Raw genomic sequence first — 71,514 nt, 5'->3', positions numbered from 1 at the left:
CCAGTTAGCGACAAGTTTCGGATCGATATCGCACTTGTTGACGTAAAAATATTTCATATCATACGTCAATAAACCCGATACCGATTCGAAAATTGGCGCAAATTGGTTACATAATGTGTCGCTAACTGGTTACAGAATCTGCCTACAAAAATGATATCGTCCGATTCAGCTGGAACAAAAATGCTTCAAACAAGTAAGAGTTTCCCTGTATTATGGCCTCGAACCGACAAATACATCTTCTATTTGAATCAGTATTAAAAGCTCTATTGGCTCCTACATTCGGGTTTTGATAGGCAAGTCTCCCCTGAACCGTTTTTCAACATTTTTGGCCTATGTGGGCTTTTATTCGAAACCTAAATGTTTCGGTACCGAGTATCGACAGTATTGGATACTTAAAAGTATTGACTCCGCACATCATTACTGCTGTCATCTCAACTGTGACGTCAGCAAAACAGCTGATTCTGTCAAATTCCCTGAGAGCCGATTAGCGGTATTGCCATCGGCGCCACCTTCTATATTCTCTCCACCGTGAGTGTTTAGGGCGTCGGGTAGCATTTATGTTGAAAATAGAAATGGGTTCCTGACCGATAATGCGGAAATGCTTCTTTTCATAATGGAAAATATCAAAATTTTTAACTCTAATTACTAATTAGATACTAATAAATTTGATTTAATAATTAAAAAAAATGCTGAACTAGATTTTTAAATATAATCTTCTATAATCGAAATCCGGAAATGCGGAAGGATTTGAGCAAGGCCGAAGCTGTGGTCCGTAGCTCGTCGTTTTCAATGTGTTCAGAACTTAAGCCGGATTCCGGATATCTACCTGATACCCAGCACATCCCAAATAAATAAATACTCTTGGGGAATGTGCCTCGGCATGGACAACGTGGTGGAATATAAGTGAACAATCAGCATAGGGCTCAGACCAGGTATTCCTCGGTCTACAACAACTTTTAGCACTCCCACCTTCAAAGCCACCATCAGGAACTAGGGGAGAGATGAGTGGTAGGCTTCAAAAGGACGAAATTAGGCGAAACTCATGTTGTCCTCAACTTCGGAGGGTCGTGCAAGGTATTCGCTTTCATTGAATAGGTTGGACTGCAGGCTATTTGTGGGACTGTGAACTGACAACTTTACGTGGCACAAACACCTGATGGTTTGCGCTTACATCTCAAGTTTAGCAAATACGCGAACCATTCTTTTCTGACTTGCACTTGCACTTCCGTCAGTTTTCGTTATGTTTATTTAGCTTCCGCACTTTTAATAACAGTTGTTTAAAGAATAATAGCTGAAAAGCTGCGAAGCAGATTTGTCTTTGCACAATGTCCATACTAAGTTAATTTAGTATTGTAGTTCACAAATTGGAAAGTATTTTTTATTATTATTAAATTAAATTCTTACAGCCTTAAGCAATCGTTTTTGTTTAATTAGCCACCAACCACCACGCAACCATCACTGCCGACGTACTTCATGTCCGTCATATTGTATTTCGTGACCCAGCGCCGTAGTTTCAACATCGTACGACGTATCATCTGCTTCCGCACTAGGCGGATTGTGAATGGTGCTTTCATGTAGGCCGATGGTGGCATGAGCAGCTGCTTTCGATGCATTCACCTGTGCCTCGGCGGCAGAAGAAGCCGCTTTATATGTGGCCTCCTTCGTAGCTTCGTAATCCACACGCGCCTGCTTCAGTTGTTCCTCCACCTGTTCGACACGACTTCTGGCCTGCCCAACCATGGTCGATTGTGAAGCCAACTGATTGGCCACCTCACTTGAAGCTTGCTCAGCTTGTTCGGCCACCGACTTTGCATTATTCACGGCCGCTGTTAGCACAGAAACATGATGATTGGCAGCCTGTGCGGTCTGTTGAGCCAACTGCGAGGCAATCTTAGCTGACTTCAATTGCTCCAGCTCACGCGAAAGTGAACGTTGCGCTTCCGCTGCCTGTTGTTCCAACTCCTGTAAAAGGACCTGCTTGCCCGCCAATGCTGCCTGCGCTGTGGCGGCCGCTTGTGAGGCTGCCTGTGCCAAAGTGTTTTTCGCTATGAAGGCTGCCTGTTTGGCGGCGGCGTGTTGATTGGCAACCGCAGTGTAAGCCTGATTGGCAGAACCTTGCGCTATGGAACGCAAGCCGCTGCCGATGCTGTAACCTGACTTGGTGCCGCCAACACCACTGCCGCCGCTGCTACCGCCACCGCCACCGCCGCCGCCTCCTACATGCGAGTGTACACTGGGGGACGATGGCTTATATTCATAATAAGAGCTACTCGGCACCTCATGGGATGATGGACCAGAAGGCAACTCATGCGCGTGAACGGAATTGCTAACCTCATAGTAGCTATGATGCGAAGGTCCATGTGGAGGTCCCACTGGCGTTTTGTAATGATAACCGCTGCGTTTATTCAGGCGACCAAATGTTGTGGAACAACAAAGTGCTGTAAGGAAGAAAAGAGATTTTTAGCTATAAAAATTTAACAAATTTATTTCTGCAAATTTTATTTCTATACATACCCAATAGCAGTAGCGTTGCCGCTGGTATATTGGTCAAGTTGCACTTGATCATGCTTGTTGCAAATTCGATAATGAACATTTGAATATCCTGCACATTGGTTTTATATGTACACAGAAAGTTGCAAGCAAATCGCTTAAGCCCAAAAATGCAAACACACCTATGTACGTATGTAGGCACGTGTATACGTACGTAGATATGCACACTTGAAACTTCCCATAACTAATTTCTTATGGCGGGCCACATAAAACGGTGGTTGCGCGCTCAACCGCACGTTACGGCCACAAACTGCCGCGCGGCGGTATGATCGCAATTTTGTCTAACTACTTTGGCTACTTAATTTGTTACTAAGTTAATTTAGTATTGTAGTTGGCCACTTGGCAGTTGTAGTATGCGGCACTGGCCGTGCATGCTCATTACTTTTAAGTCTTCGTTCTTTTTATATATTTTTCTATTTTTTTTTATTACAACACTGGCTTTGGCTATTTAAGACCACACATTATGATATCATAAAGTAGTTTATATGAGGAAGTGAAATTTCCAAGTGGTGGTTATCACGCTTGCTGCAGTTTAGGTATTATAATAAGTACATACATACGTATGTATGTGTGTACATAGGCAGTTAAAGAGAGTAAAAGAAATTTAATGAGCTATGGGCAGTTCACAAAATCGTAATACAAACACTTTCGAGAAAGGCAATAAAACCGATTGGTAAGGCTATAACTTATTTTTATCAACAGCAATAAAAATCATGCAAAGTTGCAGTCATCTGTCTTGGAGTAGGGTGCATTTATCGAAGAGACTGTTACGTACAAATAAATATGTATTAGCTTAGTCTAAGATATTTTCAAAAATTAAAGAAACCATGCAGCAAACGTTCGTTCACTCCACACTGCTTGAAGAAAATATGTTTGTACTAGATTGCACTCACCCGCTTCGCTGAGTGAATTAAATTTCTGCGTGTTACATTAGGTGTAATTTATTAAAGAAAAAATCTCAACATACTTAAATTCAGCCAAACACATAGGAGATTTTCAAATTTAAATTCAAGCCCAATTTGAGCTTTTAAACATGTGGCAACCCTACTACATGTAGTTTAGTACTGACGCCTTTTCAAAACTATTTCGATTGATACCCCTATTGTAATAACTCATTACAATTACTTAATTTAATTTAGCTTTTTAAACAGGTAGTAACCATCTGAAGCCTCTTTCATCTGACATCCATATTGTGATACATAGTATGTGAATACATACTCACCTAGTTTCCTGAATTCAAGTTAAGTTTAATTTTTCAAATAGGTGTTAACCATGCTTAAATTGGACTATTTAAACAGGTGGCAGCCATCTTCAAAATATTTTCAAACTATGACCATATTGTTATACATATGTCCATATCCCAATTATTTAATTCCCTTAATTCAAGTAGAAATAGATATTTCTAACAGATGGCAACCCTCCCACGAAAAGTGTAGAAAAACAGACTTTTCAAAATCGTTATTGTAATAATTTATTTAAATTAATTGAACTTAATTTTTAAATTGGTGGCAATCCTTGTAAATATCTCAATAACAATAAAAGTTCAAACCAAAAGTTTCTTAACAATCTTTCGCTTGATACCCATATTTTAATTTTTCATATACATAAGTATGTAGCTTGGGAGTAATTGGTTTAAATTCGACTTTTCAAACAGGTGGCAATCTTTTTCAAAACCTTTTCAAACTACAACCTTCCTAAGCTTCTTTCGCCTGTAACCCAAATTGTTACACAAATTTCAAATAAATAATTCCACAGGTGGTAGCCCTCCTCATTAAGCATGGAATTGATTTTAAATATCTCCCAACCTAGTTCTAGTACTCTACCACAAATACTTCCAGAGATATGCAGAGTGCAAAATTCCGTTTGTATGGGAGGTGCGACTTCGCCTTGTCTAATCGAGAAAAAGACTATATTATTTTTAAGTTGGGCTAAATTCCACCAGTGCGCAAAATGATGATCGCTTGCGCAATTAAAGCGTGAAAGCGCAATAAACAAATGAGCAAGGATTGGAAAGAAGATAAAATTCTCACAAATTGCTATACATATAACACGTAGATATCTGCATTCGAGCGCTGATGTGTGCTGTGTTTCAGAAAGAGCCGTCCAATAATTGTAATCTTGAAGAAGAACCTTGCCCTAATAGACAAGCCATTGAGTGATCGAATAGTGGCCAGGTGACTTCAATAATGCTCCAACAGGAGCAAACCAGACCAAAAAATAGCTACCCAAAGTAACCTCGGTCAAAAACCCACCGACTTTGTTGCCGCAGACATCCGTACTATGTCAACTTTTAAAAAGCTTACTGGGACGACTTCGCGGATATTACCGAGAGTAACTTCGCCGGCCTTTCCACAGCCAAAAATGTATCTCTTGGCGAACGTCAGCTCAGCAAGTTCGTCAGTACTGCAGAAGCTTGCTCCATCCCATCCGGACGCATCGCGGAAGTTCGTCCCAAGTTTCGGGCTTACTTGGATGTTCTTTCAAACGAGCGTTACCACGTACGCCAGATCCATCCCGGGGATCCCAGCGTTAGGGACCTTAAATTGAAGACTCGGCTACTTGTAAATCAATATATATAAGCGGGAAAAGTGGGAGGAGCAAATTCGGCTGTGGTGTGAGTAAGCTGTGGTCAGCCGTGAATCCCCTGTCCAACGCAACGACACATGATGATAGACTGGAAATTCCATACGATGGTCACACCTCCTCGGAAAATACGCGAGATACTTTAGCCGGCAAATTGCACTGCATCCTTCGATGGATAGGGTCAAACGTTGGGGGATCAGAAGACAACACAACCTGGCAAAAACAGCGGTGAAGAAGAAAAAAACCCCAAAGGCCATGGGCCCAATGGTCCCGTTATGCATGCTGATGCTGAAAGTAGTGGAAACCAGCCAACAAAGGGGAGTCTTATTGACCAATAACTATTCTTTCCACCCTGCTGCTCCGGTACTTCACGTGTCACCAGACCCCAGCAAAATATAAGCTGGGCTTCCGAAAGGTGCAGAGTAAACACCCAGACAACTAGTGGCCTCGAAACGAAACCGCCCCTGTAAGAGAACGGTCCCAGTAGTCTTTGAAACCGTCTGCCAAACCACGCTGCAAGGGGACATTGAGTGTTCATCTCTGCCACAGGGATACAAACTGTGGTCAGAGTACTTCCTGAGTGGTCGAGATCAAATTTCTAAATCAAGAAGGTCGGTTTCCTATCCGCACTATTGCTTAACTTCTAAATCTCTGAGCTTCCCCAGCCACCGGAGGGAGTTTCCCCTGATCTCATACGCTGACGATTGTTTGATATTGGCTTCCAAACGATGACCCCTGCTCGAAAGTAAAAGGCTTTCTCTTCGAACTTTCTCTTTACTGCACCGCTCGGAACTTAACCCTTCCCCGACGAAATAAATGGCGACTCTATGCACCTCTTGGACGAACGAAGTTAAGCTTCAATTAGGTATCCGCATCGATAGCACACCAATTCTGATGGTAAACAACCTAAACATTTTAGGGGTTTTCATTGAAAACTTGCTCCCCTTCTTTGCGCACACAACCGAAATTTTGAACAATGTAAAGAACTTACTTTTTAAAACTCCACTAATATTGTAATGTTTCACGTAAATTGTGCACAATTTATTTAAATTAAACTTTTCAAACAGGTGGCAATCCTCTTCAAAAATATGTACAAACCAAAACTTTCCTTTCTTTCCTTTCTTCAAATACCTAAAACATTTTATAAATACTAGCCAAAGTTTTCATTTTATCAAATGTTAATTCAAGCTATACCGCGAAAAAAACCTTGGATATGACTTTTCGAATAGATGGCAACCCTAATCAACAATATTTTCAAACTAAAAACTTTTTAAATAACTTTCGTCTGACACTATGATGTATATTTTAGCTAACTGATGAATTAAGTTGAATTTGACCTTCTAAACAGGTGGCAACCTTCCTCCATATAGTTTAGAAATTAAGTATTTTTATACCCATTTTGATTAATACAAATAAATTATTAATAGATGGAATAATGTGTTAAACTTAATTTGAATTTAACTCTTTAAACGGGTGGAAACCCTCTTCAAACACCTCAAAAAGATTCAAAGCTTTCAAACAAAAGATTTCTTAAGACTATTTTGTTCTAAATCCATATATTAATATTTCATATACATACACACATAGCACGTACACCTTAATTAAATTCGACTTTTTAAACAGGTGGCAACCCTCTTAAAAACATATCCATACAAACATTTTCTTAAAATTTGTTGTCGGACACCCATATTCTGACAAATACTTCAATTACCTAATACGCTTAATTCAAGTTAAATTTAACTTTTTGAACAGGTGGCAACCCTCCTACTGGTAGCTTAGATATAAGGCCTTTTATACCATTTCGATTACCATCCATATTGTGACAGTTCATTTAACGAATAAATAATTTGAATGAAAGTTATTGCAGGTGGCAACTCTTTTCGAAAAAATAAAACCTAATTGAACTTCGACACCTCGAAAGTTTTATTTATTTTTTAAGATTCCATAACTCTTTACCTACCTATATAACTTGATACTTTCTATTCCTTTAACTCAAAATATTGAACATATTTACGCCAGCACGTCTCACGGAGTGGAGCGCTCAGACGTAAAGGAATAAAAAAAGGAAGAAAAACAACTCGGTTTTAGTGTTGTGTATATAATTAATCTTACAAATTTATTGGAAACAGGTTGTGAAAATACAACGCAATATTGTCTGGTTGGTTTTACCTTGATGTGGCGTGATAGCTGGTGATCCTTTGGAAGTCCTCAGGGAAGTGACTTTGGCAAATTGAAAATAGTTCCGTTTGACCCGCCGAACAATGACTTTTCGTTCAGTTTCTCCTCAAATCAGTAATTGAACGGCGGGTAAATTGGACGAGTATGCGTATTAGTGAATATGACTTTAATTGGTATAGATACACGCGCATATGTATATGCGTATACATATGCGCGTGTATGTGCATACGGTCTATGTTACCGCCCATTAGGGTGGAGCGCAATATTTAGGCCGGTGGCCTAAACAGAACAAATAACCACATTTTAATTATAAATAGTTTTTATTTAAATTTAAAAAAGCAGGATATTAAGTTTCGTAAATATAAATTAGTTAATTCTCGTAGCAGCCTCCTTTCGCAAACGGCGCTAAGGCGATCAATGAAATAATTTATAAAAAAAAATGGAAGAAGGCAATAAATATTTACACATAAAAAACAAAAACAAAAAAAAAATAACGAAAACAAGCAGTTGCACTCAACAGTATGCACTTACACTTACAACACTAACAAAAATAAATAATATCATTAACATATCTACTCATACACGTACGAATGCATCATAACGACGCAACAAAAAATGGCTCATCGAAAGTGAAAGTGGAACACATCTCGGTCTTGCAACTGACAGCTGTTGTGATAGGCTGTTGTGGTCGTCAACGCCGGTGCCACCGCCGCCGCCGCCGCTACTCATTTATAGTATTGCGTAATCTGACGAATCCAGTCCAAATAGTGTGAGACGCGTACATACACACCGGGCACATTGGCCTGACCGCAACCGATGCCCCAGGATACAACACCGACCACATTCCAAATGCCGTTGCGCTCGCATACCAATGGGCCGCCACCGTCACCTTTGCATGCATCCTTGCCCTCCTCACCGCCGGCACAAACAAAGCCGGGATTCAATTTGTAACTGTAGCCCAGGCGAGTTTGCCGCAATTGAGATTCGCATTGATGATGAGACAGGATGGGCACGTCCACTTCCTTTAGGATATTCTGGTATTTGCCATGCTCGCCGAAAGCATCTTTGCCCCAGCCGGTAGTCCAGCAGCGCGCGCCGGTAAAGTCGGAGAATTTTTCTGGCAGGCAGGCGGGACTGATGTGTGGATTCTTGGTGAAGTCGACGGGGTGATCAAGTTTCAGTACAGCTAAATCATTGTCCAAAGTACCAGCATAGTATTCGGGATGAATGTGTACGGAGACAACATCGCGTTCAATGTACGGGAAGAATTCCACGTCGTGATTGACATCCCACTCGCCGAGACGGGCGCGGAGGTCGAAGCCGTTTTGTCTATTTTTTTTTTGTGGGAAGTGAATAATTAATTGGACGTAAATATTTATACGAGTTAGATGTACTTACGACTTAATGCAATGAGCAGCAGTGATGACGTGTTGCGCATCGATCAGTGTGCCTCCACAAGCGTAGACCGATTCTTTGGGGTCCTTCTTCAAGATGGCCACATGCCATGGATACTCGCCGAACTCACTGTCGCCGTCAATGTAGGATGGGTTCTTGATACGACCCGTGATGCCAGCAGCGTTGCGCGTGCCACAACGACCAAGCTGTTGTTGGGCTGGTGGTTGCGGACGCAGTGGACGACGACAGCAGACCTCATTGACGCGGCATGTCTTCTCAACGGGACGGTTACCGTAGTAAGCGCGCTGTGAAAAAGTGAAAGCAATTTTAGCATCGATTTTAGGTTTTGATGTATTTCTGCCGCCCTTTGCTTAGCCCTCACTACTACCCGCTTTACCTGTTCAGCCTTTACCGTTCGTGCCAATACACTCTGCTTACGTTCCGCCGCCTCCTCATGCTCAACCACATCGCGTCGACGCCGATCACGTGGAAATGTCACGTAGTCGCTACCCTCCGCGGCACCAGGCGCTTGTGCTGGTATGGGACGCAGGCGAGACTCATAAACCAAACCTTTACCTCTGCGATTGGGCAGCGTATTCAATTCTTGATGTTTCGGACCGTGCGCAGTTGGTCCCTTGAATGCCACGCTCAAATTGGAGCTGCGTTCCTCATAAGCATTATAATTTCCGCCGGCGAAAATCTCACCACCATGACCGCTTGAACCGAAGCCGGTTGAGTAGCCGGCGTGCGATAAGCCGCCGCCATAACCGTCCGCACCATGACCGCTGGCGCCATACCCACTTGAAATGGGACCACCGAAATGTCCAGGCCCCGTGCTGCCCAAGTTATAGCTCGGATATGATACATGTTCGCCCACACCAGAAGTGCCTGGATAATAACTACCAGCGGATGTTGTACCAAATGAAGCGTGTTGGAATTGTTGGCTCGCAAAATGTTGCTGGTGGTGAAGAAGTCCGGTATCAATGATTGTGTTTGCTGGCGCCGTTACAGTGCTATGATGTTCATATATCGGTTTGCTCGGCACCACATCGATGATCGTAGCACTTGGTGCTGTGCCGCCGTAAATGGGCCCAGGTGCGGTAATGTCATGCGGATGCGAATGATGATCGTGCTCGAAACTACTGTAATGATCGTGATGATGGTAATGTGTATTGTGAATTTGTTCGGGCTTCGATTTGAATAGATCACCGACTTTTTGAAAGATTTTGGCATTCGGCGTGACATGCAAATTGACTAGTGGTTTCACCACTTTGTCGCCGAATTCGGTTTTGCTAACCTGCACGGAGACCAATGGATTTACATTCAAAAGGCCAAGATTCAAGCCATTCGGTCCAATCGAGCCGAAATGTGGATTTGGTGCGGGATGAAAGTCGCCTAGTGCATTTGCGGGATAACCACCACCGCCGGTGGGGTATGGTAAGCCAAATGATACGCCATAAGTGGGCAGAATCTTACGCCTTATCAGCTCGAGGGCTGCTAGGTCGGGTATGCCGGTGCGCTATATATATGGTAAATGGTTGGAGTGGGACAAGTGAGAGAGAGAGAGGAGATGAGATGAGTAAGTTCGTAAGAAGTTTATAGGGGAAGGAGCGTGTATGAGGTTGGATTTGGCATGCTAGTAGGCGTGCGATTTGGACCCGAATGGTATGAATACTTTGGCTGTGCAGTTAGAAATGAAAAGTTTTAGTCGGATTAGTTACGGGGTAAGAGCGTCACGAAATGCCGAGACACATTGAAGAAGGGTTGCTAAATAATTTTTATAGAGTCCACATTCTCGGTTCTCTTTCTATGCTTGGCTGGTGCTGCTGGAGGGAGTACGACGTGTGACGCGAACAGTGGTTTCATGAGTGTGCTGTGGAACGTAGTAGAGTGAAATACCTATACCTGACTGTACAGATTAGTTTGTATTAATATTAATTTTTTTGTTTTTTTCAGGTACTTAGGCACGAAATTAATAGGGTTACGGTTAACATAAATAGTTGACAATAAAAATATTTAACTGAAAATATCACTTACCCCTTCGGCATCTAGCGGCAGATCAGCTGCACCTTCGTCGGACTGTTTGTCCTCGGCTTTCACCTGGCGCTTGCTGCGCTTAGTTTCCTCAACCTTTTCCTCATCCTTCTTTTCATCCTCATTCTTATCTTCTGCCGCGCTGACGGTTGCATTAGTCGCCGTTTCATCGCCCAAGGCTTCGATATCTTTGCCCAAGTTACGTGGATCAATAGCCAAGATGAGATCCTCTTTGCGTCCAATGCGATCAGCAGCAGGACATTGGTTGAATGGCACACATTGACAGTCGACGATTTGTTGACGTGCGGGATCATAACCGCCTTGATATTGACCGCCCAAATTGTTTCCCAAGCCATTGTAGCCGCCGCCGCCGCCGCCGAAGTTTTGCAGTTCTTTCTTGTAGTAGTCAGGGTTTTGGCTGTGATAACTGCCGCTGACGCCGCCCAAGTTGTTGGACTGTCCAAAGCCACTTTGTCCGAAACCGCTAGCGCCAGCTGGTTGTTCATAAATGCCCGCAGGCACTGCGCTATTAAAGCCGGGTTGCTCATAAACGCCTGGAGCGCCAGCATTACCACCAAAGCTACCGAAACCGCCAGCAATATTGGGTTTCTCATACGCGCTGAATCCGTTGGCTGCCGCCTGCGAAAGTAGTCCGCCCTGTGAGGCGCCATTGTAACCAGCGCTGAAGGCATTCGATTCGGTGAAGCCACCCTGTGTTTGCGGTGTGAAGGCAGTCGAGGATTGCGCAAGCGCTGAGAAGTCGGTGTTTATCGCTTGTCCAGCGCCAATTGGTATGGGCACAGTGGGAACTTTAGCGCCAGCAACACCGTCGGTGCCCTCGACATGGTGGAAGTGGTGATGCACGTGCTGTTGTAAGCCAACACCGGGCCCACCGGCTGGTACAGCATTCAAGTTGCCAACGACAACTTTCGAAGAAGAGGAAGCTGAGGCGGAAGATGATTGCTGTGCGTAGAAATTGGATTGCGAGGAACCAGATGCGTGAATTTTCTCAGCACCAGGGTTTTCAAAGGCGTATGGTGGTGGCACCTCCGCATTGCCGCCGCTATAGACGGGACCGGGTGGCTTGCTGCCGTAAATAATAGTGCCAGGTGGAGGTCTGTTGAATGTGGTGGGACCGTTGCCGCCAATCGCTGAGGGTGGTGGACTTTCCAAGTATGGGCCATTGTAAACCGGTCCGGGGCCAGATGGTCGATAGGGCGGCTTGTAAGCGCCTTCATAGCCAACTTTACGCGGTGGACCGAAAGAGTTCAACGATGATGGTGGTGGAGGACGACTATTGTAGTGTCCGGGTGGTGGCATTGGCTTCGGTGGTCCGTATGGGCCACCACCGAAAGAGGGTGGTGGTGGAGCTTGCGCATAAATTGTCGAATAGTAAGGACGTTTCTCTTCAACATCACAGCTCATTAGGCCGAGACCACAAAGTTTGTCACGTATCAGATTGCGTGCTTGCAGATCATCACCTTGCTGTAGCGCCTGATCGATGTTACCATCAGCATACACCTGATCGTATTCGCCCAGGTTGCGGCCTTCGCGACGAGAATTAATGATTTGATCGATAACGGCATTTATGTCGGAGCTAGTGTCGTTGCTGTAGATATTCTCATGCACGTCATAGTTGCGACCCTGCACCTCAGCAGGTTGCATAGCGGTTGGACTTGCATTGTCCGACTCTGTGGAGCGTCGGCTGAGCATTGATTCCTTTGAGGGTTCCCAGCCGCCACCCCAAGACGACTGCTGTGCGTGTATGAGTGAACAGCCAGCCAGGAGTATGGCGGCCATGACAGCCAGACGACGATGTGTTAATCTCATTATGCAGGCGTACGAGCTGTAAAAAGATGCAAATAATGGATGGGAGATTAGTGATTTGCGGTAAGTGATGCGCGATGATGAAGTAACAATTTAAGTGTTTCACAAGTTCAATGTTGTCTATTTTTTTCTACTTCAGCTACAACTTGTAACTTCTGCTTCTCTCTCTCTCTCTCGCCTTTCGCGTTTTTGTAGTGTTAATTAACCTAAATATTAATGATGAGCGTAGACAGATTTGTGGTCATTGTGCTACTTCTGCGACTGCATACGCGTTTGCGCAAAGATCAACAGTAAATATTGTTCATGCAAGTATTTCGGCAATTGCTGGCTGACAACCAGTTTGTGCGACGCATTTTATTCATGTACAACAAATAAATAAATAGCCAGCGCGTTGGAGAGTGAGTTGCGCACTCAAAAAGCGAAGAGCTTGAAGAAATATGAGTCACGCTTGAATGTGCCGATTGTTGGCTGGCGCAGCGGCGAGCTGGAGCAATGCGCGAAAGACTTTTACTTTCGCTTTAAGGTCGTTAGCTCGAAATAAAGGGGGAACAGAAAATCAGAAAACCAGAAAAAAAAACAAAAACAAAAAAGTGTATATGTAGTATAGTAAGCGGTGTTGCAAGCCGCTCGCTAAAGTCGAGTACGGATGTACTGGAGGTGTGAAGGCGCTGTTGCGCGATTTATTTACCTTTTTTGCTGTTTTGTTTTTGTAGCTTAACCTCGCTGCGGAGGAAGTGCTTTTTACGCTATTTTTTATTTTTTTTTCTACTGATGTAAGCGCTTAGGCTTGGCGCGGGAAGTTTTATGCTAATTTGGTATTTTATCTAAAATTTTTCCTCTACGAAAAGAAAATTTGCAATACGGTTACGTGTGATTTGTTGATAAACTCCTTAAATGCAACGCTGTGTGACCGTTACATATGTCAGCGCAGAGCTGAGCTGAGCTCATCGACTAAATGGCAATGGCATAGTTGGGGGAGAAGTCGTGACTTTTGCGGCGTTTGTTGCTTGGCTTTTGTGTAAGACCTTTCCTTACTTGAAATACATACATACATAAATGTTTTACTTGAATGCGTCGGGGCACTGGATGGCTGGTGTTGCCTGACAGTTTTTTGTTATTTATTTATTTTTATTTTTTTGTTTTTCTACTTTTGGCGGCATTATGCAACTGGCGAGCGAGTAGTGCTGCTGTGTGGGTTCAAGGTATTAAATACATCTACTTTTTTTGTATAGGTAAGTGTTTTGAGCAGCTGGCTGGATTTGACTGTATTTTTGGCTATGCCTTCAGCTGTTATGTGTAGGTTTAAGATTTAGTAATTATGTTTCTTTTTAATTATGTTTTCTGGAGCGCAAAAAAAATCTTTTTTTGTTACTGTTAAAAAAAAAACTCACTTGGGCAAAAATAGCGCAGCCTGCATGTGAGTGTGCGCCATTGTATGCTGATTGTGAACGAATGCGTGAAAGATACTGAATTTTTAAGTAACTACACATTTTTAATAGTTCATTGTCTGTTTGATTTAAATTTTTTTATTTTTACTTTTATTATGCAACCGCATCCGATTCACGTACATATGTAGTGTAAGCATATGTTGCATATGTAACGGTTTATTTATTTTTTTTTTGAATCAACGTAGGGGAAATGTATGGTAATGTGTAATGTCGGATCCGGTGAGTGGCCTGTTATGGCGCGCGTACACTATCGCTTGTTTGAGTGTTCGTGCGTGTGTGTGTGTGTGTGTGTGTGTGTGTGTGTGTGTGTGTGTGTGTGTGTGTGTGCGTTTTATGCAATGTTGCACGGTGTTTGCAAGATGAAAATGCCTATATATGTATATATGCATGCATAATATTGTATAATTTTAATTATTTAAGAGTCTCGTATGCTGCTGATTTATATATAAATTTTATTTTTTATTGCTAATTGTAAGTGTTTAAATCTCACGGAAGGTAACAACTTCATATATGTACGTGCATGTGTGTATGATGTATTTTCGCGGGAAAATTTCCCTTTGTCAGCAAGCATTTGAGAAAAAAATTTATTGCACTTTCTACTCCACTTTTCTAAGTCTCTGAAATTGTTAGTATTTGTAGCAAAACTGGTTTGGCGAAATTGTCTGTAACAGCTGAACTAAACGGAAAAAGCTATATAAAAATTATGCAAAGTCGTTCCTAGTAAGTTTTTTTTTTTAACTGAGTAGGCTATTTTGATTGTTTTTTATTATTAAAAATTTGATGAAAAAAGTCATCTAGCGGTGCAGAGTGCTTTTGGCTTAGCATACCAGTGCTGGTTGCCAGATACGATGCGTTCGGGATAATTATTAAATATGTTTTTGAAAATTTTCTTTTTGATGCAGAAAAACGTCTAGATGCTAGAGGAACACTTCTGCATCAAAAAAAAAAAATAGAAAATAAAAAATTGTTAAGTTAATTAAATAGAATGGAAATTTATTTAACATGGTTGTTTTCAGTGGCAAAAAAAATATAATTTAAGAAAATTTATTAACTGAACATTTTTTTAATTTTTATTTTTATTAAAAATATTCAACAATTTATATTGAGCTCGAGGACGTTTTAAATGAAAATTTTATTGTGGAAAAGCAACAATAAGTTGAAAAAATAGTAGAAGTGATAGCTTATTTAAAATTTTATTGAGTTTGCGGAACACCCACAATCAAAATTTTTCAAAATAAATCGTTACTAGGCTAGAAAATAACAAAAACAAAATATTGAAAATTTTTCTTTAATGAGCTAAGGAGCAAATAAATTTTTTTAGCTCTTTGCTTCAGCTCCGCTCCAGCTAAAATCCTTTGCTACTTGCTCCAATGCTCCACCAGCATATTCAATTGACCTTTTAGGTACTGCAAAATGCCTCTTGAAGACTGTTAGAGTAAAGTTAGAGTTAAATTCACTCCTCACAACCATAGCCATGCCATGAACCTACCAAAATTAATTTTTAAATTCTATCACCAAACGACAACACTGAAAAAAACTTAATCTTTCTTTTTAAAAAACATAAGTGATTTTGACACCTTTAAAATTTTTTTTTAGTAATAGTCTGCACGGAAGGGATAAGATGTATACTATACCTATGTATACTGCGATTATTTTCTAACACTGCTAGGAGTAGTTTGTAAATTAATAGTTAGAATTTTTTGGGTAACTGTATGTATTAAGTATATCATCTCACTGGTAACATTTGAATTTGAATAGTTGGGCAAGGTTGGAATGCTCGGAGAGTAGATGCTACCCACACTTGGGCCATTTATAGAAAAAGTGGGACACTGTACATTATTGTTTTTTAGCGGATTCAAGATTTTTCAAATCATTTCCTCTAGGAAAGGGAAGCATTTCATTTTCTTGGACAGCTAACTTCATTTTTAATACGTATACGATGTCGTTAGTAAGAAAATTTCCTCCTCGCTGTTCATGGAATGCATGGGGAACCTTTTTTTTTCAAAAATCTCCTCAGTAAACTTCCTCAAGCTTTCCATAAGAAGCAAAAAGAAAACAATTTCGTTTCAAAACTTCTGCTTTGTTTCCATAAGCAACGAAGAGGAACATTTCTACATTACTTTCAAATGTAAACTTTCCATATTTTCCTTGGGGGTTGCTAACAGACATGTTACACCGGTGTTTGACGACTTTAGATCGACGTTTACTGGGCCCTCTTCGACAAAATAGGCTTAACGGCTAACCAGGACCTGCGGCCAGTCTTCTATCACAAAATAGTTTTTGCAGGCTAATGACCCCGTCAGAATAGGTACTTGGCGTACGTTCCGCTCAAGGATGAAACTTAACAGTTGAGTTAGACTGTGTGTATTTGCATAGAGAGCGTCAGATTGGCAACCCTTGCGTCGACGGACCCAACGAACATTGGCCAACACTCAACTTTTGACGCACGTAAGTCCGTCACTGCTAACAGTTGTACAACCTTGCGTTTACACAAGGCAAAACAATTGAGAATATGTACTAATTGTCAAATTGTTTTTGTTGTAAAGTGTCTTCGATAACCCAGATACAGTGACGATCACATCAAGAGAAGTGTGAATATATAAGTAAAATAAATTGTGAATGTTTTGCTATTGTATCTGTAAAATTGACTTGTGTAAACTCCAAGTACGCGGCCATAAGGAACAGCTGATCTTTGTTTGCAAACGCAACAACTTCATTGTGGCGTATCTCTACGTTACGTACGCCACTTCCTTCGCATACTTTTCCGACCGTTCTGACGGGCCTATAAAGCCGAAATGTTCGTGCGAGGAACTAGTCGATTTATCTACATAAGAAAGTTATTGCGGAATTGAAAGATAACATCTCTATTGTGACCAGAAGTGTTTTATATACATAAATAGTTGCCTGATATTGGATCTGTTCGATAATCTGATCACTTCTAATAAATATCTGAGAGCTAAAAATGGTATTTAATTTAGAGAAGAAGTTGCGACGTTCTGCTTGGAAAATGTTACTGCTTTGTAGCAATGCGCCAAAAGGAAGCGGAAAAACAGCTGATCCAAATAACTGAATGGGGTTTAGCGGATTTTTAAACAAACTCCTAATGTTAAAAAATTTTGACATAATGTTAAATGCTTTTGAACGCTAAAAAAATTTCGATGAGCTTTTGGTAAGTAATGGAAATTTTTGCGAATTTTGTGTTCGCGTACTTTTTTTCGTGAATATTTTTCAATTCTGCTATTAATTATAGTAATAGTCATAAACAAAAAGTGCGGTCATAAGCAGTTAAGTGGTGTAACTTAATCAATGCAAGCCATTAACCAATCGATTATACGATTTATGGATAAAGTCTTTTGAGTCTATTTATGTCAAGTTGCCCATAAATTTTATAAATTCATTTTCAAATATGATTTTCGTAACTCATTCACCATCGCATTGTAGTTCATTAAACCTAAATATGTGCATACACTACTTGTGTTTATACTTTCGATATTAGCGATGTGATTTCCTTATTTTGCCTTTCAGTTATATTTCTCCTCTATACTGATTATAATGCATTATGCCGGATTTGGCATACCATGTGCGCTTCGATATCAAACCAAATTTGAAGTCATTAATTTTGCAATGAGTACATATTTATGAATTCAATGGCAACAACAACAACAACAACAAATTGCATGCAACTTCACGTGCGCTCACTCAACAGTCCGACTAACAATTTGCAACTCCAAGAAATTTTTCCTCAATCAACACTATATATTTTTTTTAATTATGGCATCTGCTGAGTCTTATTTTTTGTTAATTTCCTTTTTAATTTTGAAATTTCGTCTAAATTCACGGTCCCAGCGATAATTGGCACGCCGTTTATGCGTTGCGGGTTTTTACACTATTGCTACACCTTTTTACCTTCACTGTCGACACAATTTATTTTTCATAATATTTTTAAACACTTTTGTGTTTTTCATTGTTTTTTACTTTATTTTTGTTTTCATGTAGATATTTGCACATTTTGCAAAAAAACTCACCTCCTTGCTTGTTTCGCCTCTATTTGGTGTGGAAAAATAAATAAAAATTCACTTAGCACTTGCACACGCTGTATTCGCACTCAATACCGTTGTTTTTTATCCTTATGTAATAATCCACAAAAAATAATTAATCCTTTGCTCCTTTTTTTTGTTGATTGTTGATCGCGCTATGCGCTTTGCGATGTTGGCTGCTTGACTGATTTGGTTTTGAACCGCACACAACATTTTATACCACTACCGCCTGTTGCTGGCCGCCGTTTGTAGCAGCGGCTTAGCCGGTAAACTCAGTGAGTAAAACTACCATATACGAAGAGGCTAAATGCCAAGTAACAAAAAAAAATTATAAAAAAAAATACAAAATACTACAAAAGAGTTGTATGAAATAGCGGCAGTAAGCAAAACAAATAACAATACGGGCTGTGGCGCAAAATCTACAGCCAATCCGAAATTTATAAAGTTGCATTTGCGCAGCCGCAAAGTTGCTCCAAAATTCAGTCAAAAGCCGTCAGCAGTTAATGCGCGCTTGAGGCTCTCAAACACACAGCTCAAGTGAGTTAGGTACTCTTCTCTGGAGAGTGATGTCATGTGGAGCCTTTAAGTGGATTTGACGATTTTGCGCCGATGTCTTTGTGGTGATTTGTATGTATGTATGTATATATGATTTCTGTGAATTGTTAAAGGTCATTCATGGCTTCGTTGCGATCGTACATAAGAATTAGTTTTGGGGTTTTCAACTTCAACTGCTTAAACAAATTTAAATAATTTGTTAAAGTTAACTTATGTATGGGGACATTTTTGAATACATTTCTTAGAACTATGAGCTTTGCCTTAATACTGATCGACGGGGCTATGAACTGAAGTACAGAATTCGCTATGTCTGTCTGAAACTAGCACTTATACACTAACCGTTCCAGGATGAAGCAAGGAGTTGGCATGGCAACTCACGTCACCTTCAAGACGAGCGCGGTGCCATCATCTCAGATGAGCGGCTGCCATATGGCCTCTCCGTCTTTTTCAGCCAAACGAAGGTACTAAAGGCTTCTGGTTAGCGAAATATCCTTACAAATAAGGTCACCGCGTAGTAAGCCAGAATGGGCTTCCTGATATGCTCAAGCGAGGAGTGAATCGCAGGCTCAATAAGACCAATTTACAAGAGTATCTCCTCTGCGATCTTCACCTTTGGAAAATTGCAATAAGAAGATTCATTTTAAAAGACAAGTACCCATTAGTATGTGTTAAAAATTCGATAAATTATTGAGAGTATTCAAGCGAGGGTTCTTAAGAATATTTTACCTATTGCCGAAACACCGGTTACCGAAACACCGGCTTAAAAGTAATTGAGCAGCAGATCATAATCTCCCTCGCTGCCGCCTAGCCTAGCCGTTGGATCTCTAAATAATAGGCATCTTCATCTCGATGTAAGCAACAGTTAACGATACGGTGAGCTGCCTAAAGTCCCCTACCGTTCGTAAGTAACAATATTTTCTGCATTCTGAGTTTACTTACTCAAAAGTTATCGGTCTCGAATTAAACCAACTGAGCCCACATTATGGCTTCGATGCCAAGGCAGAATTTATTAGCTACGATACTGCAGGTACCACTTTTACGGAATTGTAATTTCCTGCCGACGTAAATTTATTTAAGCATAGAACGAGGGTGCCCGATCCTTCTTTCCATAACGTTTTCGATCACCAAAGTAGAGAGATGTAAGAAGCAATTGGGACAACTAGCATGTGGTTTATTCACTATATTACATAATTTGAACTAAGATCCCATGTACGGCCAAATAGTCTTCTATATACATATGTATGATCCCACATGGCTTACTAAGAGTTTTGTCAAAGTGAGAGCTAAAACTCAGCCTCTTATCTAGGGTTATACCAAAATATTTGCCTTCGTCAGGGTATTCAACTAAGTATGGTTTCTCCGATGGTGACCGAACTAGCGTTCGCTTTTTGTCTTCTTCTAAACGGTGCAAGAACAGCGTTTTTCAGATTTTTTCCAAACAACAATTACCAGATGGTCTATTGAAATGCATCATAGTCACACCTCCCTTTATCCATCCTTTCATGGGTCCCAAACGAAGCATAATATCAATCCACCCAATAGTACAATGCTCTTCAGAAAGATCAGTATGCAGTATTATCGAAAATCATCGATGCTCGCGAAGGCTTACAGATAAACCTACTAAGTGGCTCGACGCCCCTTCGAAATTACTAACTAAAGACGTTATGTCGATTTCGCTTTGACAAAGTTTGGTGAAACCAGTAGCTGATACCCCTTTGTTGTCACGGGAGAACTTGGTTCTCTTCAGCGCGTTGCTAGCAGTTACATTCTGCTAGTGTTGATGTACAACCAGTGTTGCCACGGACCTATTTTTTTCCTACCAAAACCAACCAACCTCAACTGTCCCGAAATCAACCTCAGCGTTACGCTATCGCGGGCTCCCAGGTAGTTCAAAAGAGTTTTACAGCTGCCCACAAGCCTTGATGTCGTTTTAAAAGAGTCTAAGGCATTTAACCCTGCCTGGCTATCCGACATAATATTTATTCTGCTCTTCTACGAAGACTTTCTTGGAATCCTGGTCCAAGTACGCCTGCCACAGTACTTCGCCCGTCCATCTTAGATCTGTTGGTATACCATACTTGGGACCCTTCCACAATCATAGTTATTATCGCTTCACAGCATTCCCTTTCAAGGGTTCTGACCTTATATGGTTTATAGGAGGATAACTAGGGATCACACAGGAATTACTTGAGAACCTCCAAATAACCCCAAGATCGCCACTTTTCAAGCTGATCGTATTGGGCAGCCGTACGGCGCTCCAGAAGGCCTCTTTTTCAATCAGAATGAAAAAAGGAGGACTGCCTGTAGTGCCACCAAGGTGAGCATAGCTCCTGTTATGGTAAAGCGGACAAGTCGGTGCAGTTGCTCAATGTGACACCCGCGTTTACTTGCTTAGCTTTTGGCCACCAATCCAGTGCCGCATATGTAACTACGGGTTTTACTACCGTATTGAAAGACCAATACGTTAGTTTGGGGGATATTCTCCAAGTCTTATCGTGAAGTCTCTGACAGGCATAAAACGCAGTTGTAGCCTTGTTTGTAACATGCGAGAGATGCGAGTTCCAACTGAGACTTTTGTTCAGAATTATCCCTAGATACTTCGCGTCTTCTGAGAACTCAATTTCTGTCCCTGCCAAGGTGGATCTAGTCAAGTTGACTTTCCTTATTTTGGTAAATGGAACAATAGTGGACTTCAGTGGGTTCATTGACAAGCTCTTTTCAAGGTTGCTAAAATGTTTGGAGATACATATTTTCTCTTTTACGCAAATAACTATTTTTTCGTGAAACCTACCAAAATCCAATCTAGCCACCAACCTACCAAATGGAAATAAACATATCAGTTTTGGTAGGAAAAGCCCATGTGTGGCAACACTGTGTACTATTTTATTGGGATATGCAAACACTGCGAGGAAATGTGTTTGGATCATACATAGTACATGTGTATGTACATATTTTTACTTATTCAAGGCAATGAGCGAAAGCATTATATAATTCATTTATGTATTTGTAAAATAATTTTAAGTATCTCATAAATTATATTCAATGTCATAATTTGTAAGTTTTTTCCAACATAATTATGCCTGCGTATTTTTGTAAGAAACTTTTCCCGTTTTAAATTTGTTGCAACTTGAACTTAACGCGCTTGCTCTGGCATAAAAAAGCATTAATTCATAATTTCCACAACAAACAAGCAGCGTAATATCAAATTAGCAACTAAAATAGAGCTCGTTGAAAAAAATAAATAAAACAAGGCACATATACATACATATGTACGAATGTTTGTTCATATGTTTTTATTTTTATTTTTTTTTTTTTTTGGTGTTCATCACCTGTATAAAGTTTATTACAAGTCATCACAGTTTGCATCTGGGTTAATTTGTGTCGCAAGAAAGGGAGAGTGTGGGGGCAGATAAAAATCAAAACAAGACTTGTATGTTTAAACGAAATGTTTTATTACGATTTGTACTGTGAATATGCGCGAACAAAAAAAAAAAGGAAATGCGGGCATGAAAACATGTTTTACAAATGTCCACAGCTACGAATTGATGCAATAAACAAGTCATGTGGATTTTAACCACTCGGTTTTATTTTATAGTTTAATAAATTGACTGCAAACATAATTATTGTCTTCAGAGACCTCTAACAAAATTTTGCGAGAAACCTTTCAAGCCCTTTAACTACTCCTTCCAAGAGCCTTTTTGTGACCCTTTTTGAATAAGTTAATTACAAATTGCAGTTAGAGGGTTAAAGTGGTTTTCAAAAATATAAATCGGAGAAGAATAAGAATCAAATGACTAAATATGAGGGATTTATATGTATGGTTAATATAATTTTTAGGATACCTAATGTAAAAAAATGAATTTGTGTCTTTTTTTGTGATTCTACTTGGTTTCTCTGTAAAAGGTTTATGTAACAAATTTTTTTTTAGAAAAATTGGACGCCTAGTATCAGATTATTTAAATTTTTTTTAAAAAATTATGAGTAAATTTTAATTTCTAAGACAGCAGAAAAATGTTTAGTCCAGGCGTCAGAGACTGAGGAATCGGTCATTCAATTGTTTTCTTATCAGATTTTATGTTAACGTGAAATAGTATAACTGAGCCGTTTACTTAGAAAGTGGCATAAGTCACCTCGTACCTCTTGTGCTTAAATGACCGAATGCATCTGCAAATCGTTCTATCCTCGTAACCTAATGGCATCACGTTCTACCATTGGGCGATGAAGTTGAACGAATAACCGACGCGTTCAGATACCAGTAACCAGTCATTTATGTACAAGAGCTGGAAGTGACTTATGCCACTTTCAAAAAAAAACGGCTCAACTAGTCAAAATAATAATTCAAAAGTTACCATACCAACACTTCATCTTGTAGCGCCAGACACCATATCCGATACAAAAAAAGATTGGTAATCATTACCCAAAACGGGAACAAAACAATACGGGCTCATACGAATGTAGTCATCGTCTTAAACATTACATAATAACCAATGTGTGGAAGAAACCGAAAATCAAAACAGATGAGAAAAAAGTTAAATTTGAACAACGAAAAAATAGGTCAATACACTGAAAGGGTAAAAGAAAAAAGGGTAAAAGATGAATGTTTCATTTTCCCAAATCTATTAAACACAGTCATGTCATTTAAAATTGTCCAAAAGAAACGAAAAAAAATAAAAGTAGAAAAAGAGGCCAACGAAAATGAGTTACGATTAGCAAAATCAAACGATTGACGTCATGAAGGTACAAACACAATTTAAAAATTGGGCATAAAATCATGACTCACGATCAATGCAATGCAAGCAGCGGTATGTTGCAATCCCTATTTCGACTTAAGGCAAAGTTATTAAAAAGTACGAAAGGTAATTGAAAAAGCATGTGAAAAAGCTAAATTCACGAATGAGACAAAAAAAAAAAATTTAGCATTTAAATTAAAAGTTGCGATCGATTTGCTAATAATGTACACACTCACGGCAAAAAGTATTGCCACAGAGAATTGTTTACATTATATGCAAAAATTTTTATTTAAATTTTTTTCGCTAATTTTTATAAAAATACGGTTTCTACTACAACATAAAAATATAATTTATAAACTTTGTGCAAAACTCAGGAAAATTCAAAAAATTTTCATGCAAATTTTCAACTTTGTAGTCCCATGTTTAGAATTTTTTTGAGTATATAGTTTTGTAGTTCTCCAAATTTTATATAAAAATGCTAAAAAGCCTGTTGATTTTTAAGATATTTTTTTTTTTAAAGGAAGAAAATGCATCAATGCGAAAATCAACAGTAAGTCCTACCTACTTCAAACTTACACGTTATTATGATAAAATTTAAGGGGCTACGAAACTGAATATCCAAAACAAATCTAGCAAAAATTCAAGATTTGCATGAAAATTTATTGATTATTTTTCGTTGTAATACGAACCATATTTTTATAAAAAATAAAAATTGTTGCATACATATATTGTGAAAAATTCTCTGTGACAGTACTTTTTACCGTGAGTGTATATGCAATGAGCGATTGATAGTAGTTCGAACTTAAATTTTTCAGTACATACTTGGTATAGTATACATACCTACATAAACAAAAGCAAACATGCTCACTCGCACAAATATTAGCTTAGCAGCTGAGCTGAGTTGGTGGGAAAACTCAACATTTACCCCAATGACAGTCGTTGGAGCATGTGAATGGCTGTGATTTGAATACGCCGGGCGCATAAAATTATCGGAATAACCGAAATTCAGAAATTTTGCTGCTAAATATTTAGTAGAATTAATCAAACATACACCCGTAGCAAAAAGTTCGTAATTTTTGTTAAGCAAAAACCCTTTAGTCGTCAGATCTGAAACTCGGATAGCTACTAACATTTTCGCTGCTTTATATGTATGTATGTATGAGTACGCGTGCCAAATTATTAATTTTTAAATCAACTACAACAAAAATATCAACACTCGTTTTTTTTACTGAGTATTCCGCATTAAACGCGCCCGTGTGTTCGTTTATTTGTTTGAGCTTTTTTGCATTTTGTTGAGTATGGTCAGTGCGAGCGACCTTCACGATTTCAACGACGACTGTTTCGGTTTTTTTCACTACAAATTTTGTCAATTTAACTTTAATCATCTGATGTGTGCAGCAGCAAACAATAAAGTGCACACATTTATTTTACATTTTTTATTTGGTTTATTTATTTATAGCGCTGTATGTATTTTTGTGATTTTATGTTTGATTCCTCAATAGTCAGTTTAAAAAATTATCGGGTAATGAAACGAAAACGTTTACCTCTGCTTGTACACACATATTAATGGAGTTTTAATTCCACGTATTTTTTTTTTGTTTGTTTTTTTTTGAGCACAGCTGACCATCGGGTTTTCTAGACAAGCCTCACCTTACCGGCTTATTGACTTCTGTTTCATTGAACTTTTCTTGAAATTTGAAGAATGATAGATGATGTGTGATTCATAGAAGTGTGATAAAGACCTTTAAGTTATTTAGGGTACACACGAATTAAAAAAAATAAAAATATTTGGCGATTATGCTCACAGCCATTGTGAAGTCTTTGGCAGAGCCTCTGTGTTTCGCCACCTCAATCTGAGGAAAGTTAAATGGGCTGTCTTGTATGCCGATTACATTCAGGTGTTTGTGACCAGTCAGCAATCCCACAAGCTATCTGTTTTCTCTCAGTGAAAGCAAATATCTTGAGGACAACACAAATTTTGCTCACCCCTTGGTTCCTCCCAGTCTTTGTTGATTCTTCGATACATTACATTGTCTGAAATATATTACATAGAGGCAAGGCCGATGCCTTGAGTGTGGTAGACACGTACATTTCGACTTCTCCAATATCCTCCGGCCTTGAGGACTGCAACTACCTAGGCTTGGAATACTGAGACAGATTGTCCTCGGTATTCCGTAATATATAGACTCCAGATCCTGAAGTTCTGTCTAGGCTAGCGAGTTTCGAAGCTCTTCCCTGAGATGCAGGAATACTGTAGTTGCCAAATTAGCATATTTTATTTTTTATTTTTATTTTTATTTTTTTTTTAATATTTCACGCATTTCATCTAATAGTTAATTAACGTCATCAAAGATATTAGCATTCACATTACATCGACACACAACTAGTATGCAAACGACCTTCAATGCAATCAAATAAAAATTTGAACAGACAATAACTAGATAAGCAAATGCATAACAAATCATTCTCCGCCAAGTGGGTTACAAGGGACAAACTCGTCACGCATTAAAATGCAAAACACACCTAATCGCTGCTGGGCGCTCAAGCCAAAATTAATCAAATTTCAATAAAGCAAATCAAAGTGAGTCACTCGAATGCGAGAAAATGGGCAAAAATATGTATTTACATACATTTATTCAAAAAAATTTTATTTTTACAGTGTTCATCTGAAGATACGGACTTAAGCCCAACATTACATCCAAGCTGGAGCAATTTTGCAAGTCGCCAATTTCGTAAGTAGCAATTTCTCTTATTGTTAAATGCTTCTTTATCACCAATTTGGCCATCGTCAACTTCTAAGGGGCCGCCAGAACGAGGAGCATCTATGATTGAAAAATTTCTATCATGAAAATGGGTAAACCCCTTCTGACTTTGCCTTTCTTTAAACACATTTTCGCCATAGGCTGCCACTAATTTATGTCTGGTTTCGGTTGACTTTTCACGTTTTTAATGTAACAAAGTGAAATGCTCATCAAAATTGTCCATATTTAAAACACCCCTAGGCGGGAAGAACATGTCACACTAACCCAACGGATTTTAGACCCTTACATCCTTCACAAGATAATGCAGCGACTGACTGAGTCCCATTTCAGGGACGAAAAAAAATCTCCCGAAACAGCGATCGTGTCGTGCATTGAGATATTCTTGGCTGTAAAGGAATCTACTTTGACAGCATTCCCAGACATTGGTACGGCAGCTGTTAGGAGGCAGAGTCGTGCGCGGACCTGCAGAAGTATCGCTGGGCAGACAGTTTTTTCTGTTGTCTCCTCATGCTGAGGAGAGCGGACTTAGCCACAGCCAAGGGCTTGCTAACAGGCCATGTTGTCATTGGAAGGCACGCGGAGTGGTTAGGGGTTCCCCCAACGACATCTAGAGTTAGAGAAGAAGAAGAGCCGTTAACCTGTTATACGAAAGCTCAGGGCTTTGCAAAACAAGACGAAAGTTCTTGGGTTTAGAATTTTTTGAAGGTTTAACCGACTTAGCCGAAGTAGAAATACGGCAACTTTCAGGTTTCGAAGACTCCCCACGATGGTTTGAGTAGGGGGTGCTACTTTTAAGGGCCCACACTTTTAAGGGCCTAGGTGCACTGGTGGGGTCACTGGCAGTCACTTATTTCTAATCTAACCTAACGTAAAATACCTTTAAAATGCAACTTCCGAAAAAATGGTGAAAACCAGAATTAATTTATTTTTCTTAATGTAAATAAAAAGTTAAGTATAAAAAATTACATATACGTCAACCTATGACAAATCATTAACGATGATAGTGACACCTAACAGCAACACCGCAACCATCACCAAACAACCATCATTAAGAGATAAGACTACCGAAGAGCAAAGTTATGATGGCTGCTAGCAACACAGAAAATCCGCTCGATTTCCGATCGATACTAAAACTTTTATGAAATGCCGCGCTAAATCGAGATTTTACTGTAAAAAACTAGCTGTGCAGCTGACACAATGCACATACATATAGATGTATGTACATTAGGGTGGTCCAAAAACAGTAAAGTCGGAATTGTAATGCTCTCACCCCCAAGGATTATTCAATATCGAAAAAATATACCCTTATTTTTTTTTTATTTTGAAATCAAAAAATATTTAGAGGTCGCTCAAAGCACCCAAAGTTTTCCATATATTTCTATATGGAGAAAAAACAACTTTTCGTAGACATGGTATAGAATAGTTAACACCCAATATTTGTCTACCAGAAAACTCTGTTTATCTGCAAAAGATTCCCAATAATAATACCCAATTATTTATTTAACCATTTTTTCATCGCAACTATAATTTATAGGTCCGACAAAAAATGCAATGGGCCGACCAATAAAAAATCGTTGGTATTAAAAAATTGTAAAATAAACAATTGTGTATTGTTATTGGGAATCTCCGGCAGATAAACAGAGTTTTCCGAAAGAAAAATATTGATTTTTAACTATTCTATACCATTTCTTGGAAAGGCTGTTTTTTCCCCATATAAAAATTCATGGAAAACTCTGAGCGCTTTGAGCGACCTCTAAATATTTTTTTAATTTCAAAATAAAAATACAGGGGTATACTTTTTTTCGATATAGAACAATCCTAGGGGGTGAGAGCATAAAAATTCCGACTTTACTATTTTACATGCATTTTTGGACCACCCTAAAGTACATACTACAAACTACAAACACAAAAGCAAGTGGCAAAAGTCGCTTGAAAATTGTTGCATTGACGCTGAGTCAATAGTTTGCTTGCGACTTTTATACAAAAATTGTTGTACTGTTGTGTTTGTTGGGGAAATCCCCATGGCTGAAAATTGAATACTGTTAGCTATGTAGCTGTACGATGGCTGGTTTTATGTTTCAGTTGGCCAAGAATGAGTTGAAGCATAAAAAAAGCTGTTTCTGCAGCCAAACAAAAATGCAACCAAAGTAAGCGAGCGGCTAAAAATAAACATAATTTTTTTATTGTTTTTATAACCAAGTCTTTAATGCATCAGTTTTTTTTCATTAATAGTATCTCTTGCTGCATTCACATCTAACACTTTCGGAGACTGAGTGCTGATTTCGGGATTTTCCCCAATTTTCTCGTTGCATTGGCGTTTATGTATGTACATTCGTTCGCTTCCTGCTGTTGGTCTGCATTTTTTTGTTTTTGTATATTTTAATGCTCGTTTTGTTTTTATGCAATGCTTTGGGGTTTTTCGCGTTGCAATTGATGTTGCAATCTACCACAACAACTTTGGCCAATTCTGATTGTTTACAAGTAGTAGCTCGTTTTACAATAAAGCGCCGTTTTCACTCTTCCATTTTGTTCGGCGCATCACAGCGCAGATTACAAAATTAGTTAATTATGTTTGTGTATGAATTTAGGTGGTGAATATGAGACTTCCTTATATAGATGTGGTCCAATGCGGGTCAATAGTTGTATTAGGGCATATTGATTGCGCTCTGTTGATTTCTTGGCCAAAAGTTATGGTCAATGTTACGACATACGTATGCCCCAGTCGCTGCTTTTCAATTGAATGATGTGTGGGCGTTTTGCTTAAGCAAATGTCAATCTAAATAGCTAAGTGTTTAAGCACATATATGTACAGCCGCGTAGCGGGGCTATAGCCGCATACAACCTTGATTTGTGTCAAATTGTTGAAATTTATTTTATCGTATTTACATGTCGATGACACAAAATTGATTGCGAAAAACTATGCAAAAATTAAAAAAAAATATTAACAAAAAAGTAATACATTTGTGTTGAAGATGAAGAGCAGCACTTACGTTATGTATTTATCTACAGACACTTCAAATTATGCTCCCATGACTTTGAATTAGCACTGTAGTTGTGTTTTTGTTGTAGGAGACAAACCCAGGTAGCCCTCAGCGTTAATTTTTTTAAAATCGCTCTCTCTCTCTCTTTGGCGATCAAGCGAAGAGAAATTAACTCTTGCCAACAGTTGCTGCTTTGGGTTTGGCAGGCAAATGAATTCAGAGCCCGCTCTCGACTGCGAGATAGTTCAAGGTTATGCAGAGCGGGCAATTTGTCTGCAAAAATGAAAACGCAATGTTAAATTCACCTGTTTTTTTGCAGGTGACGTGCAATAATGTCAATGGAATTAATGCCAGTGACATTAATACACAATTGAAAAGTGAATTAATGTCAGAAATATTAAAAATCATGCAAGCTGTGTAATAAGGCGCAGCGGAAATAATGTCCATGTACACTATTTCTTATCGTCCATTGACAATAGTATCTATTACCTTTTTGAAAGCGCAGTAAAATCCATGGACATTATTTCCCTATCCAAAAATATTGACAAAATACACTTCCACTTCCAAAAATTTTAGGTTTGTCTTAATTTGTGCCAAAATTCTACTTGAAATTCCAACTTTCAACAGTGTGTATCCAGTATTTAAGGAAATATTGCAGTTTTTGCATTTTGCGAAAATACCGTTAGATGGAAGGTGGGCGTGGTTATAGTCCGACATCGCCCATAGTGCGAATGATGACCTACCTTGAATTAGTTGAGATGTCTAAATTTTTGCTCGAGTGGCCGTGTACACGTACAGACGGACGCACGACCAGACAAGTTTCGAAACTTTTCCGAATTTTTGTGATTTCTTCATGACTTTTTCGGCACTTAAAAATATGTTTTTATAATTTTTCATGCTTTGTTAGAGGCTATTTGGGAATTTTCAGTTTTAATGTTTTATTTAAATCTCAGCTGTGTTTTTTATGGAAGCTTAAAAAGTGACAGCTACTAGCATATTTGCAGCAATAGATCTGACAGACAAATTTCGCAGAATTATTCTCTTAAATTTTCCCATCATCTGTTTTAATGCTAAATTTAATTTCTATATGTGCACATACTCGTACATATGTATGTAAGTACATTAGGGTGGTAAAGTCGAAATTGTGATGCTCTCACCCCCTAGGATTGTTCTATATCGAAAAAAATACCCCAATTTTTTCTTTTGAAATCAAAAAATATTTGGAGGTCGCTCAAAGCATTCAAAGTTTTCCATGTACATATTCTATATCGATGGCTGAGTGGAAGATCGACCTATTTCGGCAGCCAGTTCGAAAACGCTCTATCTCAAAAAACTTTTCAAGAACGCCCTATTTCAGAATTTAATTGAAAAACACCCTATCTCAAAATTCGGTTCAAAAATGCCCTATCTCACTTCAAAATGTATTGAAAATATGCTGATATAGGGCGTTTTTGAATCGGCAGCTGAGATAGGGCGTTTTTGAAACGAATTCTGAAATAGGGTGTTCTTGAAAAGTTTTTTGAGATAGAGCATTTTCGAACTGACTGCCGAGATAGGTCGATCTTCCACTCAGCCATCGATATGGAAAAAAAACTTTTCGTAGAAATGGTATAAAATTCTTGAAAATCAATATTTTTCGATCAGAAAACTCTGGTTCTCTCCAGGAGACTTTCAGTAATAACACCTAATTGTTAACTTAAGCATGTTTTTATTCCAACAATTTTTTATTGGTCGCCCCATTGCATTTTTCGGGGTTTTTGGCGGACCTATAAGTTAAAGTTGCGTTGAAAAAATGTTAAGTAAACGATTGGGTATTATTATTGGGAATCTTCTGCAGATAAACAGAGTTTTCCGACAGAAAAATTTGGATTTTTAAGAATTATTTACCATTTCTAGGAAAAGTTGGTTTTTCCCCATACAAATACACTTACATAAACTTTGGGCGCTTTGAGCGACCTCTAAATATTTTTTTATTTTAAAATAAAAAATAGGGGCATATTTTTTTCGGAATAGAACAATCCTAGGGGGTGAGAGCATAAAAATTCCGACTTTACTTTTTCACGTGTATTTCTGCACCACCTTAATGCACATACTTGCATATTTTTGTATGTAACTGAAACAAATCTGCATTCCCTCCACTTGATTAGCACTACTACATAAGTGATTTGGCCAGAAATCTCCGCTGGATGCTTTTACACTACATTCGTTTTCTTTTCTTTTTGCTAAAAATATATTTTCCTGATACAAGTGAATCGTTAGTAAAACAAGTTAAATGATACTAGTATACCCGCTGAGTCATTAAAGCTCATTTTCAAAAGAAGATTTTAGACCAAAGTTTTTACAATAAAATAACATAAGCATATATATAGTATATACCATATATTTACATACATTTGTAAAACGTAAATATCCTGCAGAGGATGGCCAAACTAGCCAGTAAACATTCTAGTAGATCAACTGGTACAAAAAGATTGGTATTACAAAAAAAAAAAATAAATAAATATTTTAAAAAGCTACAATCAAGACATAAAAAAATCTCCACTGGATACTTGATACCTTGACGGTCATTATGACTCTTGGAGCAGTACGAACAACTGTTGATGAACAAACGACTATTCTGTCAATATGGCGCTGCTGGATTTCTACTGGTTGGCGTTGCTGCTGGCAGGGCAATTGACATTTTGTAGGACATTGATCAAAACTAGTAGCTTTCCCGGCAGGGTAAGTGTATCTATTAAAATTTAAGTATGTTTGTATGAAATTTATTGTAATTATCATAAGCATTTATAAAAAAAAAAAATATTTCGAAGAATATGCTAAAATATTTGCTAAATCAGTTTAAAATAATTGCAAACGTTTGTATATACTCCTATATGTACATGTGTGTGTATGTGTACGATTTTCCACAGCTGGACTGATTTTAAAATACCTCTGATTAATTTAACTCCTTTGATAAAATTTTTAAACATTTTTACGCGGACCTTTTAAGCTTAAACTCTTCTATCATCTGAGGTAAATTTTTGTTAAACATACTTTTTAAAACCAATTTTATTTATAAAAAACTCTTTTTTGTGGTATTTTTAAATCGGTCCACGTAAATCTCAATATTTTTCGGAAATATTTTGGCGGAAGTCTCAAAATATATTAGGTTTTATAATTCTGATGGAAAAAGCAGGTAACAATAATTTTTTTTTTTATTACAGGGGCTGATGCACCCTAATGTATATGTACATACATATGTATATACATATTTTCAAATGTTCAGTTTGAATAAACATTTAAATATTTTTTTCAAATAAAATAATTATTTTCGAACGTTTTTTGGATACGAATGAACGAAAATTTAATTCATTTTCTGTACGCTTCCTGAAACGAAAAAGGCATTGTCGGGAAAGCGTACGTTGATCTGCTGGCTGGGATATTTTAAACTTAAAAACACTAATCATTTTAAATGCAGGGGTATTTTATTATGTAAGTCAATGGCTATTTTAATAAAAGATATTGGTTTCGAAAAAAAACTTTTAATTCTTCCACACAGTCTCGTTTTTGCTCCTTTGAAAATGACATGCTTTCTGAAAGTCCTCAAAACAGATTGCTTCGGCGATGACCACTTCATTCAATTTAAATATCTTTCCACCGAACCACTTCTTCGGGTTTCGAAAGAAAAAATAAATAATCGCAGGAGGCCTTCTTTGTTTATTTGTCTCTGATGGGTTCATGTCTCATCCGCGGCTTCGTACAGATTGCCATTGAACTTCGCCATACATTCCTTTGGAGTTGCCACATATTTTCATTTATGATCGAGTGTTAGCAACCATCGCGCGGAAAGCTTTTTCATATCGAAATAGTATCATGTACCCGCTAATTTGAGAGCCCTACAGTCTCACTCAACTAACGCACATGTAATCACTAATGGTCCAATATCATTCCATGGATATTATCGACGATTTCTGATAACTTCTGTTCAGATCACTTGTGTTGGTGCGACCAGAGCAGAATTCAATAAACCACTGTTTAACCATAGAAGTTAGCGGTACAGGCAGGGCCGGATTTATGCATAGGGTACATAGGCGCCAGCCTATGGGCTTGCGCCACAAAGGGGCCCGGTCCACACGAAAAATTAAAAAAAGAACGTCAACGATCATTTTATTGCCCTCATTAAGAGGTCTTCTGTTTCTGCTTTCTCGTCATGCGGCCCGATATTTCTTGCTCTTATGCAGGTTTATAGGTTCTTCCATAGCACTCAGTCATTCGTGCGATTTAAAAGTGTATTGCGATCTTGATTAGGTACTCCGAGTGGGCAGCAGTTTATTGTCTTGGAGCGCTGCTTGGCCAAAAAACTCTATAACTCAAATTATGTGAGTATTGTGAATGAGGTAATTTTGTTGTCAGCATTATTCCGCGAATATTTCCATTAAAAGTTCTTTGAACTTGAGATAATTGATGCTCCACAGTATAGAGTATTTACTACAGCTGTTTTCCTTATTTCTAAGTAATGCTGAAATTTCAAACCTATACCGTTACTTATTTTCTCAGAAGTATCAATTTCTCAGAAACCTCATCATCCGTCTGCAAAATATAATCAGCAAATGCCACTTTCGCTAGAAACACAGGACATGCAAAATTCATAAAAATATAAAATATTCTTACGCATATACACACATACATACATACATACATAGGTATATGTTTGTGTACATACACATTTATGAGAGACTCTATTGTCGTAATTGCCAAAAGTATGGAGTTGTATTGCCAATTCCAAATAAATATAAAAATTCTTGCAAATTAAATTAGAGTCTTTAAATGTGTTTTTCTCTGATTTAATGTAAATACATATTAACATATAATAAAGTGACCTACCAGAAAACACCTAACCAGCAATGTTCCTTATTTTATTCCAAGAATTTAGACAAATTACTACAATCTAATGCAATCATAGTAATTTTTCAGGCTTTTGTACAAACTAGTAAATATGTAGCATCAAATTGGATAATTTTTTTAACAAGCGCAAAGTGGATAAGTTTCCAACTGTTTGGCGCTTTGATTGGCAACAGACAAGAGTGCGATGCTAGAGACGTTTCGGCAGTAAGGATACAAGACATATATGAATCTTTATAAACTGCTACATAAACATATACTATACATATGCATACTTATTGTGGTGATGTTAAGGTGACCCACAATTTGGGAAGTCATCATTGGACAATCATTGAAATAATTTTATTGGAAAAGTGACGCCTACGGCGGATATGGCTGACTCAAAGAACCCCAGCTGAAGGCAGCCAGCCATACTTGCGCTGGCGAGAGCCCTCAAGACATACCTACACATTGTGGAAGCACACCCGAATCTAAGTGTGCCAATGGAGACTGAAATGCCAATACGGTACGATAATGGAAAATGAGCTCGGAGTACTGCAGAAAAAAGCCAACACCTTTGCTGCGATGACACCAAAGCCCGGGATGGAAGAAACGCAGCCACTCTCGTATAGGCCTATCAGCCTGCTACCCTGTATGTTGAAATTATTCCAAATACTACTTATGCTGCAAATTTATCCACACCTGCGTATACGTAAAAGCGCTATATCATTACCAGATTGTATTACGGCTATTCGTGAACATTTTCTGAGTAAAAAAGGTAAAAATTCGCCAACGAAGTTATGATGATTTCTTCTTCTTCTTTTTGGCGCTGTAACCGCCTAAGCGATTTTGGCCGAGTTCAGCAAAGCACACCAGTCGTTTCTCCTCTGTACCAACTGACGCCAATTGGAAAGGCCAAGTGAAGCCAAGTCCTTCTCCACCTGCTCTTTCCATCGCAGTGGGGGCCTTCCTCTTCCTCTGCTATCACCAGCGGGTTCCGAGTTGAATACTTTCGGAGCTGGAGCGACGGTGTCCATTCGAACGACATGGCCAAGCCAGCGGAGCCGCTGTATTTTAATTCGCTGCACTATGTCCATGTCGTTATAAAGCTCATACAGCTCATCGTTTCATCGTCTGCGGTACTCGCCGTCGCCAACGCGTAAAGGCCAGTAAATCTTCCGGAAAATATTTCTCTCAAACACTCCAAGAGCCGCCTCATCGGATGTTGTCATTGTCCATGCTTCTGCGCCATATACCAGCACGGGCATGATGAGTGACTTATAGAGCGTGGTTTTCGTACGTCGAGAGAGGACTTTACTCCTGAATTGCCTACTCAGTCCAAAGTAGCACTTGTTGGCAAGAGTGATTCTACGTTGGATTTCAATGCTGACATTATTATCGGTGTTAATGCTGGTTCCCAAGTAAACGAAATTCTCTACTTTCTCGAAATTGTAACTGTCAACAGTGACGTGGGTGCCAAGGCGCGAATGTGCTGACTGTTTGTTTGATGACAGGAGATACTTCGTCTTGTCCTCGTTTACCACCAGACCCATGCGCTTTGCTTCCCTATCCAACTTGGAAAAGGCAGAACAGACTTCGCGGTTTTTGTTACCGATGATGTCGATGTCATCGGCATAAGCCAGCAATTGCACGCTCTTGTAGTAAATTGTTCCTGAGCAGTTCAGTTCTGCAGCTCTTATTATCTGCTCCAACATCAGATTAAAGAAGTCACATGAAAGTCGCCCTGTCTGAAACGCCGTTATGTTGATTTACCCTAATGAAAATAGCTGGGACTACATATGTATAAATGCATAAAAAAAACCATGTAAACATATGTATGAACATTAGGGTAGACCAAAAATGCAAGTGAAAAAGTAAAGTCAGAATTTGTATGCCTTCACCGAAAAAATGTACCCCTATTTTTTATTTTGAAATCAAAAAATATTTAGAGGTCGCTTTCCATGTGTTTTTTATGGGAAAAAATAACCTTTCGTATAAACGGTATATAATTTTTGAAAATCAATATTATTCGAACGGGAAACTCGGTTTCTCTTCATGAGATTCCCAATAATAATACCCAATTATTTATTGAACCATTTCTTCATGGTTACTATATTTTATAGGTACGTCAAAACCCCCAGAAAATGCCCGGAGAAGCAATGGGGGGAGGGGGTAAATAAAAAATCTTTTAAATTAAAAAATGGTTAAAAAAATAATTGTCCTGAAGAGAGCTAGAGTTTTCCCATCGAAAAATATTTAGGTTGTTTTTTCCCATATAAAATAGATGGAATATCTTGAGCGCTTTGGGTGATTTCTACATAAATATTTTTTGATTTCAACATAAAAAATAGGGCTACATGTTGTTCGAATCCTAGGAGGCAAGAGCATTAAAATTCCGACTTTACTTATTTTTAACCACCCTATTGAACATACATACATACATACTTACATACATACATACATTGAAAAGAAGCTGGAAGTCCTTCACAAGTAATTTGTCTATATACATTTAAGTATATTAGTGCACATAATTATGATATAGACGCTTTAATGGTGAAATGATTGCAGTAATTTGGCAGCACAGCACGAAATCATTCAACAAATTGGTGCAGCGACAAAAATGTATGTAAACAACGAGGACTTTTGCGTAATATAATTCAAGAATTTGCATCTAAAATTCTTTGGCATTTAAAATTGAAATTTCATTATAGAAAAGACAAGATTTACCACAGCAGTATGGTCAACGATTATGAAATTTTGCGTGAAGAACGTTTATTATTCACTTAGTCAATTATTATTGCGTTCGATAAAATTCGACTAAAATAAATACATTTTCCTTGTAAAAGCGAGTAGCAAACAGGGTTTCAACAAATGCTACTTTGGGTTCAGTAGATAAGCTGAAAAAACAGAGCCCTCTCTCAACGAACAAAACTCACGCTGTACAAATCTTGTATCGTGCCAGTCATTTTATATGGCAGCATCGAAGAAAAGTCCACGAATACAATGGCAGGACCAAGGCCAGAAGGACCTGTACGCGCTCGATGTGAGTATTTGTCGTAACTTCGCAAAGAGGGAAGGAAGTTGACGAAGTTTTTCTGTATTTCTGACCTCTTGTATATGGAAAGTGAAGAGCTCTGTGGTAAGTATGTAAAAGTAGTAATTTATTTGCCGAACGATATGCAAAAGCAATCCAGTATATTAAAAACTTAACGTAAAAGTCGCCTAAGAAGCTTCCATTACAAAAGAGCTTATTTTAAATGATTGTTCGAAGTCATTCCTATATCTAACAAAAAATTGCAATGCTTCCTTAAAGCATCGCACCTCGCCTGGTTACATTCATAGATGACAACTTTAATGCGAAGCAAAAATCTACCTATACTACCAGCAGTTTAGTACAAAAAAAAAACAGTTATTGATATTACCTAACTTTCAGTCGTCATTGCCTATTTGTCCTTGCGGAAAAATTTTATCACGAACTATTGCTTTTGCGACGAAATGCTGCCAGTGCTTGCTAGTTTATGTGGGTGTAAATGTGTAAATATTATTTGTTTACTACATATTTTGCTTTATTTATAGCTATATAGTTAACCTTACCAATAAAAATATGCTACACTCCTGACTCGACTGTCTATAACCACAACGCAATCAACTTTTAGGCGTAAATTTTACGCATCAAATGCTCTTCCATAACAAAAGCTCACAAAATAAGCTTGACTCTACCGCAACGCCATGCATACATATGTGTTTGTGTATGAATGTATATTTGTACATATATGAATGTACTGACCATGCAAAAAACAACAAGTGTCTGCAAGTGTTGTTTGGCATAAAAATGCTGTAAACAATAATAAGTAACCTACTTTTGTGGAATATATTGCGGCGCAATATTATGCTAAATCGCCTACATCAAGTTATACATGTATGTATGTATGTCATAAGACCGTAAAGGCAAACAAAAAAAGTTCGCCGTAAATTTCCTTCCGTTCGTTCGTGCCTGAAGTAAATTAAACAAGCGGCCTTTGAATTGAAACACTTCCTTAGCAAAAGATAAACTTTTAGCGAACTTTAATTTACTGATATTAGGGTGGAACATGGTAAGAACTGAGATGCGGTGGGCAAATACTAGAACGAGGTACCTGCAGTCAACGAAATTGGGAACAAACAAAAATTTTTTCTTGAGACAAGAACATCGATATATATAATGCCGGGGATATAGGGTGATACAAGGGTAATGCAGATCTTTAATAGTAAAATGTTAATATTTTATTTTATTATTATTTTTTCAGACGACTGGTACTACAGGATTCTGCAAAATTAGTCATGGAGCGACACTCAGTTGAACAATGCGTAAAAAAGTCGATGCCGATTTTTCAAAAAAAAAAAAAAAAAAATTCATTGTGAGCGATGAGGCACTGTTTCACTTAAACGGATACATTTACAAGCAAAACTGCACCCACTGCACAAAAAAACTAAACTATGAACACACAACGAGTCACTATTTGGTGTGATTTTTGGCTTGGCAGAGTCATCAGACCATAAGTACTTCTTCTCCAAAAATGATATCGGTGAACGGTAAACGTTTTCGTGACATGATAACAAACTTTTTGTAGTCTTAGATTAGATGGCATGCGCTTGGACAATATGTGCTTTCAACAGGACGGTGCGACGCTCGGGCAAAAATAGTTGTTTTTTTCTAAATTGGCTTGAAAAATACTTAAGGCTTAGGGGTGCAGTCTAATGTACACATGGTATATTTATAGCAGTGTATGTGCATATTTTTTTATGTATGCACGTATATAGGCGTTAATAATTCAACCTCCCATTCAAAATGTATTGTTTTGCTATCCCAGCAAAAATCGTTCGACCATGTGGTCCATTTGTGCGATATTGAAGTACTTACAAAATATTACTCTGTAATGCAGTAGCGCGGCAACTCATTTCCCTACCAGGGATGATACAAGAGTTTTATAATTTTGTACCACATGGCCAATAAAAATTTACTAAATTAGCAGAAAAAGTGCCAGCATTTGAAAGACCATACATACATAGTTACATAGTATCAATGTACTTTTGGAGTCCAAAATGTGCCAAAAAAGTATAATTGTGCCATCAATTTCATCCCTGGTCCGTACTCCAGCCCCCAACATTGCTCGTGCTTTAACGATAGTAATCACTACTCGATGTTTATTGGGCTGTATCGCCAAGAGGGATTTCTCCATGGAGTAGTTTTGTGCTATTCTAATGTAATGCAGAGCTGGAGTATAGGGTCCTGCCCTAGGACATCGCAATGTTATTTGGACTAAAGTTTTTGTATGCATTTCGGTTAATTTTGGAGTACTCCTTGACCCTTAGGAAGTACTCTTTAAGTGCGTGTATGGATTGCATGGATATAGAAAATATTTTTTATGTATGTACTACATACATACATGTGTTTGAATAGTACATATGTATGTACATGTGCACGTATGTTTCCGAACATTTGCAAAACAAATTGTGTGCCAAAAAGTTTTCGATCGATTCACTATCGTTTCACTATAGCCAACACTACATATAACCCATTTATGGAATTGAGTATATCTAGGCATGCCTACTAACATAAATACATACATGCGTACACAAGTAGCTAGGTGTAAATTTCCATACAACACAGCTGTGCGAAAATTTGCCACTAGCTCTTTTAAGTAAATATTCCGCCTATCCTGCCAATTTTGAAGGGAGACACACATCCAAACACAATTGCCTATATCCAGTCTGCGTGCGTTAGAAAATTACTAAATTTTGCGTCTCCACTTAAACTTTGCTTACAAAACCCCTTTAAGGACGATTGCGTTTTTGTTTCGTCTGTTTCGAAATATGTAGACAAAAGCACTTTTCACGCAAGCATGAATGTACATATGTATGTAGGTAAATGAATGAATCCTAAGACAAAGAAAATTGTCGATTGCAATAAGGATGATCGCTGCTTACCCCACGTTTCCACCTTCTACAGATTCTGTTAAAAAAGCTGTGGTAAGACAGATATGTCAGGTGGAGAACGCAAATTTCCACTGAATATTTTCAATCATAAAGCCATAAAACTGCATTTTTCTGCTTTTTTTTACTTTCATAGCCCGTAAGTATATAAATTTGTGAGTCTAGATAATCAGCTTTAGAGTCACTTTTAAGAGAATTGAATGTCCTATAAGAAACACATTTTAATAGGAACGGTTCAATAGTTATACAGTTTTTAATGAAAACAAATTTTTTTACATGTTATATATTTATATGGAAAATTCCAAATGCCCAAATGAGAGAATTTTCGTCTCAGTAAACAGGTTCTTTTAAGGCCACAAATTCGTTAGGTTAGTCATTTTGGATCACCCTAAGGTACATACATATGTACGTGGTCTGCCGTTTGTGCTGCACATATACATACATACATACGTAGTTTGCCAATCGATTAGAGTTTTCTTACTACATCACTGCCATGCTTACTGCATCCATCATAACAATTTGCAGCAACAATTTTAATGTCTTTGCAATATTTGTATTTATTTAATTCATTAGAGCGAATCGATTTGAATGGTAAGACCTTGAATGGCTTTGTCGATATTGAATCGAGTATTTAACCAAATCCCACATGAAACCAATACCGCCGTACAGAAGCTATGTACTCGTACAAGTAAATGCACACTTACGTAGTTACTAAGGAAGCAATCTTAATTGTCGGTTACTTAATTTTATTTTACACTGTGCAGTTCCTTTCTGCTGTCATTTGCAGGTAATATGATTGTGTGCTTTTTCTATGATGAGTCCCAAAGTGCTCATCTACGGTTGCCAGTTATGGACATTTAGCAAAATTCTCAGATGATTAACTTAATGGCAGTTACGAAGCGCAAAAGAGCGCAACGGGGAGTAAAGAAAGGAGTAAAGGCGAATTATTCGTAGAAAAAAGGAAATGGAGTCGAAGGAGAAGGCTGCCAGGATTAGCGCATGAAAATGCAGCTAGAAAATTCGGCGACAAAAATACCACAGATTTTAGGACCTGTAATAAGAAAAGCAGTCCTAAAAAATTAAATCTGAAAATGTCGGTAATGGGATAGTTGAAAAAAGTAAAATCATAACAAACGATTAAATTTGATCGGAAAAAATGTAAGTACAATTTTAACCGTTAAATTATGATTCCTACTATAAACATCATAACCGTTACGGTCCCTGATGAAAAGAGATCAGTTTTTACAATTCAAATAGTTTTACTAAAAAAGCCTATAAAAACATCCACGGTTAAAATATTTATGTATGATAAAAAATGAGCTGCATCTACATATGTGGTAATTAGTAAAGAAAGCTTAAAGAGCTTTCAAAGAAAATGGTTATTTTATGATCCTAATAGATATATATGTATGTACATATGTATGAATAATCACATCTTTGGTGTTACAAAAATATGTATTTGCTAATATGTATTAAATATACAAACGCTTGCTCTGCTATGTTAGCTGCTATTAAGCATCTTATACATTACTTCCCTCAAGACGCCCACAGCTTCTTCATTTATTGCAAAACTAAACGCTTCCTTTGAATTTGTATTCGCATAAACCAATAAAATGCAATTGTTCCTTCCGTACAGTCGGTTATTGCACTGATATGACAACAAGCAGAATAATAAACACAACTCATTTAGAAATACTCGTATCTACATTCAACAGACGTTTCTTATTGCAATGGAATTCTCGCTGAATTACACAATTTCATAATCCATTTGTTACTAATGCCATACCAATTCCACAATATAGTATATTCTATACAAAATGCATGACAATGATGGCAATGCAATTGACCAGTATAAATTCATATGGATCAGTGCATCGTGTGCGCTCGATTTATGTTCAACATAATGGGGCGTTCCATACTAAACTGGACGGGGTTCAAACTTCATGTGTTTGATTTGTTTCAAATTTTTGGGCTAAATATGAAATTTGAGCATGCTTAATACATTTTTATAAAATTTACAGCACAAAAACAAAAACAAATCGATTTAATAGTTTTCAGAATATCTCGAGAACGGGGCGAGCAAAAAATTTGAAGAAATCACACATACACACTATATTTAAAAAATTTTTTTTCTTGAACAATTTTTCTTATACAAATTTTATGATAAATAAATAGTTTCTGAAAATATGCCATCTCAAAAAAAAAAATGAAAAAATTGAAAAAATCAAAAATTAAAAAAAAAAACTTGTAAATTTGTAATGTACTCATTTTACTCAACTTCGGTGTAAAAAAAATTCATAACTCAAATTATTGTAGAGTGCACCCCGTAATACTATACTTAAATATTGCGCAATACTCAGAGCTACCATTGTGATTTTTTTTTAATTATTTTTTGAGATGGCATATTTTCAAAAAAAGTTTTTTTCATAAAAAATTTTGAATGTGAAAAATTTTTCAAGAAAATTTTTTATTTAAATATTTCTTTTCATAGAGAATTTTGATGTGCATATGTGTGATTTTTTTTTAATTTTTTCCTCGCCCCCTTTTTGGAGATATTTGGAAAACTATTAAATCGATTTGTGTTTGGTTTTGTGCTGTAAAATTTTGAAAAATGTATTATTCAACCTCAAATTTCATATTTATTTATTATTTATGTTTATCCATCAACCCTAAAAATTTGAAACAAATCAAACATGTGAAGTCCATTTAGGTAATGAATGCCCCATATACTAAGTATGTATATATTAGCTTGTTGGATGTGTCATTTAGATAGTAAGAAAATATGAATTCTTTTTATTTGTACGAGTATTACTTTGACAAATACATGAGTACGTATAAGTGTGAATTAAAGCTGCTTTGAAAATTTTCCTTTTGTTCAGTGATTTAAGCAAGGAACATAAAACAACGCAAGTATAAGCTATGTATTATAAGATTTGCCGATGACATTGCATTATTTAGTAGCGAAAGCTGAACTAATGCCAGAGATCGAGCAAAGTGAGCAACAGAGTTCGACATGGTAAAGTGCAGAAAGACGCCGTCTGCATAAGTGCACGCAGTAATCCAGAAGTGACAACCTTTACCGCGGCTCTAGGGAGTGATATTTAGCAAGCTGGTAGTGGCCGAATCGAAAGTCTCGTGAGAAAAGGTTTCGCTTAACCCAATATTCTGAAGACTTTGTTAACTTTATGACTACCTCGTCGAAGAAAGCAGTACCTATGCCAATTACACTGAAGATGGCGCAACGCCGAAACCGGCTTGTCTCCAAACCAAATTAAAAAAAATGGCGAAAAAAAGCTTTTCCTTTGCCGATTCCATTAAATAAGAATAGAGAAAGGAATGTTAAAGAGATTTTTCTTTTTTTCGCCAATTGTCTCTCTTATTTGTAAAGCTGGGCCCGTTGTTCATTCCAAGTGCGGAAAGGCCCTTCTGCCCTGGGCCCTTTTTTATTGCGCTCGTGACCCTTTTATTGCTTTCGTGGTCCTTACACAAGTGCTGGCTCGAAAAAGCATTTTAGCGGAGCGTTATCATCTATACGTACGGCATACGTATCTAAGCCAGCGCAATCGCTGTGTTTTTATACGTTTATTTACGTTGAAGCCATTATAAAGTTCGTCATTCTATTTACCCTCTTAAAGAGCTCATACAGTCCTTCAGTTATCTCATGAAGAGCTTCAGCCTTTCACTTACTTAGTGTCGTCGATAGGAACTTCTAAGCAATATTAAATAGAGGACACTAAGATTTCAATCTTCAGGATTATATTCATTTACCAAATCGCGCTTGGCGGCCGGCACATCTGCCCTCGGATTTGACCAGCTCAACCGGTACGCTATCGGCTCCGAGGGTTTCATTTTTCTTAAGCGTAATTATGGATTTTATTATATCGATATCGATTTGATTGGAGATCTACTTCACCAATCAGGAGCACCCTTCATATTTCATGGGCCCTCTGGCGTCTGTTACCCGGTTTATTGCTGCCTTATTTTGTGAGCGAATTTCTGAATTGCATTTCTGCCTGTCAGTATCCCAAGCTCTTCGCGTTCACGTCTTTCTGCCTCACGTTTCTTCCTTTTGAATATGCGGATTGTGGAAACCCGATCGCTGAAGAGGAAAATTTTATAAAACTGACGTATCGTAAAAATAAAAAAAAAAATAATCGAATACAAATAATTATAAAGCCTGCACATATGTCTTTCAACTTCGCATTGTAGAATTCGTTTTGCTTTACATATAATTGCACTTCTTCCTTAGTTCAAATTTCATCAAAAGTCATTGAGAAGTTCATTAGCATCCTCCTGGCAGCTGAAAATTTGTATTCCTTGTTTTGCTCGTATGTATTTTGAGCCAATTGTTTAGCCACCGCTGGCTAATGACATTTACATATTCGCATAGCAACGGGGCTCCAGCTGGCATACTAGTACGTCACACAATATTTACCAACCACGCACTCTCACACTGTGTGACCTTTAGCTGACCAGCCAAGTTCAGGCTATTTGTTTTTTTTTTACGATTTTTTGGCAATGAATATCCTGCCAAAGGTCATCCCATTCAATTATTTATTAAATTTCCATTTGAAATTGAAGCAATATTGCAGGTGAAAGAACAAAAACAATATGGCGGCCATACAAGCAAACCATTCTATATATATGAATGTTGTATGGTAATCAAAATTCTAGGAATTTGTCATTCGCCTTTATGGAAATTGATATGCAAACACAATCGCATACATACACACATACATATGTGTGTACATACATACATACATATCTCTAATGCACGCGCCTATGGAAGCCAATAAAAACAATGATTTTTTTTTTATAAAAATCTGTGGAATGGACACAGGTAACAACAATTGTTGTGTATTGTTTGGCGAAATCCTTGGACGCTTTTCAGTGCAACGACTCTGGTGATGCATAAAAGATTGATGTGGTGAACACTTTGCTCTGCTCTGAATTCAATGGTGTAGGCCTAGTAATAAGAGCTATTGTTTAGTTTACATTTCAAGGTAGACAATTTCTTGAACCGGCTGGTGCCGCAGGTCATTTGGATGAGTTCTTTTCATAATTGTGATTTGCTTAAGTGCGGTGGTGACATCTTTCTTGTCATACATACTATTTCTACTGAATAATTTATTTGTCGAAAAACCAAAATTTTTCTAATAGACAGAAAATTTGGTTTCTAAAGAACCTACATACAAGGCGCAGAATTGAGCTCACAACTTTAAGGCGAGTAAAAATGAGTCTCTCAAACTATTACTAAGCGATGCAGATGCAAATCCATGGGGTGGGGCTGGCGCGGATAAGTTATTCGCGCCACAAAAAATTGTCCACAGCTCCTAAATAAAAAAGTTAGTGATGACCCCGAGCTCAGTTTAGCTGTTTCGTCCAAAATAATGACTGCGAATACAGAAAGAAACTATGGGAGAAGTCGTGCGAATCAGCCAAGAGTTTGGAGATAACATTGCTTCGGGTCCGCCTCATGTTCAAAACAAAGTGCTATTAAGGAAACCGGACATATTTCCCAATGCATGGAAAGTGCCAAATTTATACTCTTCCCAGGCGAACCGAGTTCAGCAAGATTACCTAATTCCTTTCATCAAAAGTGAAAACGGATGCATTCAACACCGCCATTTGGAACCAAATAATCCGGCCTCTATTCCGCTATATATTTTGCACATTATTTGGAGCTATCTCTCGAGCCGTAAATTTAACAAAATACATATATAATACGAAAATTTATGAAAAGCAATTGTTAGTTACCGCGCGTGTGCGTGTGCCACAAGGCTCTGTTCTAGGCCTGACGCTGTGAAATGTTATCTACAACGGAGTTTTCGGGCATCTCTCTCCATGTAGAAGCAAAGCTTGTAGGCTTTGCGGATGTCCTGGCCCTTACTGTGACTGGAAAATATCTACAGGACGTAGAAAGGAAAGAAAATGCTTCTATCGAAAAACCGAAGTGATTTTAGTGAGTAAACGAAAGAAACCAGAGTCTGCGGAATTCATCGTTGCCAACGCGGAAATAAAATCAAGTCGGCGGTCCAAGAAGTACATTTTCGCGGCTGAAGCGAAGGGGATATGGGCAACAACCAAATAATGGAGGCCAAAAAACAGCATCCATACTGATTTGGCAGGAACGCTGGGTTGCATCAACGAAGGGAAGATGGACGTACGCCTTGAATATAAAGTCACAACGTGGATGCAACGAAAGCATGGCGAAGTAAATTCCATTTAACGCAATCCTGAGCTGACATTGCGGCTATAGAAGTTACCTATACCGACTTGGTCTTGACGACATCAATACATGTCCAGTATATGACATCTAAGGGGACCCAAAGCATGCGTTGTTCCAACGTCCACGATTTGAAAAATGAGAAGAGTAGGCTGAACATAATGACAGGAGAAAATCTGAAGCTGAATAGCAGATGCGATGATAAACTCCGAAGCCATGTGATGCCGTTGTAAACATACAACGAAAGCTGTGCCACTTCGAGGCTGTGAGACGGGCTGAATATCCACATTGAGAGAAGAACAGTAGCGGCGACTAAATCGCTTTCCCACTCCGCGATGCTATGCTCGGCTGCCGCTCCACGAGGCGAGGAAGCATGAACAGGCTTGCTCTGCTTTCGTGGGACCAACTGGGCATAGCTCGCTATCACAATGTCCTTTGCAATAACAACAAAATTAAAAAAATAAAAACTCTTACTACTGTTAAGTGGCTAATGTCCATGTCTAATCTATACTACAGTAAGGATTACAAAAGTAAGTAAAGTAGCAATCCTACACTAAGTAGTAAGGACTAGACCTGGATTAGACGAGGATTATAGATGTGAGCCACTTTACAGTAGTAAGGGATTCTATATTTTAAGTTTGGAATTGTGTCGTTATTGCAGAGAACCATTGACATATAAACACTGTTTACAAAAAATTCAAAATGTCATTGCCTTTACGAAATTATGTATGTAAATACAATCGGATTGGGTCTAAAATTACTGCTTCTGCTTTGCTGGATACAAGTGTTTACATACATACGCACATATGTACATTAGAGTGGTCCAAAAACAGTAAAGTCGGAATTTTAATGCCACCTCCCGCTAGGATTGTTCTATACCGAAAAAATATAACTCAATTTTGTTTTTTTTTATTTTGAAATCAAAAAATATTTAGGGAAAAAACAATTTTTCGTAGAAATGGTATAAAATTCTTGAAAATAAATATTTTTGGTTCTCTTCAGAAGAATTCCAGTATTATTACCCAATTGTTTATTTAACAATTTTTTAATACTAAAGATTTTTTATTGGTTCTCCCATTGCATTTTCTGGTGGTTTTGGCGGACCTATAAAATAAAGTTACCATGAAAAAATGGCCAAAGGAACAATTGGGTATTATTACTGGGAATTTCCGGAATAGAAGCAGAGTTTTCCGATCGAAAAATATTGATTTTCAAGAATTCTACACTATTTCTACGAAAAGTTGTTTTTTCCCCATATAAAATGCGCTTTGGGCATTAAAATTCCGACCTAACTTTTTCACATGCATTTTTGCACCGCTCTAATGTACATGCACATGCATGTTTTCGCATATATTTTGACGGACTCCTGCCTGCACATCCAGTGCATTGACATTAGGGGTATTCTCGAAGTCTTGCACGATGCACGGATTGCACGAAATGCAAAAATACTATTCCAAATTTCGAAGCGTACGAGAACACCCCATTGCAAAGAGGTAGCATGCATGGGGAGCAAGCAGCGAAATTATGTATCAAATACAATAACAAGAGACAGCAAAAAAAAATTAAGTGAGCGAGATGAGAGGAATGAGAGAAATATGTAGCAATTCCAACAACAAAACAACTAGCACAGGGTCGCTATTATCTTGCTATGCTATTTTGCAAAATATATACATGGGTTTCGACGTTGCATATTTTGCAGCGATAGGAAATGTTGTTTCCCATGAATTTTCTTGTTGTGTGTTTGCAATTTATGCAATCCGTGCAATCCGTGCTACGTGCAATGGCTTTGCAAGATTTGGAGAATACCCCTAATGTGTTGTGGCTGACGATGCATTGTTTACAAAAGCTTTTTTTGGACTAAGCGCATTGTTGTCGAAACGACCAGTTGCGGCGTACCAAATGCCAATGTTCTTTGCTATTTTAATGTTATTGCTCCAAACTAATAGGTGGCTTATAAATGTACATACTGATTCTTTCTGAATGGGACTATGGGGTAGGTAGGAGGGTTGAAAACATTTAAAGCTACTTAAAATTTGATTAGATACAGAATGTATAATGATAAGTAAAAAAAAAATATGCTAATTTTATCACAATGACATGAAGGAAAAAAGAGGTTTAAGCTTTTAGTAGTCCGGGTTCGATGTACGTAAAACATAACATTAAAATTGGAGGTTGAGTTTGTTTTGTGAGTAAAAACACGAAGAGGAACTAAACAGAGTATTCCTTGAGTTAAGGTTTGGTTAGGCAGGCGTGTATAGATAGTTCGATACCTTCACTCGGCGGCGTACTGCTTAGTTATTGATTGTGAGTGCCCTGTGAGAGTGGATACCAGGAGGAGACGTATTCCCCTAACCGGAGTTTTTTTACAAAGAAAAAAATATAGAATTATCAACCACTTGCTATACCAAATCACTTTGAAGAGGTGCAAGATTTTCACCTCCGTTATTTCTGCCAGACTAGAGGGTCTACTCTGTATTGCGATTCGAAACTCAATGCGATTCGAAAGCCGGCACGAACTAATATAAATTCGTTGTGCGAAGTATTCGAGTCCGAATGATTTGCTTTTTGAATCGCAATACAGAGTAGACGCCCAGAGAAAAATCGTGACCTCAGATGTTTGAGTCGCCTAAACTGCAGGCCCGGACATCGAGAAATAAAGTAGTCATCGCCATTCCCACCGCGATAGCTTCTGTAGAGAGAAGTCTTTAGTACTCACTAACTGCGGAGCATCGATGCAAAAGCACAGCGCCTTGGGACGATACCGGTAAAAAATTTTAATGCAGATCTGCTCAGTTTCAAAACGTCTTGCGTCTTTTTGCTGTCTATAGTGGGCCATAAAGACCTATAGACCACACAATCACCTTGTTACAGTGTTTTCATCTATTTCCCATGTTTAGTCGCTAAATGCTGGCTCGTTTACTGGTATCTCAGGGACATACTACCTGGCAATATCATCAGATGCCTCGTGTGTACTTCTAAATATATAACCTATAAAATCTGTAAAGAGAGATCTCGAATTGATCCAGTGGTTTCAATGCGGCGCAAAATTCCTCTAAAATACCCAGTTTCACTTTTGCGGAACCCAGTGATTTAAAACCGCTTTACTATCGACGGAGATAGTGACTTTTCTCCCTGGAACCATGCTATTTAGTGGACAACCATCTGTCTTCTCTATAGCACAAATCTCAGTCTGGAAGACGCAAAGGTTCCAGATTCATCGACTATCTGTCTTCTCTATAGCACAAATCTCAGTCCGGAAAACGCAAAGGTTCCAGATTCATCGTATAAAAATTCCCGTCAAGAAGCATTGAGACTTGAATGCACATTTTTTCTTGTTCAGTATTTTTGTAGAAAATTTCTCTAAGTGTTCTACAAGCTGTCAATGACCGTCTATAATGTGCTTAACAGATCTCACAAGATTAAAGCGAATATCGTTGAGTTGATCTTAAAAAAAAAAATGTGTTAACTTTACACGCAGCGCCTCGTCCATTTTTGCGACTTTGATTGTTTGAGATGTGGGCGTTTTATTGAATGTTCTTAACGCCAGATTACATGCGTTGAAGACATCGCAAAAGAAAAGGCCAAAAGGTTTCCCTTAGGAATTGTCGTTGCTGCTGCTGCGCCGCCACTGCTGACACAATAACAAACGACTTTAGCAAGAGCAATTGAAGTGCGACACACAATTGCTCTTGCCAATCAGTGTTAACGATCAACACTTGAGCATAGAATATTCGAGTAAACGCCTACCAATACTATGTTGCACATGTCAACGCGAAGTACTCGTTGTTGGTGGCGATAGTTGTGGCCGGTGGCCCTTGTGTGTGCAGAAACAGAATTGGCATTGAAAGCGGCTAAGATGCAAAACAAAGTTCTTCAGCGAAAGTGAAATCATAGCTCATGGACAGCGTTGGCAAAAGGATGACGAGCAAGACGCTGAGCGGTGATTGCGTTGGTTTCTTAATAGGATTTCTTTTTATTCTTCGGTCTTCGTAATTGGTGTTTGTTAGTTTATTGGCGCGATTGAAATATGATCATTTGGATTTCTTTTGCTGTCTTGAGGGCGCGTGCGCTAGAGACTTAAAGCTAGTTTTCCGGTGGAGAAGTTTTGTTTTTCTCAATTTTGGTTCTTATGCCATGGTAACAAAGGCGTATTCGTTCTTGCTAATATATTCTAGGAGTATTTGCTTTCAACTTTAAAAACATTTCTATAAAAGCGGTAGAGGATTCAGGCAAGTAGTTAGTACAAGAGCTCGTGTCTAGTGAGGAGCATTGTCAGACCAAAAATAGTAAAAGGATATTAAAAATGTTCAAAGTGGTGAGTGCTGAAGATTTTAAACATAAAGTTAAGATATTTAAGAGCAAGAAATTCAACAAAATTATACTAAAAAAAATAAAACAAAATAAAAAAAAAATAAAAAAAAATAAAAAAAAATAAAAAAATAAATAAAATAAAATAAAATAAAATAAAATAAAATAAAATAAAATAAAATAAAATAAAATAAAATAAAATAAAATAAAATAAAATGAAGTAAAATGAAATGAAATGAAATAAAATAAAATAAAACAATAATATGAAAATACAGAATTTAAGAGCTAACTTGTTTCCACATTTTTTTCATTACATTTATTTTGCAATTTTTTTTCATTAAATTTATTTATTATTTATTTTAATTTCAGTTTCTCATCACCGCCTTTTGCGCTTTGACCGCCACCGCCGCCGCCGCACCCGAAGACCTTCACATTTTGCCCACCGCATCATTGGCAGACGCCTTGCCGCTATACAAGTCGGCGCTCGTCGCTCAGCCTACCCATGTTGAGGTGGTCGAAAGTGTACCCACTGCTGTCTCCCATCAGAGCTCAACCATCGTACATAGCAAAGCTCAACGCATAACGCCGTTGGTGGCGCCCGCCGTTCGTTCTTATACCGCACCAGCCTATCGCTCCTTTTCATCGCCACTCCCAGCTGCACGCCTGCTGCGCACATTGCCATTTGGTTTAGGCCCAGCTGCCGCTTTTGTGCATGCCAACGCTCCAATACAATTACGCTCATTTGCTCCTGCTGCTCCTACGTATCCGGCACCACTCTACCGCGCATTCGGTTTCACTTACGGACAGCCATTGGTTTACGCTACAGCTGAATTTAAGAAGTAAACAAACGTTTTCTTTTATTGGCGAATTATTTTTGTGAACATTTCAGCTAAATCCTTAATTGATTTCCTGGAGAATTATTGCTTAATTATTGGCAGCAATGCTGACACTTTGTAATGAAATAAATCGGAAATTCTGTAAATAAAATTCCTACTTACTTGTAATGATTTTGTCTTATTTGCCTTTGCTCACCTTGGCGACTATTTTTGGCCTACGGCATAATTGAGTATTCGTACATATTCGTCGATCCCATTAATGTAAAACAGAAATAAGCTGCTGCAAAGTGCGGCATTGAAGCTGTTTGTTTTTAGGAAGATTTTTTGAGAAAAAGGAAATTCCTAGTAAATAGGGGTAAATATAGAAATCATTGATTGTAATCTCTCTTATCATGGAATATTTCGGCCGAAAGCTGTGATACGCTATATCTGTAGTTGCTCATTTATGAGGATGAAAATAATTTACCTTGTAAGTAAGTAAATACATATATTTTACGTCAGTATATGTAAATGAAGCGCCTCCTATGTATGAACTAGAATGTGTGTATACATACATACATAAATACATACAGTGGCGGTCAAAAATGGATAAATGATTTTTAGTTTTTAATATTTACAATGTTTTCCAAGCTATAATTTTTTTGATATTTTTTTATAAAAACATGGTTCGTGATTTAACGAAAACTATGTATATAAATCGCTGCCTGAGATTTTTTTAATGTAAATTTTATTAGAAATGTTAAAAGATAGCTATTAAAAATGTATAATAATTTACCTCATTAATTTTTCTCTTTTAAACCGACTTCAAAAAAAGAAGGAGGTTGTCTATCCGTCGGAATATTTTTTTTTTATGTTCATATGTTACCGCATAACCGATATCGATAATTCTTTTTTAAAGGAAAGGTGGTACCTCAGAGGTGGTCCCATCCTAATTTGTCTTAAACAATAGTCTTCGAGTGTCTTCTACAAATCGATAAATTGTCTTAGTGATGATTTCATTTTTGTTTTTCTACAAAACCTCTCTGAACGTTAAGCACACCTAAACCTAAATCCAAATACAAACTAAGAGAAAATATTAAAAGCTAATAATTATTTTACCTTTTTTTCAAGTAAATGACTGTTTATTAGACTAAGAGAAGTAAGCTGAAAAGGACGTTCACAGTTAATAAAGTTATCGAGGAATAACCAGTAGTTTACCAACACTACCGACATGGATGTGAAGACACCCAAAGTTTTAATTTATTGTACACATTTTTTGAATTGGAAATTGATTATGAATTCATAGAAAGAAACTTAAAATGAAACTTTGGAATTTAGGGGGGTTGGGCTTGCACGCCCTATTCAAAAATTATTATTTTGTTTTTAATTATGCACTCATTTGTTTGTTTGAACAAATTACATATATGCAAATTGAAGGCATAAAGCCTACAGATTGTGTTAAACGGATGAGTGAAAATTACTAGATAGTATTACTTACCTGTTCGTACGTGCCAACCCGATAGGTAGGCCTGGAAAAAAATAGATGTTTTCACATTCACATTCTATAGGCTTTATACTTTCGATTGGTATATAATTTGCTTATTAAAAAAATGGGTGCAAAATGAAAAAAATATTAATTTTTGAATATTTTATTGAGGTCAGCATCTTTTCAGCCCAACCCACTCGCGAAATACATATTTCCTAATACATTAAATTTCATACAAAATTGATTTCATCCATTAAACAGATGGGTGAAGGTCGTGCCTTAATCGGATCTTAGACTATGATATTTGTGTATCGAGGCTAATCAAATCAGCTGTTCTAGTAACATCACCGTATATGAATTAACCTTGGCCCAGTATTGAAATAAAGATAAAATATGTTTATAATGAAATTGATAAATGACAATACATACATGTGTTCATATGTAATGGCTTATTTCATAATTCGTAATACCAACTAAAAAGTTACATATCTATTAGCTTATGCCCGTTGTATCATCTTCAACGAAATGATAACAAAATATGTATGCTGAATCATTCATGTGACAAGTGAAAATATCCTATAGAAATGAAATAAAGACATCAATATTGCAGCCGTAGCTCATACGCCTAAGTGGCCCAACCATTCTTGATTTTACCGCTGTCAATTCCTGCGGTTGTCGCTAATGGCGCTAAGAAGTGGAAGAAAATAATGTATGTAGATAGCTGTTGCTATAGCTTAGACTGGCAACAATGCCGGCGTCGAGACATCAATAATAAATGCAATAAATGAGGTATTAAATATACAGCATCAATAGTTGAGAAATATTTTTATGTGCAAGTGTGTACATTAGGGCGGGTTGATTTGTATGGATGAAAAAAAAAAAATTGAAAATCGTATAGCAAAAACGTAATCTACATTAAATTCTAAGAAAATTCTCTGAAGAAACCATGGGTCTAAAATCAAACTCTAATCCGCGCCTCTCGACTTGAAAATTTTTTACCTGGGTGAATATTTTTTTTTAGTGAAAAAAAATTTTGAGTGTAGAAAAAATATTAAGTGCAAAAGAACTACCTTACTAAACAATTTTATTCAGAAAATTCGATTTCTTTTTGGAAAAACCTATTTTTTCTAACATTTATTTTTTTTGGCAAAGGCGGCCATATAAATTTTCAAGTCGAGAGGCGCGGATTAGGATTTTATTTTAGATACATGGTCTCTTCGGAGAATTTTCTTAGAATTTTATGTAAAAAATTAACCCGCCCTAGTGTACATACTTATGTACGTTATGCAATAGAAAAATGTACATACCTACATACATACATATCTAAATACTTATATCCCCTTTGCAAAAATTGGAACACGTATCAAATATTTTTTTTTCCGAATATCATTTTCTTGCATTCGCAATAAGAAAAATGCATTTAATTTGAGTATTCCTTTTCATTGTTGCAGATTTCTTTTTGGAAAAAGCATAAATTTACCACGCGCTCAGACAAATCAGACCAAAATTTTGCTTTCAAATGCATACATATTTATGTGCATATGTAAGTATGTACCAAAATAGCTCTACTAGACATTTTGAATTATAACCGTTGGTGTGTTCATTAGGAGGCTTTTCGTTGTAATGATGTAAATATTTCGGTGACTTAATATGCTAGTCTCAGTAATATTTGATCTAATAGCCCATTTTGATTTTCTTATTAACTTGTGATTCTTATTTCTATTGGAGTTTGCTGACAAAATGATACACGACAGAATTTCGAAAGTTACTGAAAATAATTAAATCGATTTAAAGGAAATTTGCCAAAAATGATTATTTTGCTTCCAATTCAAGCAGCTCACGGCTTCCAGTGTTTATAACAAGTATTTTCTGGGTAACAGCCGCCTGGAAGCGAGCTAAGTTGAGAAGGCAAACCCCCAGCAATGGAATGTCTGCCAGGCTAAGGGCCCGCCATGTATGTAAAAATGTAAAAAAACACCAATGAATAGTCCAAAATTGAATCGGATGAGACATCCTTATTTTAATGACGACCACGGCGAACGAACCAAGGACTACCATTTGAGGGCACCTAGAATGTCGAGAGACTTTATGAGTGCCTCTGCCGGGCTCACAGTGTTTAGATAGGGCTTTTTCACCATTAGGTTGGCTAAAGAGAACCTCTAAGAAGCAAAAACCGTTAGCAGTATCGGCCTGTATCCCAAGTTCCCTCTTTATTTTTAGTCGGAATGTGGCCGTGGTGTGGAACGTGTAAAAGTACTTTGGGTAAAGAAAATCCAACAAAACCAAATTGAATCTACGTTTAAAAGCTTGTAAAATAAATAAACAATTTTGGGAACATCAACACTGTAACAGATATTTTTTTCGAGCTTTTTAACTAGATTTGGCTGAAAAATTTGGAATACGCCATTTTTTAGCCCATTTAATTTAAGCACAATAAAGTGCGACATACGGTTAATTTTTGAGATTTTTTTTGTTGAAGGTGCTGTTCATTTTCTTCATATCAGCGAACATTCTTCGTATGGAAGAAAATGACTGGCACTGTCAAGAAAAAAAATTGCCAAAAATCAGCGATAAGTCGCAGCTACTTTAAACTTGGCTATAAAACCGCATACTCAGAATCTCTAAATTTACCAGACGCCATACTGGATCCGCCATTTCGAATTTTGCAATTATGACAGCGAAATCGTATTTAGCGACCCTGAAAGCCCCGTAGTACGGAGCTTAGAATTTTAGCCGCACAGTGCGGCTGGTTGATGTCGTCGGGAAGACTAAAGCTCACCTCACCGCGATTCAAAAAATGCGCTGGATGGGACAAGCTGAAAAAACAATAGGACCCTGTGACGTCTACTCAGATTTGTGATAGGGGAGAGATTCCGAAAGGATCTTCGGTCATACCGTCGGAAAGTCCAGCCTCCACGACGAAACGTCCGATAACGGGGCTGACCGTCAGCGCTTCAATTATAAGTGACTCCATCAGTCCACATAACTGTCTCCAGATCAAACTACGAGAAACCTAATCGATCATGTTGTGACAGACAGAATTCAAGGTTGCAGCGTCTTGGACGTATGCACACTCCGAGCGCCATACGGACTACTATCTTTCTGCAGCCAAGATAAGCACACGCCCCTTTCCAGCAAAAAATGTGCGTCCAGCAGTGCAAGGAAAGCTCAACGGCAAAAAGCTGACATCACAACAGAGGGCAAATTTATTCGTCACTTGACTGCCACAGCTGCTCTTAGACACAACTTTCAGAATAGTCAACTACAAGACAAATATGAGTATAAGGGGGGTTCTAAAATCATAAAATAAAACACCAAATGAATTAAAACAGAAATATTTACAAAAAGTAAAGAAAAATGCCAATAAGCGACCAATAATGCCAAAAACAAAACTTCATTTGTACATAGGCGCACCCCCGGTTGGGGTCCTACTAAATGGTTATGAACCTACTCGCACTACGGCCCGAGCTGATGGGGTTATCTTTAACCCGTCAGGTGGCAGGGCTCTGGATGCGGAATGCTAAAAGGATAAGTGAGGGTACTACTGCGGGGCTATGCTAGCCAAGACCGATACCGACACTACCGATCCGATTCTCGTTTTGACTTCCGCCACTCCTAAATTCGCCTGCTCGACTGCAGGTTGATTGTCTCAACTAGCAGTCTAATAAATTGGAGTGTAAAGACCTGTAGTACCTCGCTTGGTACAAAATCGCACAAATCGCTCGGAAATTATAATTTTAAAATCTTGTTAACGTGCATAATAGGAATGTTTCCCAATGCACTGCTCCTTTTGCTTCTTCTTCTTTGGAGCCTCTCTGCGGTGGACACGATAGGCGGGGAAAGACTTAGCTTTTGAGCTCTTCGATTCATATACTCTGGAGATGGACGGTTAACTATTTAAGAAAATTTTAAGTACTCACAAACTGATTCCAGTTGCATAGAAATTGTTGCCTTTGCTCTAATTGCCGGATAGCCGATGATTTTGCTGAGTTTTAATCTGGAAAGCTGAGAGATATGACGAATATTTAATATTTAATATATATACTTGTACAAATGATCATTGCATGTGTTGATGAGTATCAAATTTCAATATAAAAATTATATCATTGTTGTTACAGCATATTAGTAACTCACAAACAAACAATGCGTAATCATCCATCCTATCAATCATAAATCAAGTGGCCATTGATGCGATGAAAAACTGGATATTTATTCTATTAAATTGCATACTCGTACGAACCTAAGCGAAATCTAAGATGACAATTGTCATAGAATCACTCACCTGCAACGGCATTTGATAAGTATAAAAGCTTCCTGAAACTAAGGCCCGATCATCAGTAAGAAACTGGTATTTTCTTAAGCAAACATTTTGAAAGATTGTGCGAAATAACAATGTTCAAATTGGTGAGCCTTAACTAACACCTTACTAAGTGCTCTTGCTTATTCACTCATTCAACTCATAAATCTTCATCCGCAGTTGCCACTTCTACTCGCTTGCATTGTGTGCAGTGTAGCCTCACCAGCGCCGGACGGTCTTTACAACATAATCAGCAGCAGCAGCAGCAGCAGCTCGCTTATTAAGCCTTATCGAAAAATATCCTTGACGGCTAAGGCTCAAACACCACAGCAGCTACTATCGAACGCCGTCACATCGGGGGAGGAGGAAGATAGCAACGACGTTGCGAGTAACGCCGACGATCAGGAGTCAGGTGCGCCAGCATCAGTAACAGCCGTAGCCACCGCTGCACCGGCGACGGGTTCTTCAGCTGCCGCATCCTCACCCCTAACTCGCATTACGGCTGTCGCCTCTGTGGGACCAGCTGTGGCATCAGCCTCAGCATCGCGCTCGGCATTACGTGTCTCTTCATCGATTAAATTGCCATCCAGCAGCAGCTCCAGCGCAACCATACAACATCACATCTTACCCGCCGAGACTATACCGCTACCCATTACCATCTCAACACGGCCAGGCTTGCGTACTGTCATCGCTCCGGAGACCATTACTATTCGCGAGTCGACCCTTGCTAAGGTGGGTGAAGTGGTGCAGAAAATACCGACAGCCGTGTCGCATCAGAGTCAGACGGTGGTGCATAAGCATGCGCGTGTGGTCACGCCCATTGTGGCACCCGCAGTGCGTACAATCACGTCGCAAGTGTTGCGCGCCTATCACACCCCGCTCATCCTTGCACCACAAACATCCGTTGTGCGTGCGGACAACATCAACGTCAAAAGCAATAGCAACAGCAACAGTAACGCCAACGCCAAAACCAGTGCAAGTGCAAGTGCAAGCGCAAGTGCAAGCATCGTCTCGAGTGCAAACAATGCCTAGAGCTGTGCCAACAAAAAAAACAAACTCTGAGGCAAGAGATGCTCTAATTGCTGATCTAGCTATTATTTACTTTAGAATCTTTTGAAACTGCTTACTGTGTTCCAGGCTGATACTTTACAAATAAGAAATTTATTTAAATATTTAAAATCGAAATTTAAGTAATTGTATTGTGGTTTCTAATTTTTTTTTATTTCGCTTGTGATTTTTAGACTTTGGATGCAACTTTTTTGGAATAAAAAATTAAACTCTACAAAGATTGTTGTTTGAAGTGATTCATTACTGGCTGAAATTTGGAACTTACTTTTGTAAATATGGATATCGATGTCTTTGACATAACGACTAAGTTGCGTCTTAAGCTACATAGATCCAACTCTTTTTAGCACAGAATCTGGCCAAAGAGGTCTAATCCAATTCAGAACAAAAAAACTGTAAAACGGATTAAGTGTGTTTTCCAATCACATTCCGGGGGACCTTGAGAGGAGTCCACCTATCGCCTATGAAGACGATACAAACGACAAGTCCTTGGAGAAAAGTTTCAAGACACTTTGTAGGATCTTACGCTAGTTGCGGACTTGCTGCATACTTGATGTCTGAAACCATAATCAAGCCGATTATTTTGAGTCTGGCGCAATGCACTAAAGAAGTCTGTATTACTTAGTTATGTAGGTAAACCGCCCTCAAGGCGGCCCTCCTTGTTGGAATCAGCGAGTTGTTTCGGTCAACTTCTACTCTAGCGTTTAACGCTGTTCTTATAGTTGTACCCGTACACCTTGCAGGTAAGGTTTCCACAGTTGCTCCGCCATTTGGCTAGGAAGCACTGGGTTCTCCTTCACCTCCTCGTTTAAGAAATCCATATGCCCGAGAGAAAGAAACCCGATGCTTCTCTACATATATCCCCTTTAAAGTTGAATGGGATAGTGGCGGTCATCTCAAGCTTAGGCTTGAGAATTTTCGCTGCGTATTTCAAGCAAATGAAACGATCTGTGGAAGAATGCCTGACATCTGCCTTGGCCGCCTCCAATTATTTCCAAATCAGGCAAATATGGGATTTAGTGCACATTACAAGAAGATGAAAAATGTCTGATGAATTGGCTAGAGAGATAATTTCTTTTAACTACGAAAGTATGTATAAGAGTTTCTGTGGAAATCTATGAACTGCTTTTGGAGAGATGGACGTTTAGTCGGCATAGCGGCCACTGGATGAAAGCTCTAAAAGTAGATCAAGTCCTTCCAGTTGTTAGTAAACCGACGCCTCGGGTTAGCTATGATAAACAGTGAAGCCACAGCGGGCGTTGATATATGCTCTTATAGAGCCTAACTATGTTCAGAGTCATCTAGAAGCCCTGTTGCACAGATTCCACAGATGTTTTTCAATAGCTAGTTTACTGTCAAGACGGATAGAAAATGAGGTAAGCTTCCATCTTATTGGGTACCCCTAATTACTAATCTGTTTAACTCCCGCTAGATTAGCACGCAATTAATCCAAAAATGTCTACAGTCTAAAGTTCAGATCCGTCAGCGCTATCATAAATAGTGAGCAAATTTTGTGTTTAGTAATAGTAATCTTTCTAGTGCTGTTTCCATAGACTTAGCGTTCGTTTATTTAATAGGTTACCTAGCGTGCTAAGTCACGCTCGAATCAAGATAAGTCGAGAAATACATAGATCCTGGAGCCGTAGCAGGCCTGATTGCAGCAGAAACGGCGAACGGATGTAGTGAGTGTAGGGAGGATGCAGGTGGCGGGGGCAAGGATAGACCTGACGCATAGTAAAGTATCTTCAAGCAAACTCTTCATCACATTAAAATAGTGGTAGTTCGAAGTTCGGCAAGATTCGTAGCTAGTGCCAACGTCGAGTAGAATTATTGATTCAAAACTTTCTTTAAAGCCTGGTGTATTGCTGACGGAATGTAGGGTCCTTGGAAGACTCGCCTTATTGGGTTTACGCCGATATAGGCTTTGTTAACTCTGCCAAAAAATGCCCGAAGAACACTTCGTTTAGGAATCCTGTCTAAAACACTGGCTGGTGCTTAAAAGCAGGCTTACCACCCAAGGAAGACCAAGGAAGGGGAAAATCCCCTTTGGTGGAACCACAGACTTGGAACGCTTAGGAAACGGGTGAGGGAAACTAATGCAACCATCACACAAACGGATATCTCGCGACGCCGCGCTGTCTGGAGTGGTATTTGAACTCTTTCTTACAGAACAAGTCAGAGGGTCTAGATGGCATCTTTCTTGCGAAGTTGCAGAAGGCGAATCAAAAGTCGACTAAGTGACATATTCGAGGGCTGGATAAGGCTGATTTATGACGTGAATTGCTTTCTTTCCGAAGGCAAGTATAAGTGGTCACGCTTACCACATGGACCATAGACCTAAAATCCTTACATTGGGGATTCAAAAGACTCTGGAGAGGTTAAGGAAAATATGTTTTCAAAAGCACAACATGCTTACTCGAAAGGAAGATCGGTGGACACCGCGATACAGAGTGTTGTCAGACGTATAGAGGCGGCTATTGAAAGTGGATAATTCACATTGCCCTGTACATCAAGAATATCTCAAAGCAAGCCATAGTAGATGGAGACCGTTCAAAAGAGGAACGCTGGAGAGTGGCGTCCTATCGCCGCATTTAGGGTCAGTGATGACCTACAAGAAGTGGGTCGAAAGTGGAAGTAGAATCTGCTGAGACTAGCGCTTATTCAAACGACGTCTCCATCACAATAAGTTGGAAGTGTCTGTCCACAACCAGTTCACTCATGAGTAAAGTTTTGCGCAACATACAACTTTGGGCAGCTAAAATAAAAAAATAAGATTCCAAACTGGTCTAGACCCAAGCTAGATGGAGCGACTTTCCAGCTGAAGCAAATTATTTCGAAATAATACTTGCAAAGGTGTCAAGCATTCGCTGTAAGTGCCCAGTTCTTAGTAGGCTGCGGATTCGATTCAAGGGAGCAGGCTTTCTGCCAACTCTCGGTCTGTTCCACTGTTTCAGAAAGAACCGTACGCCCCACCCTTTAAAGATTATCCTGATTCCATGACCCATTGAGCTCCCCAAATCAAGTTCTACATTCTTTGCGACTAGTCACAAAGTAAAGTTTTGAAAATACACATTGTTGAAAGTGTCTCTGAGTAACCAAAGTTTTAATTTTCTCTTACACATTACACTTTATCGCAGAACAGATAGATTTATATTATTGGATATACTTGTATTCCACTTTCCTTGGACTTGGCACGAATTCATCAAAACTAATTTTACGCACTGGCTTAATTTCAGGTAACGTCTGGTAGACCACTGGCCGGGCGGCGAAAGTCAAATGTGCTGGCGTATGCGTCAGTGACTGGATGATTGGCGTATCACCTTTGAGTGTGGCTGTCGCTGCGGTGGCAATATTTCCCAGTACTTGCACCGCAGCCGGTGATGCAGGCTTCACAACAGCCGCTGGTATGGTATGCAATGGCTGTGCCGTACCATAGACTGGCGATTGCACCGCGATGCTAGCCGCTTGTGTTGTAGTGCTGGTGGTGGTGGTGCCAATAGGCTGGGCGGCGGAGGCAGATTGTGTATGCTGGCGGGGGTTACTGATGTGGTGTGTGTTGTGCACTCGTGTAAAAGATGTATGCGAAACGGCAGATGGTGCATTATGCACTATAGAGGAGATGTTAATGTCGCCGGCTTTCTGAAAATCACTTGGCGATAGGACCAAAAGGCCGGCGTGACATGCAGCAATGCAGGCGAAGAAGATGAATAAAAGCTGTAGCGAAAGCGGAAAGAAAGGGGGGGGGTTAAGTTTTTATGAATTACTTATTGATTTTCGTAAGATGTTTATTTACCATTTTGTGTATGTTTTGTATATATTTTTTTATTCCTCTCCAGTTCAGCGAGACTTATTTGTTCTGCGTATTAAATAATATTCGAACGTGTTTGACGCGCTGCACAAATCGAGATTAACTTCAATGATGTGCGTAAATGAAATTTATATGTTGCATCGTTTGCTGCAGCCGCATTTGTGGCTTAGTGCTTTGCTGAATGTGTGTGTGTGCTAATGACGTGTCTCGAACTGGAGTGGAGCGCGCGCGTGCAGCAGCCACAAATTTTATGCGGTTGGGAATTTCGCAAATAATGCATATCTACGCGTAGGTATACATACACACATATACATACGTATGTACATTAAATTATCGGTTTTGGATTTTTAAGTTTCAGAGTAGCAACATCATTCGGCGCTTTATGTTTTGCCAATGGTTAAGGTCATCTGCACTCATGAGTTCCCCTCCACCAATGGAGATAAAATACTTATAAATCAAATTTTTAACAAATATATTAGCTGTTGAATTGCCGGCTCAGTTAATTTGGCAGTAATTGTAAGTACCTGTGCAAGCATAAAAATTTAATTGAGTGCCCTGTAGGAAAACCTGTGCTTGCTGAAGAATTTCCTACTAGTCTATACAAAAGCATTGACTAGTTGTATGGTATTTTTTTAAATAATGTTTATGTTTTCTTACGCTTTTTTTTGAAGTGATACGTGTTACTGAAGAAGATGCAGATGCAGATGGAAGTGTAGCTGAATTTCAGGTTAAAGATTAAGAGAAAGATAAAGATAGAGACGAAGATAAAGATAAAGATGAGGGTGAAGATTGAGATTAAGGTGAAAATAAAGATACAGGTGAAGATGAAAATAAAAATGAAGTTAAAGTTAAAGATGTAGATTAAGTTGCAGATGAAGATAAAGGTGAATACAAGAGATGAAGATGAAGAATATTATAAAATTTATTGCGAACATATTTCTCTCGAAATGTGTTCTTTATGTACTCTTAGTTTCACTTCATCCGCGAGGAGGGATCACACTGGCGCGGATTTTTATTTTAAGTAGAAAATACCAAAACATTTTAATTTTGTTTAAGAACTCTTAAAAAAAGTTAATATTTAATTCCAGTTAAAACGCGAAATGCCTGGACGAATCCCGAAAGGTATCGGGAAAACCAGGCTTAAGCATTTAAATACTATTGGAGTATTTTCCATTCTTTTTATACCCGAGCGCACTTGTGCACAAGGGCATCATAACTTTGTTCACATAACGGTTGTTTGTTACAGGCAAAACGAATCGAGATAGATATAGACAAATGTATACATAAATGATCAGAATGAAAAGAGAAATCGATTAAGCGGTGACTGTCTGTCCGTCCGTCCGTCCGTCCGTCCGTCCGTCCGTCTGTGCACACGATAACTCGAGTAAAAATTGAGATATCTTAACGAAACTTGGTACGTGAACTTCTTTTGGGCGTAGGACGGATGGTATTGAAAATGGGCAAAATCGGACAATAACCACGCCTACCTCCCATATAACGGTAATTTTCAGAAATACAAAAACTGCGATATTTTAGTAACTGCTGAAGATAACTTACTCAAAATTGATATTTGCAATGAGTTTTAGACGAAAAATAAGAATATTACAAAATTTTGGCAAATGGGCGTAGCCACGCCCACTTATGGTTACATGTGTATATCTTGGTAACCGCTACACCAATTTCTTCCAAACTTGGCACAGTTGTTGGCCCTGGTACAGCATACCAAATGGCCGAAAATTTTTAAAATCGGACAATAACCACGCACACATCCCATATAAGGGTAATTTAGAGAAATACGAAATCTTCGATAAATCAGTAAATATTAAAGCTAACTTATTCAAAATGATGGTTGCAACAATTCTTTACCAGGAAATAGGTTCATGATACAATTTTGGAAAATGGGCGTGCCACCGCCCACTTATGATCACGTATATGTATCTCGCTAACCGTTCTAGCAATTTGTACCAAACTCGGTATGGTTATTGTGCTTGCCACATAAAAGTAAACCATTGAAAATTGTTGAAATCGGACTAAAATTACGGCCGCTTTTCATATAACGGTAAATTTCAGAAATGCTTGAAATTTCAATATTTTGAAATTTAAGGACGTTAGTTTACATAAAATTTATACACGCCGGCTCATCATGTAGCGGTAGCTTTCGGAAAGGTGGAAAACATATATTTAATAATTGCGCCGGGTATTTAATGTTCGGCTCCGCCCGAACTTAGACTTTCTTATTTGTTTATTTAGATATAACAAAAATCGAGTTCCCTGTCTTTTTGAAGTTTTCGTATTTTTTAGGTTCCTTAACCTTCACCTTTTTCGCGAGCATCATTATGTGATACTGTTTAAGAATTTCGCAATTAAAATTTAATTTTCGTATCATCTTTAAACCATCTAATCGTAATAAATGACAATAAAAAACAAAAAGAAATATCTAAATCGGCCCTTAAAGCCTGCGATTATTAAAAAGTTTCTAATAAAAATAGCTAAGATTTTCCTACTGGGCGCATTAAAGTGCGTATTTCCTTGCCTTTGTGCTGTAGTTGCAATTACCAACACCGTGCTTGCGCTAATTTGATTGCAAGCGATCTTTGGTGGCTTGGCTGACATGTACATTAGGGCGGTCTAAAAAAAAGCTAAGTCGGAATTTTAATGCTTTCACCCACTAGTATTGTTCTATATGGGAAAAATATACCCTAGTTTTTTTTATTTTGAAATCAAAAAAATATTTATAGGTAGCTTAAAGCGTTCAAAGTATTTCATGTATTTTATATGAAGAAAAACAACTTTTCGTAGAAATGGCAAAGAATTCTTGAAAACCAATATTTTTCGATCGGAAAACTCTGGTTCTCTTCACGAGACTTCCAATAATAATACTCAATTGTTTATTTAACCATTTCTGGATACTATTGAATTTTTCTGGTTTTTAGCGGACCTGTAAAATATAGTTACTACAGTGTTTCCCGACGGAAAAATATTGATTTGTTCAAAATTCTATACCATTTCTACGAAAATTTGTTGTTTTCCCATACAAATTACATGGAAAGTTTGAGCCCTTCGGGTGATATCTCAATTTGATTTAAAAAAAAAAAAAAAAATGGGGATATATTTTTTTTTCGGTATAAAACAATCCCTGTGGGTGAGAACTTAAAATTTCCAGCTTTACTTTTTCTTATACATTTTTGGACCACCCTAATGCACATACATACAAAAAAATATATGTACAGGTGTATATGAAAGTGTGGTCCTTAAATGTAGGAACAAATTTTTACATTCGATTTCCTAAGCCTCAACGCCTAAGTCTATGCTACTATAGTCGAAGATATCACATACATATATATTTTGGCTCGCTCGTGGCGCACAGGGGTAAAAATTCAGATTACCCTATGAAGACGTCTTAACCGACTCCAATTGGGAATAAAATTTGTGACCGTGGTATTACCGATTGAAGGGGTGAGACTGAAAAAAATCGCTCGCTTAATTTTAAGGTCCACCCTAATAAATATACATAAAAATCGCTATATGCGGCTGTACTTAAAACGCTTAGCTACTTTGCTCACATGCTGCAGCCCAATTGTTGTGGTTGTTGTTATTTAATGTATTTTTAGTGTAGGTACTACGTTGTTACGCCCATGTATGTATGTACATATATTTATACTCGTAGTATATGCGGCTCACTTAGGGCCGCGCTCAACAAGCAGCGTGTTCAATCAACCTTCACTTATTTATTTTATTTATTTATTTGTTGTTTACTTATTGTACATTTATTTCTACTCTTATAACTTATTTTTATAAGCCTTTTCTTTTTATGTTATTTTACTTCTCGAAAGCCTCTTACGCAATATAAGCTTAGCTGGAGGAAATATATAGTTAACAATGCAATCGCTCGGCTGCCACCTACAACAGCAATAATAAAAGTACCTACATTACAAAAAGTTGTTATATTTATTTATTTTTCTTAAATATATTTTTTTCCGTTTTGTTATTCACACTTGCAAAAAAAGAAAATTTACTTTGATTTCTTCACTTCGATATTATACCCCTTAAGTGTCATGGATGGCGGAAGAATATTTTCAAAGCTGAATAAAGTCCCACTAAGTAATTCTCGAGAAATTTACAAAAGTATATTTTACGAATTTTCAAAAAACATTATTTAATTTTAAATTATCGGTTTTAAACCGGATTAACTGATTTTTATCCTAATTAAACGAACGAATCGAAATTTTCCCCAAATGTTTGAAGCGAATCGAAAACCGAATTACTTTTTATAAAGTCTTTATGTTCATTTCAACCAAATTTTTAACAGTACAATTCTTGGCATATTTTTTTTTATTTTTTCTTAGGTAATAATATGTTTGTTTAAAAGCTAGAAGATCTTTTCTCATCAATCTCAACTGGTTATTGCAAATCAATTATTTTTTATCAAATAAGTTTTTTTACTGCGTGTAAAAAAAAACTCTAAATAAGTTAAGAAATGTATAATTTTTTGCTTTTACGATTTTTTTAAATTTAAAAATTCTGTAATATTTTTTTATTTTTAGATTTTTCTTTATATGACCCCAAATATCATCTTTAAAATGAGACCAGAACTATATTTGTAACTATAATAATTTTTGAGACATTCAAAAAATAAATTTGCGTAATCTCCGAAAATAGAATTTTGCACACATTTCGAAAAATTTAAATTTTTTCCTTTGGTAGAAAATTGTCCATTCCAACCATTGGTGCATTTGACATGGATTAATCCATATGCTTTTATTTTATTTTCTGGATTGTTACTGAATAAAAATAATACAAGTTTACATATATTTTTTTTTTAATTCTCGACCCATTGCACCGAGCCGACACCTCACAAAGACACAAAACCCTTTCCACGAACCAAACCGAAGGTGTAAAAACGCTTCAGCCACTGAACCGAACCAACCAAATTTTTCATCCGGTTCACGTCCCCTTTAAGGCAAACGGTTTAATGAGAAGGTTTTCAATAGAACTCGGAGGTTTTCCACTGCCTGCCGAGAGCAGAGCGCTGTTAGACATTTTTTGTTTTCGATTTTTAGCTCGAACCTATGTCCTTTCTGTTGGGAGCGGTTTATCTCATCGGCTGGTCGGCTGGTCGGCTGGTCGCATATGAAGCTTCTATTGAGTAAGCCTGAACCACCACATTTTTATCAAATAGCTCAAAATAGTTTTGTATTCCACCTTCTTCGTCGTCTGACACTCCTCAAATGGCGCACAAATTACGCATAGTGTTCGCCATTGACGTTTACACGTTTCTCGCTTCTCGCTTCAATATCCATGCATCCACATACATACATACATACCTACAACAAAATGTTTTTGCTATTACTAAACATATTTTTTTTTTTTTATTGACTATTCCAATAAAAGGCATAGGTAAGTACAAATACCCTAAAGCGCTTACCTATTTGTTAGTTTATACATTTGTATCTGAGTATATACTTGCGGTTATATGAAATCAAGTTTTTACCGCAACTCTGATACATTACTCGCCGCGCATTCACTCGAATAATGTGCTTGCCAATAATGCATAGCGCAACAGCAACAATCGCACCGGCTTGCTAAGTACCCACTCACACATTCACTTGGCTAAAAGTTAGTCAGTTAGTAAATAAGGCAAGCAGCCAGCCTAGCCATCAAGCAACCGATCAGTCAGTCATTCAGTCTGTCCGCGGCATTGCGCTTTTCTAGTCTACGCTTTTTTCTCCAACAGTGTGCGCGTAAAGCATTGAGTATATTTGAGCGTTTTGAAGTTGTTCAAGCACATAAATATGAAATTTGTAAGTAGATATATAGTCAGTATGTAGTTCATGCATTGAGCCAACTTTGTCACTGTTGCAACTCCAACATATTTATGTATATATATTTTTCTTTTTTTCTTGCAGTTTTCCACATTTGTTGCGCTTTTCCTCAGCTGCCTTATTTTCCATTACCATTGCAATGCACAGCCAGTTGATCAAGCGGCAGCAGCGGGTATTGTAATCGATGCGGCACCTTCGGTGGTCTCCTATCAGGGTTCGTCGCAGGCGCATGCGCACCTTGTATTAGCGCCTATGGGTCGTTCGTTGGGCTATGTGGAACCATTGGATGTGAATCGTACATTGGCGCGAAATGAACGCTTAGATGAGCGACACGAAGTGCTGGATATTAGCCCGGTGTATGTGCCCGAGTGAAGGGCGCGTGCGTATTGTGTGGCATGTAAATGTGTATGGAGATATTTATGAATAATGTGCATCGGTGTATATATCTACGTAAATTTGTTTGCAAGCAGAATTAATCAAAAATAGTGTATAAAAAATGCTTGCGTTTTCCTATCTATTTGTGTTAGTATTTTAAGTTTAGTTAATCATTAGCGAATATTGCATTTTCTGATGAATTTAAGGAGCTTTAGAAAACTGTTTATAGCAAAAATGCATTAATTGAAGATACAAATTTGTGTTATGTAAATTATATAAAAAATTTGTTTCGTGTATTTATTTAATTGTATCCTATTATAGTGCCAGTAAAGGAGAAAGTTGGGTATATGTACGATTTATGAGCAGCATTATCACTGAATAGAGTGTGGTAATTTTCCCAGCATAAAGTTACCCAGCATATATGAGGACTTGGCTTTCCATGGTAAAACACAATTCTCGTTCACTGCAGTAGCTTTTTCTCAAGCGCCCTCCAATTGTATGTTGGTTAAGTTAGGTGGTAGACCCGTGCATACGGGACTCACTTAGCCAATTAATAGATTGTCCTTTGTGATACCAAAATCTGAATGGCACCCAACACTTAAACGATAAAACGCCCCGAGCCGATTATGTATTTACGAATTCGGCTAATCTCAATGCCCCAGAGCGCATCGGGACTATTAAGGATGTGAGAGCCAAAGTAGTTCAACCTTGGCCTCGGAAACGCATAGGTGATTCCACTTCGCCATCTTCCAGTCAACTGCGACATGCGGGGGCCTTACTGCGTGACCCGTTAGAACCACCACCAAAAGTGAGAGCTGCGGCTTTGTGAGTGTGAGGAGTGCCCTCTACTGCCACCGGTCTACCCTAGGCCAGAAGGACTTTGCAATCGCGCATGCCCTAGTTTTCGCCCAGCGCTCGCTGAGCTGCTATGAGGCCCATCTATCCAAGAGTTTACCACAGATTAGCAATAGCACCCCCGGTCACTCTTTATCTGGCGATAATGTTTCACGAGTGTCTTTCCTGGCCAATTTGTCAGCCACACAGTACCTCCCAATGCCACTATGACCCGGAACAAAATTGGAATAATACAGAAGTGTTCGGACGCTCCCGAACGAGGGAGAGAAGACGTTTATTAACAAAGTTAAAGTGCACCTCCAACACACTCAAGGCCCAGATAGCCGCTTGGCTACCAGAATAAATGCTCACCTCCCTGACTAACATAGCACTTGGGAGCAGTTAATCCACCGCCTCCTTGATAGCAGCCACTTCAGCCTGAAAAACACTGCAGAAGAAGAAGAAGAGTCTGAACTGAGTGCTGATGGAGAGCTCCCGACAGAAGACTCCACCTCCAACCCTGCCGTCTAGTTTCGATCCATCTGTGAAGAAGTTCACCGCTCCCCTTCTTCAGAAGGTCCGCCCGGCCCAGTCCTTCCAGGGAAAATGGGCAGAGAAGAAGCTCCTTGGAGCCATTTCGATGACGTAGTAATCTGCGCGTTCTGGGATGAAATCGAAGACCCCCTAGAACACCAGAGTATCCAGTTCTTAAGTAGGTCAACCAATCGGTTTCTCTGAGTCTAATAGCTGCCCGCGCCGCGGCAGTTTTGCCTGCAACGTCGACAGGCACTACGTTCAGCATTACGTTCACGATCGCCAATGCGGCGGTGGCCCGCACTGCCCCACTAATACCAATAAAATACGCGCTCTAGCTGCTTAGCTAGTTTAGCCTTTTCCAGTGAGTTCCACCTGACTAGGGCGCCATAAAACATAATTGGTTTGACTAAGGTCTCGTAGTGCCAATAAACAACTTTGGGTGAAATTCCGCTCCCTTACAGCAATATAAAGCCACTGATGCCATCCTGGCCCTTTCTTCGATATTTGGTCTCCACGACAAGTTCCTGTGAAGGATCAAGCCCAAGTACTTGACCTTGTCAGACAGCTGTAAGCGCTGACTTCCAATTGAGGGAAGAACAGCGTCGGGGATTTTATACTTTCTAGTGAATAAGACCAGTTCTGTCTTACTGGGATTGATGGTTTGGCCACTTTTGGCCGCACGTTGCATCAGTTCATAAAGTGTGTTCAGGTATTTACCTTTAACTATAAGTGCAAAAACGTCTGCGTGGGCAATTAACCGACGTCCATTTTTCTCCAGCTCCTCTAGTAGACTGTTTACCACGACGACCCAGAGCAAGGGGGAGAGGACACCTGCACACTGTGTCTCGAACTCATATCCGGGCCAACCACAAATTTACAAGTGTTTTAGAATTTATTGTGATAGACTCAAACTCCTTAAGGGCGGCTTGGATATCTGAACATACTAGATACATATTTTTTTAGTAGCGGCAACAGCTAGTTTTAGACTGTCGACAGCCTCTTGTATGGTCGATTTTTTAAAAATTTTTTATGAAAAAAGTCAAAATTGCAGTACTGCCAAACCTGCAAATCGTTTTATTCGTTGATAATTTCCTACATGGTATGTATGTGCAAATACTCATTAATGCGTATGTATATACACATATTTACATTCAAATAAACAAGCAATTTTGAAAAATGTTCGCATTGAACTTGAATAGTAAATAAATGTTGCTGACCAATATTCAGCAACATTGTATCTCAGCTATTTCGGCTGGTTTGTTGCAAACTCGAAGAGTTGACCGGTTGGCTTTGAATTTGGCAAATTGAACGAAATCGCTAAAAATGCCGCGAATCGAAGTCCGAGAGCGGGTTCTGTTAAAGGAGGTATTTTGAGCAACGAAATAAACAAAGAGTAGGCGCGTAAGTTAATGAAAGTGCAATGAGTTATTTTGGTTAAATATTTATGGCTGTGGAGGTGAGATTACGTTTATTTATGTACACTCTGCGACAAAAAAGTAGCTCTAATGAAACGTAAATATGTATGTCATTATATAAAGCTGTGTCGAAGACATGGATGATGATGAATAATTAGCTAACCTTTATCTTATAAATATATTTGAAATGTAATAGAATTACTTAATGAATTTACATGAAGAATTAGTCACCCTTTACTTTATATACATATTTGAAATGTAATAGAATTACTTAATTCGAAACTGAACATACTCACTATCCTTATATATATATATGTTTAAAATTGTACTAGAATTCCTTTTGAACGTACTGAATTGTCAAATATGTACTTTTTCCGAATGTGAGCTCGGCACCCGTACACCGGTATGGGGGCACTCGCAATCGAATCGTCGACTAGACCAGTTTATTAAATTCAATTTAGCCTACAGTCCACTATATTTTCCCATTTTTGAATAAACTCGGAATAATTTGTATTACCCTAAAATTTGCTTTACTTATTCAATTAAATATACTCAAACACACCCTTTTACGTTGCTAAAGAGCAACATATGGTCCTTACGCGCCATCAAAAAG

General features: G+C 38.2%; 6 protein-coding genes across 7 annotated transcripts in view; 3 read left to right on the top strand and 3 right to left on the bottom strand.

Annotated features, from left to right (window-relative positions):
* The window catches only part of LOC108359339 (glycine, alanine and asparagine-rich protein), a 3,977-nt gene extending 1,325 nt beyond the window's left edge, over window positions 1–2,652 (bottom strand). Inside the window, exons 1-2 of the mRNA XM_017611165.1 lie at window positions 2,515–2,652; window positions 1,471–2,438 (exon numbers count right to left, since the gene is read on the bottom strand). Of these exons, the coding sequence (XP_017466654.1) occupies window positions 1,471–2,438; window positions 2,515–2,593 (1,047 nt within the window). The 5' untranslated portion in view covers window positions 2,594–2,652. The remainder of the gene's footprint in view (window positions 1–1,470; window positions 2,439–2,514) is intronic.
* A 5,003-nt stretch (window positions 2,653–7,655) lies between these two features.
* LOC108359340 (uncharacterized) lies at window positions 7,656–18,222 on the bottom strand. 2 transcript variants are annotated; one of them, XM_017611167.1, is made up of 5 exons: window positions 18,041–18,222; window positions 10,744–12,586; window positions 9,104–10,225; window positions 8,710–9,011; window positions 7,656–8,640 (listed from the first exon to the last, which is right to left on the bottom strand). In XM_017611167.1, the coding sequence occupies exons 2-5, from the start codon at window positions 12,568–12,570 to the stop codon at window positions 8,037–8,039; spliced, it is 3,855 nt and encodes a 1,284-aa protein (XP_017466656.1). In that variant the 5' UTR covers window positions 12,571–12,586; window positions 18,041–18,222; the 3' UTR covers window positions 7,656–8,036. The 2 variants fall into 2 exon arrangements, with proteins under 2 accessions (XP_017466656.1, XP_017466655.1); XM_017611166.1 differs by lacking the exon at window positions 9,104–10,225.
* Window positions 18,223–50,114: 31,892 nt separating this feature from the next.
* On the top strand, window positions 50,115–51,451 carry LOC108359343 (uncharacterized). The gene is made up of 2 exons (XM_017611171.1): window positions 50,115–50,454; window positions 50,817–51,451. Exons 1-2 carry the CDS (start codon window positions 50,443–50,445, stop codon window positions 51,288–51,290), a joined length of 486 nt encoding a protein of 161 aa, XP_017466660.1. The 5' UTR covers window positions 50,115–50,442; the 3' UTR covers window positions 51,291–51,451.
* A 5,644-nt stretch (window positions 51,452–57,095) lies between these two features.
* retinin (cornea-specific protein retinin) lies at window positions 57,096–58,322 on the top strand. Its single transcript, XM_017611169.1, has 2 exons — window positions 57,096–57,152; window positions 57,226–58,322. Exons 1-2 carry the CDS (start codon window positions 57,141–57,143, stop codon window positions 58,075–58,077), a joined length of 864 nt encoding a protein of 287 aa, XP_017466658.1. The 5' UTR covers window positions 57,096–57,140; the 3' UTR covers window positions 58,078–58,322.
* Window positions 58,323–61,248: 2,926 nt separating this feature from the next.
* On the bottom strand, window positions 61,249–62,034 carry LOC108359342 (uncharacterized). The gene is made up of 2 exons (XM_017611170.1): window positions 61,904–62,034; window positions 61,249–61,824 (listed from the first exon to the last, which is right to left on the bottom strand). Exons 1-2 carry the CDS (start codon window positions 61,904–61,906, stop codon window positions 61,264–61,266), a joined length of 564 nt encoding a protein of 187 aa, XP_017466659.1. The 5' UTR covers window positions 61,907–62,034; the 3' UTR covers window positions 61,249–61,263.
* A 5,556-nt stretch (window positions 62,035–67,590) lies between these two features.
* On the top strand, window positions 67,591–68,398 carry LOC108359350 (uncharacterized). Its single transcript, XM_017611184.1, has 2 exons — window positions 67,591–67,719; window positions 67,825–68,398. Exons 1-2 carry the CDS (start codon window positions 67,711–67,713, stop codon window positions 68,110–68,112), a joined length of 297 nt encoding a protein of 98 aa, XP_017466673.1. The 5' UTR covers window positions 67,591–67,710; the 3' UTR covers window positions 68,113–68,398.
* Window positions 68,399–71,514: the final 3,116 nt, after the last annotated feature.

Source organism: Rhagoletis zephyria, unplaced genomic scaffold, assembly GCF_001687245.7.
Source record: "Rhagoletis zephyria isolate East Lansing unplaced genomic scaffold, Rhagoletis_zephyria_1.1 Rzeph_scaffold_00376, whole genome shotgun sequence".
Taxonomy (NCBI): domain Eukaryota; kingdom Metazoa; phylum Arthropoda; class Insecta; order Diptera; family Tephritidae; genus Rhagoletis; species Rhagoletis zephyria.
The sequence above is the reverse complement of the archived record's forward strand: the minus strand, read 5'-3'. Positions and strand labels throughout refer to the sequence as shown.

Coding starts and splice junctions, on each gene's coding strand:
- LOC108359340 (XM_017611167.1), bottom strand. CDS start 12,570: ATGAGATTAACACATCGTCGTCTGGCTGTCATGGCCGCCATACTCCTG. Junction 10,226..10,743: donor TGCCGCTAGATGCCGAAGGG/GTAAGTGATATT, acceptor CCATATATATAG/CGCACCGGCATACCCGACCT. Junction 9,012..9,103: donor GAACGGTAAAGGCTGAACAG/GTAAAGCGGGTA, acceptor ACTTTTTCACAG/CGCGCTTACTACGGTAACCG.